This window comes from Cibotium barometz, chromosome 15 (assembly GCF_041138505.1).
Source record: "Cibotium barometz isolate CiBa-2024 chromosome 15, ASM4113850v1, whole genome shotgun sequence".
In the NCBI taxonomy this organism is placed as follows: domain Eukaryota; kingdom Viridiplantae; phylum Streptophyta; class Polypodiopsida; order Cyatheales; family Cibotiaceae; genus Cibotium; species Cibotium barometz.
The window spans coordinates 28990140-29062228 of NC_141060.1; the positions used below are offsets into that span (position 1 = coordinate 28990140).

General features: G+C 37.6%; 2 non-coding genes across 2 annotated transcripts; both read right to left on the reverse strand.

The window, feature by feature from the left end:
• Positions 1-7477: 7477 nt before the first annotated feature.
• On the reverse strand, positions 7478-7551 carry TRNAV-CAC (transfer RNA valine (anticodon CAC)). The gene has a single exon. It is a non-coding gene; the product is annotated as a tRNA-Val (tRNA).
• A 15-nt stretch (positions 7552-7566) lies between these two features.
• On the reverse strand, positions 7567-7638 carry TRNAP-UGG (transfer RNA proline (anticodon UGG)). The gene has a single exon. It is a non-coding gene; the product is annotated as a tRNA-Pro (tRNA).
• Between the last annotated feature and the right edge of the window lie 64451 nt (positions 7639-72089).

A 72089-nucleotide genomic window follows, 5' to 3' on the forward strand; every position in this document is an offset into this window, starting at 1 on the left:
AGAAGGCTAAAGTAAAGGTAAATTTCCAATTGCAAAGAATAGAGAAGACTATGGTTTCAAAGAGAAACTTGTTTTTGTCCCTTGGGAAATAAAAACCCATATTTCTCTCACCCAAAATTCATCTCAAGGTGGAAAACCATTTTTCACTTCTCAAAACCATCCTCAAAACCACCCAAAAATCCCAAGTGGTTTTGTTGAATTCTATTCCTCTTTCCAATAAGACATTACTAATCAGTTTCTCCCATCCCGGAGGTCTCAAAACCATCTTCACTTTGATCCCTAACTTCACTCTCTCTCTCTCTCTCTCTCTCTCTCTCTCTCTCTCTCTCTCTCTCTCTCATTGGTTGTATATGCCCTCGTGTTGCATTCTACCGATGTTAATACCTCTCTCTCTCTCTCTCTCTCTCTCTCTCTCTCTCTCCCATTGGTTGTATATGCCCTCGTGTTGCATTCTACCGATGTTAATACCTCTCTCTCCCATAGTGTGTGTGTGTGTGTGTGTGTGTGTGTGTAATAAAAGAGGACCCTTGCACTACCTTTCTGCCACCCACAAGTCGGGAAGATTGGCTAGTGCGAGGGCCCTTATAAAGGCCATGATCCACCCGAGTTCAAGTCCCACCGTTGGTCGTATATGCCCTCGTGTTGCATTCTACCGACGTTAATACCTCTCTCTCCTGTAGTGTGTGTGTGTATGTGTAATAAAAGAGGACCCTCGCACTACCTTTCTGCCACTCACAAGTGGGGCAGATTGGCTAGTGTGAGGGCCCTTATAAAGGCCATGATCCACCCGAGTTCAAGTCCCACCGTTGGTCGTATATGCCCTTGTGTTGCATTCTACCGACGTTAATACCTCTCTCTCTGCCACCCACAAGTGGGGCAGATTGGCTAGTGCGAGGGCCCTTATAAAGGCCATGATCCACCCGAGTTCAAGTCTCACTGTTGGTCGTATATGCCCTCGTGTTGCATTCTGCCGACGTTAATACCTCTCTCTCTCCCGTAGTGTGTGTGTGTGTGTGTGTAATAAAAGAGGACCCTCGCACTACCTTTCTGCCACCCACAAGTGGGGCAGATTGGCTAGTGTGAGGGCCCTTATAAAGGCCATGATCCACCCGAGTTCAAGTCCCACCGTTGGTCGTATATGCCCTCGTGTTGCATTCTTCCGACGTTAATACCTCTCTCTCCGTAGTGTGTGTGTGTGTGTGTGTAATAAAAGAAGACCCTCGCACTACCTTTCTGCCACCCACAAGTGGGGCAGATTGGCTAGTGCGAGGGCTCATCAAAAAATTTTGGAGTGAAAAAGTAAAGTTTTTTACGGTCATGACTATTTCTATTCATGCAATAAATTTCTCAAGAAATTCATGCCATGAATTTCTTAAGAAAATCACATTGAATATTTCCATATTAGCGGGGTTGAGATGATAGCATTTATACATGGTGATGACTATCTCCTATTTATTCACACCATGCATTATTTCTTGAGAAAATCACGTCGAATAAATAGCATACATTAGGGTTGAGAAGGTGCCTAAATGATAGAGACTAATTCCTAAAGACCTCAAGTGACCCCAAAAAATAAAAAATATTTGATTTGAAAAACTAGAGTTTTTTGGAGCCATTAACTATCTCGAGAAATTAGAACTTGAAAAGGAGAATGATAAAATTTTATATGTTGAGGTTGGTAAGGTGAATACATATTTTTTACTAACTCTTAGACTTTATTGGTAAACAAATTGCACTTAGAACTTGAAAATGTATTGGCCTTAAAAACTAAAGTTTTTCAAGGCTGTGACTATCTTGAGTTTCTCACATGACTATCTCCTAAATACTCATGTTGTGAATTTCTTGAGAAAATCACACCAAAATTATTTTGCCTACTTGGGGTTATGAAGGTGATTAATTTTCAGAGCTTGACTGTTAGAGTTTGTGTGAAATTGTACTAAAGGGTCAAAAAAATTTAGCATGAGTAATTTTACCTATTTGGGGTTATTAAGGTGATTAATTTTCAGAGCTTGACTATCAGAGTTTGTATGAAAATGTACTAAAAGGGTCCAAAAAAATTTGGCATGAAAAATTAGGGGGTGAAAAAGAGTAGCCTTATTCGTAGGCCTATATCTCCCAAATAGTGAGGCCGATAAACACGTTCTAGTGCTCATCTTCAAGAGTTATCGGACTCTTTAAGTCTTTCCTTAAGTGGACCAAGCCTATTTCCATCCATTTGGCCCCGAACAATGTCGTCACAAAAGTTGACCCAAAAATCAAGGAAAAACAAACACTAAAATCAACAAAAACAAGCTTGTGGACCACTTTCAAATTATCGTTTGAGATATGAGATGCAAGAATTTTGACAGAGTTAGGGGAGAAAATTTGTAGTACTCAAAAAATACTACAAGTCTCTCATAAAAGTTGTTTCTAAATTCTTTTTTATACTTAAAAAAGGGCTACAAAAACTAAGTCATTTTGAAACCTTCCAAAAAAACACATGATTTGACAATACATACCCTAGCATCCAAGAGGAAATGCATGCAAGCTACATAAAAAATTAAACATGAGAATGGTGGACATAATGGCTTACCTAGGGGGATTAAACTTGTCAACATCGAAACTTAGTCCACCAACAGCTAAAACCTACCAACCCTTGAGGTCCATATCTCAAGTACATCCCACAATCACATCTGCCATCATGCATTGGACCAACCTTATTCCTCCAATTGGGCCATCGGGTTGTGCCATTGCCTTGGTGACTCTAATTCCTATAGTGATTGGTCCTATGCCTAATACATCAATTGGTCCTACCTTCTTATAAATTCTCAAAGTTGATATCCCACAAACCTCATAACCGCTAGATGCCCAATCTCTAGCAATAAAGAAAAATCTAAGAAGGGGGATTGCAAAAGAATTGCATGGTGCTTTAACCAAAGAAGAACGTGCACATGATCCAAAGGAGTCATCTAGACTCGTGTCCATAGAAATTTCTAAGCTCATGGTCAAATGTGTCATCTAGGAAGGGGGGTTGCAAAAAAATTACATAGTGTTTTAACCAAAGAAACATGATCCAAAGGAGTCATCTAGACTCGTGTTGTCCACATAAATTTATAAGCTCATGGGAAAATATGTTGGAACTACCGATCCTGTTCAATTCATGCAAATGTTTGAGTAGCAATGTGAAGAGTTTGGAGATCCGAATTGCCATACCAAGGTGCATGCAATCAATCTATGCCTAGTGGGCAAGGCCAGTGATGCATGTGATTAAGAAAAATTTCAAAACTATGAAGAGTTCCTAGAGGAAGAATCAACCTAGAGCTCTGATATCAAATGTTGGCACACAAGTGTTAGGGTTTGAGTTTAGACAACGGAAGCTCACACACACACACACACACACATAGAGGAAGCAAGACTAGGAGAAGTACATGCACATATATTCACACAATAATGATAAGTGGTACAAGTACAAGTGATAATATATACCTAGCTAGATGTCCTTTCACACCGGATGTCTAAGGGGAAAAACTCGTGGGACAAAAGTGCCCCTAGGGTTAGTGCATGGTCACATATAACACTACATATATTTATAATATGCCTTTAATTAGCAATGGAAGGAAATTTACTTAATGCATCAATATAATATTTGCTTTACATGTTTTGTATTGAATGAGAGGATGAAAACTTTGAATGAATGATGCCCATTGAATATGACAATAAAAAATCAGAGGTTGACTAAGTAGATGTCTTATACTGTGTTGATTAGTTTTAATCATAAACTCAGATCCCATGAAATAATGTTTCCACATGGTAAGTGCATGAACAAAAATAAGTTGTTCTTTACCATAATTGCTATAGTTGGTCTCATAAGGTTTCAACTTTTAGCTCTCATATGCAAGAGGATGTCCATCTTGCATAATAACTGCACACTGATGCCTGACTACAAGGAAGAAGCGTCGAGAAAACATTGGCAAGTGTGCCACGAGCATGCATCAAGATATGCTTGAGCATGTCAATGGATTTTTGTTGATGTTCACATGAAGAAAAATTAGTCTGCTTCTTGAGGAGAATAGCAAAAGGAAATGTAATCAAAGAAAAATTACAAATAATTTTTCTATAATAACTATAAAGACTTAGAAAAAGTACAAACAGATTTTCTATAGTAACTATAAATACCTAGTATTCAAAGAAAAATTACAAAAAAAATCTATAGTAACTATAAAGACCTAGAAAAGTGCAAACCTTGTTTACATTCTTAGTAGTAAGCCAAGTTTTTACAGTTTAAACCTTTTTGGGTTCTACTCTAATACCTTCGGCAAATATAATATGACCTAGATATTCAATTTCTTTTTGAAAGAAAAAGCTTTTCTTAGGATTGGCATACAATTGGTTTTCTTTCAAAAGTTTCAAAACAAACACTTAATATTGTTTGTTATTCTTCATTTTGAGTATATACAAGAATACTGTCAAAGAAAACAACGAAAAAATGTTGGTAAATTTCAAGAATATGTGATTCATAATTCTACTAAATGTAGCAGGTGAGTTTGTGAGACCAAAAGGCATTATAAGAAATTCATAGTGTCTAGTTTGTGTGAAGAAAGAAGTTTTATACACTTTAGAAGCATGCATATGAACTAAATCATATCCAAACTGTCTAGTTTGTGTGAAGAAAGAAGTTTTATACACTTTAGAAGCATGCATATGAACTAAATCATATCCAAACAAGTAAATTTTACTAAACATGCGTGCATTACAAAGCTTACAAACTTGATATCTAAATTTTAAGTCAATTTTACTAAACACACATGTACCACATGAAGCTTATCTAACAAATCTTTCACATGAGGAATATGATATCTATTTTTCATAGTATTATTATTTAATGCCCTCTAGTCTATGCACATGTGACAAGATTTATTCTTTTTCTATGTTAAAAATTATTGGGGTGCCAAAGGGTAAATTGCTAAGTCAAATAAATTTATCATCCAAGAGTTCTTCTATTTGTTGCTATTGAATTCCTTTTTGCTGAATTTGGTTTTGTCTATAAGGGGCTTTATGAGGCAATTGACTACAAGAAATGAGCTCAATAGAATGGTCTTCTAAGCAAAGAGGGAGGTAGGCCAAGTGGTCAATCATCAGCCAAAAGAATCTTTAAATTGATGGAGAAAAGTTTCCTGACTAGGTGCTCAGTTGCTTCAATTTCATTCACACTGACAAAGTGTCCCATGTCGAGGAGAGCTTTAAGTGAAAACTACGGTGATAAAAATCGTGCTTTCACCTTGCATTGGAACTCTTCCCAAGTAGTAGGCTTGTCCACGTTATTGCGAAGAACGTTCAACCAAAGTGAAGCATGATCAACCATGTGGTTGGAAGCACACTTAATCTTATCGTTTTCTAAAAAAGCCTCATGAGAAAAGTAGTCCTCCGATTGACTCAACCATGAGAGCACAAGACGAGCATCTTTCTTTGCAACAACAATCAAAATTTATTAAAGAAAAAGTGTAACCGCGGGGGGTAATGTTACTATCCTTTTTAGTTTCTTGGGTGCCAAGGGTATCCTTGATGATATCTTGGTGATGCATGCATCTTCGGAATCGAAACTAGGAACTTCATTATTACCGAGTCATTGCTCAAGGTCGAGACGTTTTTGTTGCTCACATTAAAGTAATTGCTCAAGGATTTGTATTTAGTCCGGTAAATGCCGATGGCGAAAGTGGAGAATTGAAAAATCCACCATCTTGAAATCTCGATCATCTTGATTGGTGTTGGTTTTGACATTGGATGTTCTAGTAGAGAATCGGGAGAAGATTCAATGGTGCGGGTTTAAGAAAAGTAAATAAAAGTGCAAAGAATTATTGAAGGAGCTTTAAAAATTAAAAAAAACAAATTTCAAGTGTTTTTTTAAATTGTTAAGGGATTTCCACATTTTTTTAAATAATTCTTTACCTTAATTATAGGCAAAAAAATGTTTTTAGGACTCAAACAATTGCTGAAAATTTCCTAAAACTTCAATGGAAGATTTTTAGACCTATGTGGAGCTTATAAAATATTTCCAGCATGAAGATTTGGCAAGAAACAACTGTAAAAAGTGATTTTTATGAGCTTTTTAAGCTTCTAAGCTCACAAGCTTGTATTTTTCAAGCCTTAAAGCCATGGTTCCTCACAAAATAAAATTCTTATGTGAGGGGAGGATATTTTGCACAGGCACCATCAATTCTACAAAACACATCTCAAACTGACACGAGAATCTCCATCGAGGCAATTATGGAATCGATTTCTCTGGCACATGAATTAGCAACATAAAGCAATTGCAACAAATTCAACCTAAACCAAGCTTGAAAATAGCACATTAAAATACTTAGCTATGCACGATACTATGAAAGGGTGCAATTTTCCCTCCTCATGTGTGTGGCCTATATCCCGACACATGATTATTTTTATACTTTTCATTCCAATAATAGGCCATAGTCTCCAACATACAAAAAATTGTACTTGATGCTAGGCTAAAGTGTTTTCACGCTTTACAAAATATGAAAGTTTAAATGTTTCCCAAGGTCTATGCTTTCAAGTCTAAGCTTGCAAAATCGGCAACAATTGAACACGTCCCACACACAATCCAAAGGATCCGTGGGTAAAACGAGCATGAAGGTTTCGAGGAAGAAAAAGAACCGCTGCCGAAGTGCTGTCACACAGAAAAAAGATTTGGAGATCTTTGGGAGAGGGAACAAAGAGAGAGAGAGAGAGAGAGAGAGAGAGAGAGAGAGAGAGAGAGAGGAGACAGTTTTTGGTGGTATGTTAGGTGAGAATTTTTTGGATGAGAGGGTAGAAGGCTGACCTCAAGGTCTATGCTTTCAAGTCTAAGCTTGCAAAATCGGCAACAATTGAACACGTCCCACACACAATCCAAAGGATCCGTGGGTAAAACGAGCATGAAGGTTTCGAGGAAGAAAAAGAACCGCTCTGCCGAAGTGCTGTCACACAGAAAAAAGATTTGGAGATCTTTGGGAGAGGGAACAAAGAGAGAGAGAGAGAGAGAGAGAGAGAGAGGAGACAGTTTTTGGTGGTATGTTAGGTGAGAATTTTTTGGATGAGAGGGTAGAAGGCTGACCTCAAGGTCTATGCTTTCAAGTCTAAGCTTGCAAAATCGGCAACAATTGAACATGTCCCACACACAATCCAAAGGATCCGTGGGTAAAACGAGCATGAAGGTTTCGAGGAAGAAAAAGAACCGCTGCCGAAGTGCTGTCACACAGAAAAAAGATTTGGAGATCTTTGGGAGAGGGAACAAAGAGAGAGAGAGAGAGAGAGAGAGTTTTTGGTGGTATGTTAGGTGAGAATTTTTTGGATGAGAGGGTAGAAGGCTGACCTCCTTTCCATAAAATTTATGGAAAAGTCTTGAAAGGAAGACGACTTTTTCCCTAGAAAAAGGGAATAAGATTTATGGAAAAGCCTTGAAAGGAAGACTTTTCCCCTGAAAAGTAAAGGGGAAAAAGAGAAATGTCCGGACCCGGACTCGAACCGGAGACCTCTAGTGTGTGAGACTAGCGTGATAACCAACTACACCATCCGGACAGTACGGTTGACGGGGGGGCGTTGCGAGAATCGAACTCGCGGCCTCTCGCACCCAAAGCGAGAATCATACCACTAGACCAAACGCCCAACCGTGGCAACCGAACGTGACTCGTGCACTGTAATCTCTGTGTCTCGTTCGGGTAGCAGGAAGGGGACTTAACATGGCACACGCCGCTCGCCAACAAAAGAGCATATGTTTTTCAGGAGGTTGATTGAATGAGAGGCTTCAGAGGGCGTATATAAAAGACGTACTTTTCCACCTCGTAGTATATATATATTTTACTTACATGAGTGGCCCACATCTATCCGACCCCAACGCTAAGGTTCCCATTTTGCATAACTGCGCTCTTTCTCTATTCTCCTTTTAAGGCATGGGCCCTTTGTGGGAATTATAAGTAGCATATTCTTTGTGGGTCCCATCCTCACTTTTTTAAGCGATTTTTAAAGAAAAGGAATCCATCGTGATATGAAGAAGCATGGTCAAGGGCCATGCAATCAAAGAAAAATTGCGAATATTTTTTTGTAATGATAATTGGAAAGACCTAGAAAGGAACAAACCTTAGTAACATTCTATCACACGGGAGTGAGATTGTTCAGATATTTATTTTTGTAAAAGAAAGCCGGTGGAGCAAGCAAGGATTTTTCTGAATTTTTATCATCCAATTTTTGTAAAAGAAAAGCTTGTGGGGCAAGCAACGGCTATGTAACCTATTTTTGAAGTAATAAAATCTATAAATACTCAAGCGTGGATGCTAAAATAGCCATATGTAACCTATTTTTGAAGTAATAAAATCTATAAATACTCAAGCGCGGATGCTTTTGTCACACGCTTGGGAGGGGGGGGGCAGTTGCGACCCAATCTGGTGTTCTCACGTGTTTCTATATTTTGTTGTTGCGCACATTTCCCGCGGTCTATGGTTTCCTGTTTCAACGGCCTGGCTGAAAGGTGTGTGTTTGGGGCACTCAAATGGCCCGGGACCAGCAGCAGGTCCTGTGTGTTCAGGTGCATAGAGCAGTGCAAGCACAAGATCCAAGGATCCACACGACGAATGTCACACCAGCAGGCAGCAACAACCAAGTAGCGTGGGCACACGCCTTGACAAGAGACAACTATCAGGGTAACGCGAAGCATAGACGCGGACATCGTCGACGTCGACTATATTTAACACCGGTTGACTCTGGCAACACGAACAGTTGCACCGACAGTGGGCGCACAGGCTGACGGTGCACAACCGGCCCCAGCGAGAGCATCACGTTGTGTGGGTTTCTCCTTAAGAGACGAACCATTCTACCCCATATACCCTCTTTTCAAGGAATCGAAACAGTATGTGGGATATACTGGGAGTTGCATGGTAGTGCGTGGTGATGAGCAGGAGGGAAAGAAGAAGAAGAGGAGAGAGAAGAAAGAGAAGAAGGAGAAGAAGAGGAGGAGAGAGAAGGAAAAGAAGAGGAGGAGGAGGAGAGTGAAGAAAGAGAAGAAGAAGAGGAGAGGGAAGAGTAAAAGAGAAGAAGAAGAGGAGGAGAGAGAAGGAAAAGAAGATGAAGAAGAGGAGGAGGAGGAGAGAGAAGAAAGAGAAGAAGAAGAGGATAGGTAAAGTTCATTTTCCTAAGTGCTTTTCGTGCTCTTCTTTAGACTTACTAAAAACTAAGATATCATCAAAAAGACGACCACAAAGTGTTGATGGCCAAGAAAGATCCTATTCGTCATATGACTAAAAGTCATAGGACCATTAGTAAAACCAAATGGCATCACTAAAAACTCAAAGTGACCAGTCTGAGTTCTAAAAGCAGTTTTATAGATATCTTGATCTACCATTCTTATTTGATAATATCTGGATTTTAGATTAATTTTTCTAAAGACGCTGGCTCCCCTTAATTTGTCGAGTAGATCATCAACTCTAGGAATTGGAAATCTATTCTTGATAGTGTTCTTGTTGAGAGCTGTGTAGTCTACACACATATGATAAGTACTATTTTCCTTCTTTACAAGAAGGACTGGTGCTCCATATGGTGAACTACTTGGTCTAATAAGTCCTAGAGAAAGTAAATCCTTGATTTGAGTCTGCATTTCTCTTTAGTGAAGAGGGTTAACTCTATAAGGTGCTCTACAAGGTGGTGCACGCCCAAGATCCTTAGGATGTGCACTAGGTAGTCCAGGAGGTAACGCATTGAGGAAACAATCAAAAAATTTAGAAAGAAAAAAGTCATGTGATGAATCCGTGGGAGATGGTTCTTTGGCACTAAGCTAGTTAACCAAAATTAAGGAAGTTTTCTCCCTCTTCCTCAAAGCACTCTTGGCCTGAGTATGGCTTAAAAGTGGTTGCTCCTTGCCTTAGAAAATTCCTTGCAAACAAACATTCTTACCACGATGCATAAAAAACATTGTGTGCTCTGCATAATCAATATGTGGTGTGTACTGATGTCAAAAAGGCATTCCCAAAATCATGTCAATACCATGCAAGGGTGCTACTAAGAAAGTACGTTCATAGAAAATGTATGCAATAGAAAAAGCAAGATTATTCACTTTCTTAGTGCAATCATACTTTTGATTTTGAAAAGCAAGCAGCCTTTACTTTAAAACGAGAAGGAATCATGTCAAGATGAAGAGCATGTGTAAGATGTTCAAAAATAAACTCATGTGTACTAACATCGTCATGCAAGATTGTGATTTATTTATCTTGAAATTTTCCTTTCATTTTAAGTAAAATGTGTAGTGAAAAAGACTGAGGGCCAAGGTTAGAAGTACCTTCTTGATGATCAGATTTATCATTGAACTCGTTAACATTAGACTGTAGCTCATAGTCATTATCATAAGCATCATAATCGTCTCTAGTGCTAGTGTCTTCATCTCCATTCACCATGTTAAGCCGATCAATTGGCTTCTTGTTGTTGTAGTAGTTGCTTAAAAAAATATCAGCGTAGTGTCTCTTTTGATGGAAAATGTAACATCGGATATTCTTTGCTTTTTCATCTCGAGTCGCCAAATCTGGAACATATGTCTTCTTTAGATCTCCATTATTATTGTTGCCAATCTTTGCTTTATTGTTGTTGAATTGTTGGCTTCTTTGATCTTGACCCTTGTGAAAAGGTCGTTTGAATGAAGAACGCCTATTACAAAACCATTAGAAGATTTTGAACCTTTGGAGAATTTAGAAGTACGGTTCTCCTATTGGAACCTGGGGACACCATGTTTCTTTTAAAAATTAAAAGCAAGAGATTTAGCAGAGGCAAGAGTACGAGGACGAAACATGTTACCCTTTGCTCTAATCTTTGGATCCATCCCTAAAATAAACTCCCTATAAACTTCTTTTCATGCACTTTTTCAATGGACTGCATTTGAATGAGAGCATTCCAAAAATTTTCAATGTAAGTTTGGACATCCTCCTTTTCAAGTGTCTAAGAGTGTCCCAATGCTATCGAGCTTTGGCTTTGTACTCGAGGAGGTAAAAAGTGTCTCTTAATTTTATGTTGAAAATCCTCCCAAGTACGAGGTTTATGTCGCCCATTCTTGGTAGCATTCCACCATAAAGTGATATTCTGAATCAAATGATTTACAGTGCATTTGACCTTGTCTTTCTCGAAAAAATTCTCTCCCAAAAAATAGTCATCAAATTGGCTAAGCCAAGTTAAAATAGTGTGTGCATCCTTCTTTCCATCAAAATTTTGAAAAGAGAAAGCCTTGCGGCTAATGCAAGATTCTTTTCGAGCCGTTTGAGCATCTAAAGTTACCTTGATAGCTCGACGAATAGAATCCTCATCACTATCGCTTTCAATATCATGCATGTGTTGTTTGCAATGTTTCAATTGGTCTTTTAATGCAATTATATGAGTGCATTCATTGACCAATTGTTCTTGCAAAGCAGTGAGTTGCTCTTGAATAGATGCGATGCATGAAAACTAGCCATAATTGATGAAGAATAAAGAAAAATAGAATAAATTTTAGAAATACTTGTAGTAGTTCCTACTCTTGAAAATAATTGTGAAGTTCATGTAGTCCATGAAAAAATAGAAGAGTTATGCATCTGTCTAATGCAGTCTCCAAAATATCCAAAAGTAGTGGTGAAGTGTCAGAAGGTCGATCAGTATTACCGGAAGAGAATTTGAGCTTCAAAAGAGTGAACGGTGACCAATTTTGAAAATTCTGAAAACTTTGATTTACTGTAATTCTACATTTAGAACAAGCATGGAATGCTAAAATTTTCATCAGTTTGAAGCTGGGGCAAATTCAAATGAATTTAGGCAATTTTGGAAGGGTTTTGACTTAAAAGAGCTCCACAAATGAATCTCCTCTTATCTTTGTAACTTTTTATGAGTAAAAGAAGATGGGAATTATGGAGACCATTGATTTTAGCAGGTTTATAACAACAACCGTTGCAAATTCAACTTGCTTAATCCTTGACGAAAGCTTCCACAAGTAGGGTTATGTATTGTGCAAGAGACCATTCCGAATGCATCCACCAATGGATCATATCTTCATTTTGATGTAATTTCTAGATTTGTAGAGCTTATGAGCACCTCATGAGCACCTAGACTACACACTTTTTTATTTTTCTCCTCTGCATGCTTTTTTGACCTTGTAGAGGCTAGTTGCAAGAGCCTAGACTAGCTTATAACTAAGCCTTTTGTTTAGGCTTTAGTTAGAGCCTTTAGTTAGCCTTGTTTTGACACCTTTTGAAGGCCTAGAAAATGAGTACTCCAATTAGTTGCAGAAAAACCATAAAAGCTCCAACCTTTGAAGAAGTGATTTTTGCTCCTTTATGTGTCCTTTGTTTTCCAGCTTTCTTTTAGTCACTACGTGAAGAATTTGAAGCCCCTTGAAGCCTTGAATTTTTTTAAAGAAAAATCCTTCTTCTTGTACTAAATAGTTATCACCTTCTCTCCCCCCAAAGCTTTGATACCACTTACCACTAATGATAGGAAATTGGATCTTGGGGAGACACATCACTTGCTATTCAAATGGATTAAAATATAAACTTCAATTATTACCATGAGCAAGATAACAAAAAATCATAAATAAACTAAACACGTGAGAGAGTATTGGGTGGTGCAATCTATCCCCCCTCAAGAAGTGTCGGCACTTCTTGAGTATTTATGCTTTATTAAATAAAAATAGCCCATGAGACAAAAATAGCATGCTTATGCATGGGATTGCCCTTTACAAAAATGGGTGTTTCTTTTAACACAAGCTTAGATAAAGTATTCCTATCTAAACCACTAAAGGAGAATTACATAAATAACCCCAAGGGCTAATTCACGTGTAACAAAAATTAATAATCCACACCCAAGTATAACAAAAGTGGGTGTGAGGTTCCCCGCTTCGGGGCTCTTGCTGCCGACGGTGGAAGCGGCGTCGACCTCCCACATGGGGCGGGGTCCACACACTCGAGGCCTCGCCCGTGGATGTCTGGGACGAGAGGCTAGCCCGAGCGGCCCCTCTGAGACTGGGCTCGGAAGACTCCCCTCGCCCGGAAGACACGGGCGATTCCACCAATTGGAAAAATCTTCTAACGGGGAAATTACTCTAACGAGTCAAGTCTTAACTAGAAAAACTAATTTGACCAAACCTGAAGTCACATGGTCAGATCAAGAAGAGACTTGCACTTGGTCCATGGAATCACCGCTTTTTTCCTGATTTACGAGGCACAGCCGCCGATGGTCCCCTCCAAGGTCTTCTCAGGATTTAAAACTAAATAACGTAACTAATCGTATCTAGTTGTTTCTCAGGAATCCTTCAATCTAGCCTAACCCCCATCCGGCCCATGGGTTAGGCAACCACCGACCACTGAATTGGTGGGATTCCTTTATAAAGATTTGGTTAAGTTTTTCCTCGAGTACCAAGGAAAAGAGTTCTCAGGCCTCCTAGCTGGTGATTCATGCAAAAATCAAGGTAGGCATACCACGTACACACCCAATATGAAATTGCCATTTATAACAGATTCGACTGGCTTTAAAAACAATCCTTCAATAGAAATCATAATATTTCTGATCATCATTTTTCAAAATTCCGAGTCCATTGTGGTTCTACAAGGATTCTCTTCAACTAAACATCTAGATTTTGGGTAAATATCAATTTAGTGATTTTACCAATTAAAATATCCAAAGATATTCTTTATGCCACATAATTTCTCAACCTTAATTCATTAGGTAGAATTATGGTGGAGATTCATCTTTTGACACTAACATTTAATTCAAATCCTTCTTTTCTTGAATATCATAAAAATTCTTCTTTTAACTAAAATATCAATACCTATTTTTTGAATAAACTTGAAATTCTTCTTTTTCTCATTTCAATGAGTGCAATCCAATTATCATGGGAATTCCTCTTTTACCATAAATTAAATAAACTTAAAATTCTTCTTAAAAATTACATAAAAATATCCATTAAGCTAAAAATTCCACTTTTCTCACTTAAACATTTGAATTCCAATATGGTGGGAATTCCTCTTTCATCGTTTGAACTTATCTATACAAAAAGATAAATTAAACTAAATTTTCTCTTAAAAATTTAAATAAAAATCTCCATTAATTCCTTTACACTAGGAATTACACTTTCCTCATTTAAATATTTGGATTCCAATATAGTGGGAAGTCCTCTTTCATCATTTAAAATTTATCTATGCAAAAAGATAAATTTAACTAAATTTTCTCTTCAAAATTTAAATAAAAATCTCCATTAATTCCTTTACACTAGGAATTACACTTTCCTCATTTAAATATTTGGATTCCAATATAGTGGGAATTCCTCTTTCATCATTTAAACTTATCTATACAAAAAGATAAATTTAACTAAATTTTCTCTTAAAAATTTAAATAAAAATCTTCATTAATTCCTTTACACTAGGAATTACACTTTCCTCATTTAAATATTTGGATTCCAATATAGTGGGAATTCCTCTTTCATCATTTAAAACTTATCTATGCAAAAAGATAAATTTAACTAAAATCCTTCTTTAATTTTTAAATAAAATATGCATTATTTTAGCATCACAATTTTTCTCTTACTTCATTGGAATACATGGAATTCCATTGTTATGGGGGATTACTCTTTTAATATAAAAATGGATTACTAGAAATTTCTCTTTTTTCTAATTAACTATTTATGCATAAACATAAAAATCAAATTTCCATGATTATATAATGAGAATCATTCAGTTAATCTAGGATGATTAATCTTAGAATATGGTAGGAAGTCAGTCCTCTTTTCATATTATGAATGAAAATGATTTATGTGTTAATTTTACAGAAATTTTACCATAGCTCCGCTGCTATTACTCGTAATTCTCAATAAATTTGAAAGAATAAAGTTTAGTATTAATCGTTTATTAGGATAACCACTAATTGGATTATTATCAAATTATGGATTGATTCTTAATTTTACCATAAATTAAATAGCATAAAAGTATTACAAAGCCATTATTTTGGCCTCTAATTAGACAAGCATAGAAATTACTTTTAGATTAGAGAAATGCTTCATGAGAAGCTTCATTCGAATTGAGAATAGGTCATAGGAATGACCATTCTTTGGGGGAGAGAGAGAAATGCTTAAAAACCATTATAAATTAAGCATAAATGAAAATTTATGTATTTCTTCATTACAATACATTAAAGAACTTCAATAGTATTCAAAAGCCATTCAAATTAATGCTTCTAAAGCTTGAGAGGGGTTGAGAAGAGAAACATTCGGAGATTTAAGAAAAAGAAGACAATAATCCACAGTTTACCTCCTAAATTACTTGATTCTTTGATCAGAGTAGAGGCCCCCAACCAATCAATTGGTTTGGTATGTTGTTGGAGTCTCCAAGGAAGATTGAAGAGAGAGAGAGAAGCTCCAATCTCTTCAATTTGTAGAGGGTTTTTAGACGATAATAGAAAATAAGCTTAACTTAGAGTAATACCGGCATAGTTTAGTTCACAGATGAGAATACAAAGGAATGAGGGTCTATTTATAGGTGAGGGAGGCCACTAACTAAGTCCAACTAAGTTCTAGAATTTTCCAGCTTCAATTTGGCTGAATTTGGACAAGTTTGGCTCCCTCTTTGATTTGGTTTGATTGAGGAGAGAGGAGAGATAAAAATATCCTATTATTTTTTAGTTTACAACTCATCCACACATGTGAAATAGGCACCTCCTTGAAGGGCCCCCTTTTCCTTACCCATGTGTCAAAAATGAATGATTACTCTAAAATATCTCATTTTTTAATTAATACTTCATAATTTTTAACTGATAAACCTAGTACTTAGTCAACTCTTCATCTTGTGTGGGCATTTACTCATTTTTTGTGTATTTTCTTTTATTCTTTGGATTTATCTTGTCCCAACACTTGGATTAATCTTATTGGTCCATAGGAACCTTAATCCAAAATTTTCAAAAAATCTTGACCCTTAGGATAAGGTCTTCTAAATCATTTTTAATTAATTCCAATTGCACCTTGGAAAATCTATTTTGATTTTCTGTTTCAAGGAAATTTTTTTTGATATCTTTAGAATTTATTTATCCAAAAATATCTCAATATTGATTTACCACTCTCTAGAAATTTTTATCTCACTAGGCAAAACAAGGAAAAATAATATTTTCTTGTATTCATAGAATGATTACAAGGGGTTGAAGTAGAGGCTTAATCAATATTCAGCCTTAGGAGGAATCTTACATCGTCTCCCACTTGAAAAATGCTAGATGTCCTCATCTCGCAAAGTGGGGGTAATACTTGGCCAACTCTTTTTCTTTCTCCCAGGTGGCGTCTTCTAGAGGGAAGAACTTCCACTTTACTAAGAATTCTCTGAGGACTCTGCTCCTGAGAATCTTCTCCCGAATGTTAAGGATTTTCTCAAGTTGGAGTGCCATCTGGCCTTGAGTCGGAGAGATCAATTGCTTATCATCAAGCACGTGACTCGGGCTAGGTACATATTTGTTAAGAAAGCTGACATGGAATACATCATGTACCTTGAGATGGGGAGGCAGAAGAAGTTTGTAGGCTAGATCGCCCACTTTCTTTATGACAGCATACGGCCCACAGTATCTGGGAGAGAGCTTCTTGTACTTCCCTAAGGATAAGGAACTTCTTTTTGGTTGTACTCGAATGAAGACCATATCTGATTCTTCGAACTCTCTCTTAGATCTCTTTTTATCTGCATACTGCTTTTGCGTGTCTTGGGCTGCCTTTATATCTTTACAGATTGATTGCATCTGCTGGTCCATGTCGTCAAGCATTTGTCTGGACATTTCGACTCTGATCAATGGATCAGACCAAGTCAATGGTGTAAGGTAATCTTGTCCATACAAAGCTTTGAAAGGACTCATCCCAATGCTCCGATGATAAGAAGCATTGTAAGCAAATTCAACCAAATGCAGATGACTTAACCACTTCTTGGGTTCCCTGTTGCAACATGACGGAAGGATATCTTCAATTATTGATTCACCCTTTCCGTCTGGCCATCAGTTTTTTCGGGGTGATAGGCTGTGCTGAGATCCAAGAAAGTTCCTACTGCTTCAAAGAACGCAGTCCAGAATTTCGATGTGAATTTGGGATCTCGGTCACTTACTATTTTCTTGGGTAAACCATGCAATTTGAATATCTCCTTAAGGAAAACTCTGGCAACATCCACTGCAGAGTATGTTTCTTTCACTGGAATTAGATGGGCAACTTTGTTTAGCCTGTCAACTACCACAAAAATGGAGTTGTAACTTGATTGCACTGAAGGTAATCCAGTGACAAAGTCCATACTGATGCATTCCCACTTCATCTGTGGAATGTCTAGAGGCTGCAGTTTCCCTGGCATCTCAACTCTCTCTACCTTGACTCTTTGTGTCATGAGTTTTCGAGATTCATAGGCCACTGTATGACCTTCCTGCATTAGAGCACCGCCTAAAGCAAACCCATTGGCATCAATAACTACCTCAAAGGGTTTGGTAAAATCTGGAAATTTAAGGACAAGGTTGGTTACTAAGGCTGTCTTTAGCTTGTCAAAGGCACACATTGCAGTCCACTGAAAAAGTGTACTTTTATTGAGAAGGTTAGTCAAAGGGGACGCTATCTGAGCATACCTAGGTATAAAGATCCTATACCATCTGGTTAACCCTAGGAATCCTCTGACTTCCTTTACTGACTTGGGTTCTGGCCATTCAACTACTGCTTGGATCTTTGCGGGGTCAGGAGAAATCACATCCTTTGACACTATGAATCCCAAGTATTCAACCTGGTCAACAGAGAAGGAACACTTGCTCTTCTTTGCAAAGAGTTGGTGTTTCCTTAGGATTTCCAGGACTTTGCACACATGATCTTCATGGTCTGCAGCATTCTTTAAGTATACTAAGATATCGTCAAAGAAGACGAGAACAAAATCATCCAAGTATTCTCTGAGAATATCTTGCATAAGACGATTGAATGTCGCCGGGGCATTAGTCAATCCAAACGGCATGACTGTGAACTCATAATGCCCATAGAGAGTATTGAATGCTGTCTTTGGGATGTCCTGCTCCTTGATTCTGATCTGGGAGTACCCGGATTTGAGATCTATCTTTGTGAACATTTGGGTCCCACTTAACCGATCCAGAAGTTCAACAATCCTCGGAATAGGATACTTGTTCTTAATTGTTAATTGATTCAGTCCTCTGTAGTCAATATAGAGTCTTAACGTTCCATCTTTCTTCTTTTGAAAGAGAACGGGCGCACCCCAAAATGAGACACTGGGTCTGACGAATCCTTATTCTAACAGTTGTTTTAACTGTTCCTTAAGTTCTATGGCTTCAGGGACTGGCATTTTGTATGCATGCTAGGCTACTGGGGGTTAATTTGATCTCAAGATCTACTTCACGAGATGGAGGCATCTCAGTCAGCTCTTCATGAAACACATTTGCATACTCACTTAACCACTCTGGTTCTTTAGCCTTGCATTTTATGTCTACCCGGATTCATTTTAACGACAGACATAGCTTGCCTCTTTCTGAGCCCTTTTAATAATTTGGAAGCCTTGTCTAATTGTAGCACTGTGGATTCGAAAATTCCAATTCCTTGAACTTTATTCCCGAGAAGGTCAAGGAAAGAGATGGTTCCTTTGTGACAATGAATGTCAACTTGATTCTTTTGGAGCCAATCCATTCCAAGGATTCCATCATATATTCCCAGGGGTAGGACTCTGAACTGGCACTCTGTTACGTTCCCATCTAGGCTAAACTGAATAAGGTCAGTCTGAAGGTGAGTGAAAAGAATCTTCCCACTGGCTAATTCCACTTGCATATAGGTTTCCCTGATTTTTGATTTAGGACTAATCTACGCAGACATCCTGGGGAAATATAAGAATGAGTACTGCTTGAATCAATCAAAAGCTTGAATTTATTACCTTGGTACTCTGTTGGAATCTGGAGGACTGAGAATTGACGGTTATTCCCCTGATGCTCAATTGCTGCATAGATCTTTCCTTTCTCTTCCTCCACTTCATCAGCTAAGGTGATTGCTTTGGCTGCTGTAGTCTGAGGTGGAACTCTCTCTCTTTGGTTATTCCAGTTCTGGGAGGGAGTTCGAAAACTGCTTTGCATGGAGGTTGCAGGCTGAGCTGGCACTCTTCTTGGGTTACCCTGATTCTGGCGCGCAGGGGACCCTGGTTTGGACTGCAATGAAGGAGTCGGTCTCTGAACTCTGGGACACCCTGGCTTCCTTGGCCCACCGAAGGAGATGGGAAATCCTTAAGATGGTGCCCAAGTCCTTGACATCCGAAGCATCTGTTCTCGCTTTGAAGCTCTTCCCTTTGCATTCTAGAGAGAGTCAGAGTTCCTGAGAATGTACTTTGGGGGAAAGGTCTTCCTTCATTTCTGAAGCTTCCCATCTCCACATTCTGGTTTAGGACCTTGGTGCCTCTTTGGAGGCGAAAAGTTGGAAGAACTTCCCAGAGTCTGAAATCTCTTGAAGGATGAGGGAGCTGGCTTTGGTTTACGATGAAGGCTTTGACAAAGTCCTTCACCATTCTGACAGCTTCAGCCATGGACACTGGCTTGGCATTTTTGACCAGTGTGTCCAAGGGTTCGTTCATTCCCTGAATGAATCTGGCCATGAGTTGCTCTTCATCTAGAGGTGGTGAATATTTTAAGTAGAAGAGCGAAGGCCTGATGATATTCCTCGATGGTTTTGCTCCCCTGCTTCAGCTCTAAAAATTCGTTCATTTTGGTTTTCAAAATCCAGGGGGACAAAATCTCTTCCTTAAATAGGTTTTAAGGTCGTTCCAGGACTGAGTATTTCTGTCTAGACGGTTGGTGTCACAATGGTTCCTCCATGCCACCCTGGCTGTTTCCACTATCTTGAGCCTGGTAAAAGCCATTTTGCTTCGCTCATTGTAGCCGGTGACGTCAAAATATTCTTCCATGGCTTCCACCCATTTCTCCACAGCCTCGCCCAGGTTCTCCCCTTCTCCTTTAAAGGGTCCTGGTGAGTTCTATGAAGAGCCTTGCGAACGTCAGGGTCAAGCTCATCATCTTCAGAGAGAGGGTCTGGTTGACGGCCCCACCAGTTTCCTCATCTCATGATTTTGCCAAAAATGATATATTATTAAATTTTTATTTTTGATATCGTCCACGAGATCCTAAGACTTAAGAGATTCGAAAAATAATTTCTTAAACAAGACAAATGATCTTGTTGGAGATCTATGCCATATGTCCGATAATAGATTTTTCTTTATCAGTTCGTCCATAAACAATCACTTATACAGCGGGAAATTTTTGTCAAGAAAATATGTACATAAAGCAGCTCGGCTCCAGAAATCAAAATCTCCTCAGGAGATGCATAAGAAGGCGGTACTGGTGGCATGCCCTGATACAAACGTTCACTTACTGCCAAGGGAGCTATTATCTTCTCCTTAGGAATAAATCGACTAAGAAGTCTATAGATTTGGCATGAGAGTCTAAAATTCCGAGGCGTTGAATGATATAAAATGACACCATGTACCACTTTCAACTTTATCAGAATCATGGCCAATGAGAGGTTTTGCCTCAACGTTGCACGTTGGTCGCAAGAGGCGTGGACATACTGCCCTGCAAACCACTTATGCTGTCGTCTCTCCACTGGGTCAGGAAAATATAAATCCTCAAAATGGCGTGCGAGTCTGACTCGGCTTGTTCGAGTTGTAGTGGAAGAGATGAGATGCTCAAAGGCAAACGCAGTCATGTCTTGCGAGACTTGGTGAGGTCGGGAATACCAAATAAGTATGGAACTTCTATCTATAAAAATAATTTCTTTGATTAAAAATTCTTCATTAAAGAAGCTTAAGGAATGAAAATACATTATGAAAATGCTTTTTTATGAGTTTTTATTATCAATTTCTGATAAGAATTCTTTTATCCTTATTAGCTTTCAACAAAGGTCTGATACCAGCTGTGAGGTCCCCCGCTCGCTCCGGGGCTCCTGCTGGCGGGCGGAAGCAGCGTCGGCCTCCTGTGCGGGGCGGGGTCCACACACTTGGGGCCTCGCCCGTGGATGTCCGGGACGAGAGGCTAGCCCGGGCGGCCCCTCCGAGACCGGCGGGCCTGGAAGACTCCCCTCGCCCGGAAGGCATGGGTGATTCCGCCAATTGGGAAAAATCTTCTAATGGGAAAATTACTCTAACGAGTCAAGTCTTAACTAGAAAAACTAATCTGGCCAAACCTGAAGTCACATGGTCAGATCAAGAAGAGACTTGCACTTGGTCCATGGAATCACCGCTTTTTTCCTCATTTACGAGGCATAGCCGATGATCCCCTCCCACAAAACAAGGTCTTCTCAAGATTTAAAACTAAATAACGTAACTAATCGTATCTAGTTGTTTCTCAAGAATCCTCCGATCCGGCCATCCGGCCCAGGGGTTAACCACCCAACCATTGAATTGGTGGGATTCCTTTATAAAGATTTGGTTGGGTTTTTGCCCGAGTACCGAGGAAAAGAGTACCCAGGCCCCCTAGCATGTGTTTCATGCAGAAATCAAGGTAGGCATACCACGTATACACCCAATATGAAATTGCCATTTATAATAGATTTGACTGGCTTTAAAAATAATCCTTCAATAGATTTGACTGGCTTTAAAAATAATCCTTCAATAGAAATCATAATATTTCTGATCATCATTTTCCAAAATTTTGAGTCCATTGTATTACAAAAATGTATCCTTTGAACTCTCCATTGAAGACCAGCTGGCCAACCAACGAGATCCAGTATCAAAATTTGGTTCCCAAAAATTTCTTCCTTTTTGTCCATCCGAAATCTTCCTCAACATACGCATGGGTGTCCTAGCAACCACGAGCCCGTACATCACCTGGTCAGAACCCTCTAGGATCCTCCTTAGGTGTCCTAGCACTTCACTCAGGGACCGCTTCGTCGGTCCTCGCCCATCGTACTGGAAGTGCACCATTTTAACCGTACCGAGGCTCGTCAAGACCTCGACAGGCTTTGCTGTGCGAGCAACGTCCCTTGATGACTCTCCACTAGTTGTTCCAACGAACCTCCTCTTAGAAAAACATAAGCCAAATACTTCCTCCAACATTTTGGCGTAAAACAATCCTTTGAATGAAAAAACAGCGGTTCCAATGATGCAAGTAAAATTCCAGTTTGAAATCAATTCCGACAACCCTTTTCCCATAATTTCTAGTTTCATAAAGGATCCTTGATCTCTCATCAGGGTAATCTACCCCCATCATTCCGTCTGATTGTCCAACTAGATTCTTGGTGAGTTTTGTTAGGAAAACTAGATTAGTTTTGGTAGTCTATTGTTTGGATTTACTAACTGGAATTGGTCCCACGAAGTTTTTGTCTACTTCACATCGAGAGAAGGACAATTAGGTTTACTGTCCGTCCCTCACGTAGGCTAACCAAATTCATTCGGTTTAGTTCTACAAGGATTCCCTTCAACTAAACATGTAGATTTTGGGTAAATATCAATTTAGTGATTTTACCAATTAAAATATCCAAAGATATTCTTTACGCCACATATTTCTCAGCCTTAATTCATTAGGTAGAATTATGGTGGAAATTAATCTTTTGACACTAAAATTTAATTCAAATCCATCTTTTCTTAAATATCATAAAAATTCTTCTTTTAACTAAAATATCAATACTTATTTTTTTGAATAAACTTGAAATCCTTCTTTTTCTCATTTCAATGAGTGCAATCAATTATCGTGGGAATTCCTCTTTTACCATGAATTAAATCTACTTAAAATTCTTCTTAAAAATTACATAAAAATATCCATTAAGCTTAAAATTTCACTTTTCTCATTTGAACATTTGAATTCCAATATGGTGGGAATTCCTCTTTTATCATTTAAACTTATCTATACAAAAAAGATAAATTTAACTAAATTTCTCTTAAAAATTTAAATAAAAATCTCCATTAATTCCTTTACACTAGGAATTACACTTTCCTCATTTAAATATTTGGATTCCATTATAGTGGTAATTCCACTTTCATCTTTTAAAATTTATCTATGCAAAAAGATAAATTTAACTAAATTTTCTCTTTAAAATTTAAATAAAAATCTCCATTAATTCCTTTACAGTAGGAATTACACTTTCCTCATTTAAATATTTGGATTCCAATATAGTGGGAATTCCTCTTTTATCATTTAAACTTATCTATATAAAAAGATAAATTTAACTAAATTTTCTCTTAAAAATTTAAATAAAAATCTTCATTAATTCCTTTACACTAGGAATTACACTTTCCTCATTTAAATATTTGGATTCCAATATAGTGGGAATTCCTCTTTCATCATTTATAATTTATCTATGCAAAAAGATAAATTTAACTAAAATCCTTCTTTAATTTTTAAATAAAATATGCATTATTTTAGCATCACAATTTTTCTCTTACTTCATTGGAATACATGGAATTCCATTGTCATGGGGATTACTCTTTTAACATAAAAATGGATTACTAGAAATTTCTCTTTTTTGTAATTAACTATTTATGCATAAACATAAAAACTAAATTTTCATGATTATAATGAGAATTATTCAAATAATCTAGGATGATTAATCCTAGAATATGATAGGAAGTCCTCTTTTCATATTATGAATGAAAATGATTTATGTGTTAATTTTACAAAAAATTTACCATAGCTCCGCTCTACTATTACTCGTAATTCTCAATAAATTTGAAAGAATAAAGTTTAATATTATTCATGTGATTAGAATAACCACTAATTGGATCATTATCCAATTATGGATTGATTCTTAATTTTACCATAAATTAAATAGCATAAAAGTATTAAAAAGTCATTATTTTGGCCTCCAATTAGACAAGCATAGAAATTACTTTTAGATTAGAGAAATGCTTCATGAGAAGCTTCATTCGAATTGAGAATAGGTCATAGGAATGACCATTCTTTGGGGGAGAGAGAGAAATGCTTAAAAACCATTATAAATTAAGCATAAATGAAAATTTATGTATTTCTTCATTACAATACATTAAAGAACTTCAATAGTATTCAAAAGCCATTCAAATTAATGCTTCTAAAGCTTGAGAGGGATTGAGAAGAGAAACATTTGGAGATTTAAGAAAAAGAAGACAATAATCCACACTTTACCTCCTAAATTACTTGATTCTTTGATCACAGTAGAGGCCCCCAACCAATCAATTGGTTTGGTATGTTGTTGGAGTCTCCAAGGAAGATTGAAGAGAGAGAGAGAAGCTCCAATCTCTTCAATTTGTAGAGGGTTTTTAGAGGATAATAGAAAATAAGCTTAACTTAGAGTAATACCGGCATAGTTTAGTTCACAAATGAGAATACAAAGGAATGAGGGTCTATTTATAGGTGAGGGAGACCACTAACTGAGTCCAACTAAGTTCTAGAATTTTCCAGCTTCAGTTTGGCTGAATTTGGACAAGTTTTGGACCTGTTTGGCTCCCTTTTTGATTTGGTTTGATTTAGGAGGGAGGAGAGATAAAAATATCATACTATTTTTGAGTTTAAAACTCATCCACACATGTGAAATAGGCCTCTCCTTGAAGGGCCTTGTTTTCCTTACCCATGTGTCAAAAATGAATGATTACTCTAAAATATCTCTTTTTTTTATTAATACTTCATAATTTTTAACTAATAAACCTAGTACTTAGTCAACTCTTCATCTTATGTGGGCATTTACTCATTTTTTGTGTATTTTCTTTTATTCTTTGGATTTATCTTGTCCCAACACTTGGATTAATCTTATTGGTCCATAGGAACCTTAATCCAAAATTTTCATAAAATCTTGAACCTTAGGATAAGGTCTTCTACTTTTTTTAATTAATTCCAATTGCACCTTGGAAAATCTATTTTGATTTTCTGTTTTAGGAAAACATTTTTTTGATATCTTTAGAATTGATTTATCCAAAAATATCCCAATATTGATTTACCACTCTCTAGAAATTTTTATCTCACTAGGTAAAACAAGGAAAAATAATATTTTCTTGTATTCAAAAACATAGAATGATTACAAGGGATTGAAGTAGAGGCTTAATCAATATTCAGCGTGAGGAGGAATCTTACAGTGGGCGGCTAATAATGATACAAAATCTTGTAATAGATACTATGGCCAAAATACCAAAGTGAGAACCATCTCGGTAATAGCTCACGCTATATCACCCCCATCACATCCTAGCCATTCTGACTTACGAGTACAAAGCTCACCAAATCTCACCAACCTACACACGTTGTCCATTCAAACACATTACAAATTAGCAACACATGCTAAAAGTACATAACAGCACATAAGCATTAAATCCAACACTTAGTTCTAGATATCCCTAATTTCATATATCCTACACATGGAATATTTGGAATCACCCAATGTCATGCTACAAATATATTGGTAATTAGGCATCCCCAATTGAGACCACAGAAGGATAGATAGAAAAATCGTAACAGGAACATCCCAAAGAAAGGGGAGGGGGATTATTTGGGTCACTAATGGAATATTGACATGCTCTACATGCTCTCTTTTGTTTGTGTGCTATCAGTTTTCTTTCTTTAAATATTTACGCACCCCGGATATGGATATATATTTTGTGTCCACACTCTGAGCACCCTTAGGAGGCAGCGGGCAGAGGGGTGGGGAGGGTTGTTATGGAGGCATAAGAGGGCGGTCCGGGGGGGTCAGGGGTGTCATGTGGAATATCTAAAGTAATGGTGGTGGGGAGGAGAGGAGAAGGTAGACTAGACATGTGAGGAGCATCCAAAGAAAAGGGAGGGGGAGGATTGGGCTCACTATAACAACACATTGACATGCTCTCCATGCTCTCTTTTTCACGTGCTATCTTTTTTCTTTCTTCCTCAAATGAACATCAAGAACATGGGTTTTCTTTTCTTATTACACTTACTTTTGGCTCCTTTGGCTTCAAGAGCTCATTTTAAAGAGAGTAAGAAGTTGAGAGTTTACAATGATAAGAGTTTAGAAGAGCTTAAATGCTAAGAAGAGTGCTAATAAGCTAAGAGAGTTAAGTTAAGACTTTAGAAGAATTAAGAGAACTAAAAGAGTTAAAAGAGCCTAGAAAAGAGTTAAGAGCTAAGAGAGAGAAGAAGAGAGTTAAGATATTCTTTGCTAGATTACATTGCTGAAATGAGCTTAGAAATGTGTGCTAATATAGTAGAAGTTTACTTGGTGAAATGAGACCAAAGAAGCTTGCTTGCATTTCATTGGATATCATCTAGAAGATTCTATATTTGGTGATGAGACCAAAGAAGCTTGCTTGCATTTCATGAGATATCATCTAGAAGATTCTATGTTTAAAAATGCACGAGTTTTTAATACAATTAAAGAATTTAATATAAATTTAAAATTTGATAGATAGATTATTTTAAAGCCAAAAAGCTACATAATATTATGTGGTTATATAGTTATTCTTGTTTTCTTTTTATTTTAAAATATTTAATTTTAAATATTAAAATATATAAATTAATTAATATATGTTTTAATATTAATTAATTTAATTTTTTTATTTATCTTAAAAATATATATTTTTAATGTTAAATTATATTAATTATAAATTATAAATATCATCAAAATATGATGTGGCAGCTGTGTTAATGCTGCATATATAGAGCTAGGAGGCTAAATGATGATGTGGTAGGTGTGGTGATGTGGCATGCTCTTGCATACATCCATGGGTTGATACTGATATGGACTCATCACAATGTGCAGGATGATGTGGATTGTGCGTGACATTGTTAACCCATTTTTAGCATGTATTTTACTTTGCTTAATTATGAAATAAATCATAAAATCTCTTAATTTTTACTAATGATACTAATTGGAGTGGTTTTTTGCATTATTAGTGATGACATTGTTGGCATGATTATCTCTTGGCATGACTATCTCTTGGTGTAAATAACTTTTTAAAGAGATTTCTAGAGAGAGAAACTCAAGTGTGTTTCTAGAGAGATAAAATCATGATTTTTTTGTTTTAATAGTGGTTTTTGAATTCAGTTTGTGTAGAGGAGGTGGTTTTGAATTTTAAGTTAGTGTGTATAAGAGATTTTCCCATAAAGGCACGTGGGAGGCAAAATTCAACACTTTAAGCACAATATTGGATTGAATTATTAAGGCATGTGCTTTGCCTAATGTGTAAATTAATAAATAATTAAAGATTAGTTATAGGTTGTTCTCTTATGCATAACTATGCAAAAGAGCTAAAATCCTTAATTTGGTGAGTTTTGTGGGTTAATTTGGTACATTAATGCATTAATATGCACTTTATACAGTCCTTATCACTTTTTCTAAACTCTCATTAACCTAATAACCACTAAAACATCTAATTTATTTATGTTTTTTCACTTTTTATCTCTACTACTCACTCATTGTTTTTTTAAAAAAAAAATCACTCCATGATTTGACGGATCACCATGCCAAGCCTAGAAAATCTTATCTTGAAACCTCATCCTCTTATCATCAAAAAATTTTGGCGTGAAAAATCATAGTTTTTTTACGGTCGTGACTATTTCTATTCATGCCATGAATTTCTCAATAAATTCATGCCATGAATTTCTCAATAAATTCATGCCATGAATTTCTTAAGAAAATCACATCGAATATTTTCATATTAGTGGGGTTAAGATGATAGTATTTATTCATGGTCATGACTATCTCCTATTTATTCACTCGATGAATTATTTCTTGAGAAAACCACGTTGAATATATATCATACATTAGGGCTGAGAAGGTGACTAAATGATTACAACTAATTGCTAAAGTCCTCAAGTGATTTTGAACCCAAAAAACAAAAAACATTTGATTTTAAAAACCAAGGGTTTTTTGGACCCATTAACAATCTCCTAGATATTCACGCATGAATTTCTTGAGAAAAGGACGATGATAAAATTTCATATTTTGATGTTGGTAAGGTGAGTACATGTTTTTGACTAGCTTTTAGAATTTATTGGTAAAGAAATTGCACTTGGAACAACTTGAAAATGTTTGGCCTTAAAAACGAAAGTGCTGTGATGACTATCTCGAGTTTTTCACACAACTATGTCCTAAATATTCATGTTGTGAATTTCTTGAGAAAATCACACCAAAATTCTTTCACCTATTTGGGGTTATTAAGGTGATTAATTTTCAAAGCTTGATTGTTAGAGTTTGTGTGAAATTGTACTAAAGGTTCAAAAAAAATTAGCGTGAGTAATTTCACCTATTTGGGGCTATTAAGGTGATTTTTTTCCAGAGCTTGACTGTGTGAAATTGTACTAAAAGTGTTAAAACATTTTGGCATGAAAAACTAGGGGGTTGAAAAAAGTAGCCTTATTCATAGGCCTATATCTCCCAAATAGTGAGGCTGATAAACGTGTTTTAGTGCACATCTTCAAGAGTTTCCAGACTCTTTAAGTCTTTCCTTAACTGGACCAAGCCAATTTCCATCGATTTGGCCCCGAACAATGTCGTCAAAAAAGTCGACCCAAAAATCGAGGAAAAACAAACACACTAAAATGAACAAAAACAAGCTTGTGGGCAGACTATCGTTTGAGATGCGAGATGCAAGGATTTTGACAGAGTCAGGGTAGCAAAGTTGTAGTACTCAAAAATACTACAACTCTCTCATGGAAGTTGTTTCCAAATTTTTTTTGTAGCATATTTAAAAAAGGGCTGCAAGATCTGAGTCATTTTTATATTGACTTGCATTGTTTCTTCAAGGCTAGATTCATTTTTATATTGACTTGCATTGTTTCTTCAAGGCTAGATTCATATCGACATTAAATAGTATCTTTAGGCACTGCTTCATGCATCAAAGTTAAAGGAGTGTTTGCCAAAAATTTTCGGTGTACTGAGATATAGTTGCTTGGTCAAAAATAGACAAAGTGTCCCATGTCGAGGAGAGTTTTAAGTGAAAACTACGCTGATAGAAATCTTTCTTTCACCTTGTGTTGGAACTCTTCCCAGTAGTCTTGTCCAGCTTACTGCAAAGAACATTTAACCAAAGTGAAGCATGATCAACCATGTGGTTGGAAGCACACAGAAAAAAATAAACAAGAGAATGGTGGACATAATGGCTTACCTAGGGGGATTAAATGTGTCAACATTGAAACTTGGTCCACCAATAGCTAAAACCTACCAACCCTTGAGGTCCATATCTCAAGTACATCCCACAATCACATCTACCATGAAAAGATGCAGGGGGGAAGAGAGCTTGAGCTCTTGCAAGCACACACACACTCACAAAACCCTAATAGAGAACACACAAGGTGAGAGGCTGAAAATCTTCTTCTTCTTCACTCAACACTCAACACACCATATACAAGATAAGAGTACACACAATATGAAAGGTACTCAACCAAATACATACAAGGGTTCTCTATAGTGTGAACCCAACTAAATGAGCTGGCGCTATAACTATGCCAGTCTCTAGAATGGCTGTCACACAGCTTGTCATCCCACTGGCCGCATATCACCCAAGATCTCACCAACCATGCCAGTGGTGTAAGTGTGGGGCCTATCCCCCAGGCGGGTCATTAGTGTCCACCGCCTCACTAGACGAGCTTGATATCTCGACACTCCCCCTCGAGCTCAACTCCATCTCATGTACACCAAGTGAAGCTCTGAATCTGCGGAGCTTCTCTGTACCCAATGCTTTGGTGAAGATGTCAGCTACTTGATCCTGTGTGCTAACATAAACAAGGTCAAGGTCTCCTGCCAAGACCTTCTCTCTGACAAAATGGTAGTGGACCTCTATATGCTTCGTGCGAGCATGAAAAACTGGGTTCCTGGCCAACTGTATAGTGCTAATGTTGTCACAAAAAATGACAACTTGTCTATCCACTGATAGACCCAAATCTACAAGTAGCTTTCTCAACCAAGCTACCTCACATGCTGCCATAGCAGATCCTCTATACTCAGCCTCTGTACTAGATAGAGCAACCGTAGGCTGCTTCTTGCTGCTCCAAGTCACAGCAGCACTCCCCAAGGAAAACATGAAGCCACTAGTAGATCTTCTATCTGAGATACTACCAGCCCAATCAGCATCTGTGTACCCATGTACACATATCTCTGTCCCAGTCTCATAAAATAGTTCACAATGCAAAGTAGACCTCACATACCTCAGTATGCGTCTCAATGCATCCAAATGCAGTTTCCATGGAACCTGCATAAACTGACTCACCAACCCAACAGCATAGCTCAAATCTGGTCTCGTGATCGTCATGTAGATCAAGCTTCCTACTATGCACCTATACATAGTAGGATCCTCCAAGATCTCTCCTAAATCTGCACTCAACTTGCCATTTTGATCCAATGGCACGGAAATAGGCTTACAGCTTGTCATACCATACTTGGACAACATGTCCAAGCCATACTGTCTCTGTAGTAATCCAATACCATGTGGTGACCTAATCACCTCAATGCCCAAGAAATATCTGAGCTCCCCCAGATCCTTCATCTCGAACTTCTGTCTAAGCAAGATCTTTACATCAAAGATCTCTGCATCATGGTCCCCTGTAATGATCAAGTCATCTACATAGATGACAACAAGCACAACCCCTCTATCACCATGTCTCACATACAGCGAGAAATCTGCATTGGCTACATACAAGCCAATAGTGACAAGATATTCAGAAATCTTGTCAGACCATGCTCTTGGTGCTTGTTTTAAGCTATAGAAGGCTTTCTTCAACCTGCAAACATGCTTGGGGTGACTCACATCCTCATAACCAGGTGGCTGCAATGACTCTTCTTGCAAATCCCCATGCAAGAATGCATTCTTTACATCCATCTGCTGATGTAAAGACCATTGCTTTGACGCAGCCACTACTATCACAACTCTCACTGTTGCCATCTTGGCAACTGGGCTGAAAGTTTCCTCATAATCAATGCCATATGTCTGCGCATATCCTTTGGCTACCAACCTAGCCGTATACCTGTTTATGCTTCCATCACTGTTATGTTTTACTTTGTACACCCACTTGCATCCAATGGCTTTCTTGCCTTCAGGCAATTGCACTAAATCCCAAGTTTCATTTCCATATAGTGCATTCATCTCCTCATCCATAGCTTTCTCCCAACACACATTTCCAACAGCCTCATCAATGCATGTGGGCTCTACAACCTGCACAACCTTTGCCATATATGCATAATGATGTGCCACATAACCATCATAGGTAAACCTTTGTAGAGGGTTTTTTACTCTCCCTGATCTTTGCAGCTTTTCATTCATGGCTTCCATAGCCTTCTTTACACCAGGTGTTCTCATAGCTGGGATCCCAAGCTCCTCATCAAGGCTCATATCTGAGCCACTAGATTCTCCATCAACATGAGAATGCCCTGCAGAAATGTCACGCATACCAAGGGGCTCAACCACTTTCTCTTTTCCTTTACGTGATGTACTAATCACATTTGTAGGACTGGTATTATGACGCAGCCTGCCACTCCATGGTCTATCAACAGACCCACTAGATGAGGACTCTCCTAGTCCACTCAAAGACTGTGATTGCTGACCTGCATTCTGTGCAACCACACTTACACTCACATAAGCCCCAACAGCTTCTTTTTCAGCAGCATACCAGCTGCTCATCTCATCAAAGACAACATCCCTGCTTACCCTCAACTCACGTGTAGCAGGGTTATAACACCTGTATCCCTTTTGCTCAAGGGAATATCCAATAAAGACACATTTTTCAGCTTTTGGATCCAGCTTAGTTCTCAGCTCATCTGGCACATGCACATATGCAATGCATCCAAAGACTTTCAGAGGAGACAAATCAGGTTTTCTGCCCCAGTAAACCTCTCCTCTCTGGAGTTACATCATGTATGGCTGCAGTTGGAGTCCTCCAGAAAACAATTTCTTAAACAAGAGAATGATCTTATTGGAGATCTATGACATACATCCGATAATAGATTTTTCTTTATTAGATCGTCCGTAAACAATCACTTATACAACAGGGAATTTTTCTCCAGAAAACATTTCTATATTTATATAAAAGTTGCAATATGTACATAGAGCAGCTCGGTTCCAGAATCACTGCCTCAGTCTTAATCGTATAAAGAAGCAAAACTGTGAAGAAGACATACCATGGTACACACGATTCATTACACAAAGAGGTGCTGTAATTCTATTTCTCGGGATAAAGCGGCTAAGAAGTCTAAAAAATTGGCATGAAGTTCTGAAGTTCCTGGGTGAATGATCACAGAGTTGAACATATCGAACAAGCCCTAGTCTTATCAGAATCATGGCCAAGGAAATATTTTTCATGAGCCTCTGACACTGACTGGTACTGATGTTAATACACCATCCTCCATAGAACCACATATACCGACGTCGCTCAAGAGGATCAGGAAAGTAAAGACTCAAAAAATGGCAAGCGAGTCTCACTCTGCTCATTCGAGTCATAGTAGCAGAGTTGATGAGGTGATCAAATGCAAAAGCTATCATATCCTGACTCTGAGAGAGTCCAAGAATTCCAGATAGGTTTGGGGTGTCCATCTATAAATTTCCAATTCAATTTATAAGTTTTCAATTTTTGAAGTTCATTCACATAGTATTAACAAGTGAAAAACATTTCTTTCCCAGATTTCTATTAAAAATTTAGGCAATTTCTGTTGATGTTACTTAAATTTACAACAGCGCTCTGATACCAATTGTGAGATCCCTCTGCCCCCTCCGCGCACCGGACTCCCGGTAGCTGACGAGCGGAAGCAGCCCCCTCATGCGTGAGGTAGGGTTTCTCACTCGGGGCCTCGCCCACGAATGTCTGGGCACGAGACTAGGCTGGTGGTCACTCCGAAAACTGAAATCGGGAAAATTTTCCATGCCCGAAAAGCGGGGACAATTCCACCTTTTTGAATATTCTTAACGAATTTTTCTAACGAGATCAATTCTAAACTATCCTTCACCTGAATAAACCAGATAGAAGGAAACTATCACTGATATAGTTTGATCATCTAAGTAATTTCAATGCTTTTTTCCTAATCAAGATCAGGCACAGCCGTTGATCCACTCAATTGAGAAACTTATCAGGGAATTAAGTAGCTACTCGAATCCTAGCATAATCCTAAGATTTTTTAGTTTGATTATTAAGACTCCATTGATTCTAGCCTAACCCCATCCGGTCCATGGGTTAGCCACCACCCTGCCACACTGGAATCGGTAGAACCAACAAGTACTCACCCACCCATAATTGAAATGCCTTTCTTAACTTTAGGTTTAGAAAACAGATACACACACACTCCTCTTTAATATAAAAATAATCCATTGACAAAACAGATACGCACACACAAACTTTAATATAAAAATAATCCATTGACAAAAAGATATGATCACAGATTTCATAATTCAAAATTTCCATTCAATCCCTTGTTTCACAAAAACAGTACCACTCTGGACTCTCCGTTGGGACCAGCTGGTCAGCAACAACGAGATCCAATAACAAATTACAATAATCATTTCGTTAACATACATATATATATATCTTCCTCGACATACGTATGGGTGTCCTAAGCACCGCGAGCCCGTGCATCGCCTGGTCAGAACCCTCCAGGATCCTCCTTAGGTGTCGTGGTACTTCACTCAGGGACCGCTTTGTCGGCCCTCGCCCATCGTACCGGAAGCAAACCATTTTTCACCATACCGAGGCTGGTCAAGACCTGGGCAAGTTTTTGCCGTGTGAGCTGTCCCTCCCCACCGCCAGCCATTGCAATTGAACTTCCCTTAGATAAACATATATACCAAATGCTCCCTCCAGCATTCTGGTGTAAGACAGTCCTTTAAGAAAACAGGGTTTCTATGCAAGTTTACAGTTTTGATTTTGTTTGAATACCATGAATAAATCTTAAATCCGTATCCCAATACTTCTAGATCCAGGTCTGAATTCCAAATAGAATTCCTCGAATTCTGTTAACTTGATCCTCAGATCAAAATCAAAAGTCTTAACTTAGTTTTAGATTTGGTGGGGGATTTGAGTATATTTTTCCTGAACTGGGCACATCGTCATTGATTGAAACTGACGAAGGAATTAGGTCTTGGTCAATAGTCTGAATCAGAGTTTGGATCTGGAAAGGTTCTTCCTAAACTATCTTTCTCGAAAGGTACTATTTCAATTTCTCTTTTTCTAAATTTTGAATATTTGCTTACAGATTTCTAAAACATGAATTTCTTATGAGGAATAAAATAATCATTTATCTCGATCTCTAACTTTGATAGTTTAATTGAATTTTCTCATTACCATCTTAGTGAATATGAAACGATAGCATTTCTTCTCACAGATTATCTACTTATTCATTTTTCCAATTTTTGCAAAAATTAAATAGAGGATTAGGAGAACCTTATTTAAATATAAAATTCTATATGCATCTATTTATGCATAAAAATCATTTATGATGAAAATAACACTTTTATAATCAAAATAAAAATTTCAATATGCTTCCTTCTATACATAGAATTTAATTCTAAAGAAAGTAATATTTTTTAATAAAATATTTTTAGTATGCATTTTTCTATACCTAGGATGAAAAATAACACTTTAAGAATACATATACGATGGGAATTACTCTTTTTGAATAAAAAAGTAAAACTTATTTTTCACAATTTTAGAAAAATTTCGCCATAACGTCCTTTGTATGGCTGACCATTTTTCAATTTTTAACTCTCTAAAATTAATTAGAAGTTCACCAAGAGTATTTAAATCATTCTAATGTAAACATTTTCTACTTTATCAAAGAGAAACATTATGAAAAACTTGATTTTATCCATTAATCATTCATCTAGGATAAGAATGGTTGGATTTACTAAAGAAGAGATGGGAATGCCTTTTTTCAATCAATGAGGCATAACATCATATTCAATTTAGAGAAGACAAAAATCATAAAAAACCATAAAATGAATAGAAAAGAGAAGAATCTCCAACTTACGAAGGACTTTGAGAGCTTTCCTTTGGCTTGATGGTTTGAGGGTTCTACTCTTGTTTGAAACAAGAGTGGCCACCAATCTTTAGAAGAGGGAAGGTCAAAAAACTAATGAATTATGAGTAAATTCACAGTTTTCTAGCTCTTGGGAGAAGTAGGGTAACAGTGCAAAAACACTATTAAGCTTCAACAAAGGGGAATGCTTCTATTTATAGGAAAAAGTGAGCTTCTAACCAAGCCGACTGATTCTAGAATTTTCCAGATCAGTTTGGTCAATTTTTGATCATTTTTGGGTCAGTTTAGTCCACTTTTTGGATCTAGTTGAAATAGGAGAGAGGAGAGATAAAAATATCTCATTATTTGGGAGTTTAAAACTCTCCCACACATGTGAAATAGGCACCTCCTTCATGAGGGGAATTCCCCCATACTGAGGTGTCAAAAATGCATCATTTCATCTAAATATCTCTCTTTTTTAACTATTAATCTTGTCCTTATTCAACTCTTCATCTTATGTGAGTATTTACTCATTTTTGGGAGATTTTCCTTTTATTCTTCTATTTATCTCCTCCCTACATTTGGATGAATCTTACTGGTCCATAGGAATCTTAATTTAAAATTTCAAAAAAAATCTTGACCCCTAGGATAATGCCTCTTGAACAGATTATACTTAATTTTTAATGCACCTTCTGAAAATCTTTTGGAACTTCTATTTCAGGGGAGCTTATTTTAATAAGATGAGATATTTTTCTATCCAAAAATATTTAAAAATTAAATTACCACTCTCTAGAAGATTTTCTCTCTCTAGGCCAAAACTGGTAGAAACAAGATCTTTTATATTTCTGAAGAGGGATTTGATTACAGGGGAAGATGTTGGACATCTTGAGAGGTTGGGGAGGAATCTTACAATATTTGCATTGTTTGTCACCCCCATAATCCAATTTCAAGGGGGTCTCTTGGCCTTATAAATTCCCTTGAGAATAGGTTCTGTGGGTGACAAACGATGCGAATGTGCTCCACTAGACCAAACCGAGAAAGGGTGTTCACATGGACTTAGCCACAATCATATAAACTTCGGTGACCATCCAAGCACATTTGGTTGGAATGTTTAGGACTAGGGCCCTAATTTTTAATGTCACTTAGCCTTAGAGATCCCCTTTAAAATTGTGGATTGTGCAGGTGACAAACGATGTGAATGTGCTTCGATGGTGATAAAATGTTTATAAGGGTGTTCACGTGACCTCTCTTCAACTTGCTGTTATACTAAAGAGGTTATTCATATAAGTGAATATCAAGGGGGGTGTTGAAAAATTCTCATGTTGTTATTGTGGGTGACAGATGTGATCTATTTCGTAAGGTACCCTTTATGAGGAGTCGTTATTCTAGTGAGTACCTGGGAACCCAGTAGTCGTTATTCTAGTGAGTACCTGGGAACCCAGTAGCTCCCTATTTAGACATTGGTTGGTGTGGCCAAATATGGCTAGGTAGTTAGGAGATGGTTTATGTAGACTTGACACTCTACCAAGTAGGATGCATTCTTGTGCAAGTTATGTGACCACATTAGTGAGTGAGTGCTTGGACATCAAATAGAGGACGCATAGTTCTTAGGTTGTGGGGATCCTTTGAGATTCTAGATGATCTTAGATGTATGTGGGACTTACGCAAAGTCCAAGTTCCTATGGACTTTGTTGTAGTCTGATATGGTCCCAACTAGATGATGTGGTTGATTGGTCATTTTGGACCAAGTCATGGGTTGGATGATGACATGGCCAATCTACATCCATGCTGACCCTCAGTACTATATATATACTCTAGTTTGTGAGTCTTATATATCATTGAGCTCATTTTGCTCAAGCACTCTTATAAGCAAGATATCCTCCATCTAGAGTCTATGTAGATCACCATCAAAGTTCCTACCCAGAGCACACACATGGGTGGACATCAATTTGTAATCAAAGTCTACAAGAAATAATATTGTTTACTCTCCACTTCTTCTATAATTAATGCTTTGCATTATGTTGATCCTGCTCACACTATTGTATTTTCTTACAAGTCTATCATAGAACTTCTCTAAATCTAGTTGTAGAAGCACACATTTCACTTTTGTGATCTCATTTCCCAACAAGATAGAGTACCTTCCCTAAATACATGCTACCTAGGGAAGCTACATATGGGGGGTCACCATCAATACACATTTGCATTGTTTTTGACCTAGATAACCCAAATTTGAGGGGCCCCTCTAAGGCCAAGATACATTAAAAAGTATCCGCCTAGCCATAATCTTCAAAACAAAGGTGCTCGAATGGTTACCAAACTTTGCATAAGTGTAAATGGGAACATCCTTGCAGAAAGCTACATTATTTTTTCCTTTCAATTTTGATGTTTGTATCACCAAATTCGTGAACGTGAACAAGAAGGGTGATACTCTATTTTTGTTTCTTCGAAAAAAATACACAAAAATAAGGAGCCATTGGTTGTGTTTTGAACTTGCATTACATTCCTTATGTCTAGCACAATCATTTTGGAGCATTTGGATAGGTAATTTGCACCCAAATTCCTCTTTGTCGATGTGGGAACTTCACATGTGAAAGTGCAAGAAAACAGTTCACGACGTGCTATCTCACGATGTGAATCAACACCGCAAATCAAGGGATTACCTTGCTAAAAATAGGTCATCTTATCGTGACATCTTTGACACAACGGATCTGACAAAATTGTAATCCGTGAATGCTTCATGATGTGAAACACTATATAGTTCACGATGTGAACAATTTAGATCTCATGATGTGAACAATTCTTGGACATCTCATGGCGTGAACCAATTAGATCTCATGGCGTGAACTAATTAGATCTCACGACTTGAACGGTTTAGCTTTTCACAGCATGAACTGTTTACCATGAACTATTATCTATAGTTTCACGACGTAACTAGATTTAGTTCACGAGCCTAGTATTTTTAGATTAAGGTTAGGGAAGTGCCTTAATTGAGCACATTGAGACCAATAAAATTAGATCAAGGTAACGTTGACTTGTGAATCCGAAGTAATCATTGGAGCACGTGAGAGTACAGAAATTAGTTCACGATGTGAACTACTTACCATTTCACGACGTGAACGATTTGGATCTCACGATGTTAACGATTCTTTGACATCTCATGACATGAACTATTATTTACAGTTTCACGCCACAAAAAACAAAGAAAAATCAGATCGACAGTACCTTACCAAAATTCAAATGGGGTAGCAAATTAGCTTATCAAATCACATTCACATGCACTTGATGTCTCGAAAGCTCATCGGAGACGACCTCACTCTCGAGACGACAGTGTATCAAATCACCCTCAAAAGAGTGTTGGTTCAGGCCACTCAGTGAGCACTCAATTGAGTGTCTTAAGGAATCTACCACTATCGAGACAAGTAGTGAAGAATCCATGGAAGAAGGGCTACGATTCTTTAGGTTTGGGGAAGAGGAGAAACCACCCTCCCCTACAAGATCTAGTGGTATCATTTATATGGTTCGTGGATTTTTTTGTCTCAAAACCAGCAACAATGATGAGGAAGCATAATCTGCAAGCACATGCCCATCAACCAGCGCCGCTCGACTAGGTCCAAGGAAAGAATTACTGACCCAACCTTCAAGTTCTAGGCTGTCTAACACTGCTGGCACCCCACAGAATGAGAAGAGACTTGGAAAGTGCAGCCAGGACAAGTCAAGTATTCTTTCCAACCTCAAAGGAAGTGGAATTAGATTTGAAAAGGGTTGAAGTAGAATGGCAGCTGCACGAGAATTGAGATTAAGGAAACAAGAGCTCGATACTCGAAGGGCTAGGGCTGAACAAAAGGAAATGGGAAATGTGAATCTATTTCAATCACGTGGCAAGGAACCATAAATAGTTATGGGCAGGATTGAGGGAGACATTCCAAATTTAGAGCCCATTAATGAAGAGCCAAGAGCGGAGGAAGGGTTTGTGACCCAGGATGAAGGGGATAACCTACCAAGGGAAACTGGTGAAGTAGAGGACCACATGTACACCAAGAAGGACATTGATCAAATGATCAATCATCCCATGTTCTTACAAGACATGGAGCTCTTGATTCTACAAAGGCGTACAGAGACTGCTAATAATGAGCAATGCCAGAATGAGGTGACCGGACCAACCTATAGACCAGAAATGCCTAGAAGAACCAATGTTGGAAGAGGATGAGGTCTAGGTAGGAGGGGAGTAGCTCCTCAAAGACCAAGGGTGGATCACCATAGATCTTAATGCGGACCAGAAATGCCTAGAAGAGCCAATGTTGGAAGAGGATGAGGTCTAGGTGGGGGGGAGTAGCTCCTCAAAGACCAAGGGTGGATCAAGGGCGGATCCAACTGTAGATCTTAATGCGGATACAAGGACAAATTTGTTGAATATGCCTGCCGAAATGGGCCGAGGAATGGTCAAGGAAATAAGCACTGCTCTAGAATCTAGACAATCCCAAATGAAGCCACACATCATTTCAAAGCTCATACAAAAGTTCTTAGGGGATGGGGACCCAATCCAACATGTGGAGATCTTTGAGTCCACATGCAAAACATGCAGGCTAGTAAGTGATGTAACCATGATTCATGCCTTCTCATTGACCCTAGAAGGAAAAGCTCATCAATGGTTTTGAAGGACCCTCAAACTAGAAGATAAGATCAATTTCACTTGGCTCAAGAATGTGTTCGTGCCAAGCTTTGCCCGAGGTGGTGACAGATGGAGTCCTGTGACACAACTGCATAATATCAAATAGAAAGAAAATTAGTCTATGCGAGACTATGTATCCCGACTAAAGCACTTGAATTCAAGATGTAAACTATGAGAGAGGTTAACTGATATCAGTTATTGCCTTGCTTTCGAAGAGGAGTCCGAGATCACAAAATGCATGATTATCTAGTATTAGCCCGATCGGCTACTCTGGATGCATGTTGTAAGTTGGCAATTGAATATGAAGACAATATGCTTAAATTGCCACAACCTAAAGATGTAAAAATATCCTTGGAAAATTGACTTCGCGAGTTTCGAGTCACCAAGAAATAGAAACTCAGAGCAAGCAAGTTGGGAACATGACTATGGATGAACTCAGTAATGCCATAGTGGAGAAATTGAAGGTGAAGGATGGAAGAGAAGCATCTAGGCATGGGCATACCCATCTTTACCATCGTAGAGATTTGGTATGGTGTTCTATGTGCAGATTGAATCACACTACCACTGAATGCATAGTTAAGAGTAAGGCCATTACTCTATTTCTCATTGTGTTAAATTAGGGAATCATGACACTTCCATGTGCAGGTATCCGAGATTTCAAACCAGAGCACCACTGGCTTTACCAGCACCACCCGTGCAAATCACTGCAACTGCAAGAAGACAGCCACAAACCCTTCCTATTTACCTAGGGGGATGTTTCGAATACATGACACTTCATCTCTTGATTCATTAAAAAAAAACAAAACTGGGTGCATGCATGCTATCTCACGGGTTTTCTACCCTGCACTTTCACGGTTCTAACCTATCTCACGGGTTTTGTACCCTACACTCTTGCAGTTCTAACTATTTCATGAAACCCTTCAATCACAATTTAACTCATCAAAAAATAAAACAAAACTTGTAAGATCCCTGTCCCCACCGCGCAACAAGCACTTCTTGTGGGGGTAGGGTCCCTCACTCAGGGCCTCGCCCACGGATATCCGGACAAGAGACTAATCCATCAGTTCTTCTAAAACCAAACCCGAAAAACTTCCCTTGCCCGGAAAGCACGAGCGATTCCTCCAGGATAATTTTTTCTCTAATGTAGTCAAAAGCCTTAACTAACTAAACCAATATGACCAAACCCGTAAGTCCCATAGTCAGATTAGGGAAAAGATTGCACTTGGATCATAGAGACCAACACTTTTTTCCTCATTGAGAGGCACAGCCGTTGATTCTTTTCCATAGAACAATTTTTGTCCGGGATTTACTGAATCTATCGTACCATAATAGAATGGAGTCTCAATTTAGAGATCCATCAGTCCAGCCTAAGTCCCGTGGGTTAGCCAACCGCCCAACCACTGTAGTGATGGGATCCAATTAAGAATTTGGTTAGGTTTTATCCCGGGTACCAGGGAAAAGAGTTCCCAGGCCCCCTAGCCGGGTATTCATGCAAACTTAAAATTAGTCACACCACTTACACACCCAATATGAAATTGCCTTTTTCATAGAATCAGTTATCTTTAAAACAATCATTTAATGAAATAATGGAGTCACTGATCACAATCCTCAAAATCTCCGATTGAATCCTTAATTCCAATCATTCCTTCATCGGTGTACCTATGGCATCATTGGCAACCAGAACGCTCTCCACCTGTCCACTCAGGGGGCCTTTTCGATCGTTCGTAGCTCATAGTAACCGGCAATATATTCACATATCAAAATGGAATCTCCATTGAAGATCAACAAGGTCAACTAACGGATCCATATAAAAGAGCCATGGACTCATCCGTTGAGAACCAGCAAGGTCAATCAACCAGATCCATGCTTGAATTCAGAAAACAACTCTTACTCCTTGTTCCAATATCTTCCTCGACGCACGCGTGGGTATCGTTGTCGATGACCCAGAGCCTGAGCACCGTATGGTCAGCACCCTTTAGGATCCTTCGCAGGTGACCTAGTGCTTCACTCATAGGCCTCTTCCTTGGTCCCTCATCTATCGTACCAAAAGCTCACCATTTTAATCGAACCGAGGCTGGTCAAGACCTTGCCAACCTTACTAAGCAAGACATCCTCCATTGACTCTCCGTCAGCTGTTGCAACTTTATCAGACTAGGTCTCCACAACCTCATTCACAAGACGGTCAAAATGCTTCCCCAGCATTCTTGACATAAAACAACCATTTAAATACAGGTCATAAATACAGTTTGTATAACGAACTCTCGTCATTCCACATTGTTCCACATCAATTCTCATTTATTTCATGTATTCCCATTCTCATTACATCATTTTTCATTTCATCACATCGCATCCATTCAAACCACATCACATTCACTCACATCACATCTTATTCATTTTACCTCACATCTCATTCATTCATTCAAATCTATCCCGATTCACATCCCATCACATCACATTCATTCATATCCATCATATTCACATTCATTCATATCCATCACATTCACCTCCACATACATTTATGACACATCACATCTCTTTTCATCACATCTCATTCTTTCACATACATATCTATATCCATTCTTTCACATACCCATTCACATCAATTCCTTCACATATACATTCACATCCATTCTTCACTTATACATTTACATCCATTTTCATCACATATCATCCACTCATATCTCATATCATTCATTTACATCCTGATTCACATGACATCACATCTCATCCATTCATTCACATCTATCTGATTCACATCAGATCTTATCACATCTACTCACCTCACATCTCATCACCTTTATTCACATGACAATCACCCATCCATTCATTTACATTTATCTGATTCTCATCACATCTCGTTACATCTATTCACCTCACATCTGATCGCCTCTATCGCATCACATCCATCCATCCATTCACATCTATCTGATTCACATCACATATCATCACATCTATTCACCTCACATCTCATCACCTCTATTCCACATCCATCCATCCATTCACATCTATCTGATTCACATCACATCTCATCACATCTATTCATAGAATGTAAACATAGAATTTAAGAGAATTCTAATTTTTGATATAAAGATTCTTTACACATCTATTTATGCATGAAAATCAATTTTAAGGAAAATAACATTTTTGAAATAAAAATAAATCCTTTATGCATCTTTCTCTGCATAAAATCAATTTTAATGAGAATAAAACTTTTGAAAGAAAAATAAATCCTTTATGCATCTTTCTATGCATAAAATCAATTTTAATGAGAATAACACTTTTGAAAGAAAAATAAATCCTTTATGCATCTTTCTATGCATAAAATCAATTTTAATGAGAATAACACTTTTGAAATAAAAATAAATCCTTTATGCATCTTTCTATGCATAAAATCAATTTTAATGAGAATAACACTTTTGAAAGAAAAATAAATCCTTTATGCATCTTTCTATGCATAAAATCAATTTTAATGAAAATAACACTTTTGAAAGAAAAATAAATCCTTTATGCATCTTTCTATGCATAAAATGAATTTTACTGAGAATAACACTTTTGAAATTAAAAAATAATAATTCTTTTATGCATCTTTCTTTGCATAAAATCAGTTTTAATGAGAATAACACTTTTGAAAGAAAAATAAATCTTTTATGCATCTTTCTATGCATAAAATCAATTTTAATGAAAATAACACTTTTGAAAGAAAAATAAATCCTTTATGCATCTTTCTATACATAAAATTAATTTTAATGATAACAATAAAAATTAATTTTAATGATAACAATACTTTTATAATAAAAATTTCCATTATGCATCTTTCCATGCATATAATTTAAATTCAATAAAAATAACACTTTTATAATAAAAAAATTTCTAATATGCATCTTTCTATGCATTTGAATTCAATGAAAATAACACTTTTATAATAAAAAAATTTCCAATATGCATCTTTCTATGCATAGAAATTGAATTCAATGAAAATAACACTTTTATAAAATAAAAAAATTCCAATATGCATCTTTCTATGCATAGAAATCAATTTCAATAATTAATATCAATGATATCCATGCATATTCATAGATGGATATGTACATGGAGTAAATAAAAATATTTATTTTAGAATTCACAAACGGTGGGAATTACTCTTTTAGAATAACATAAAGATAAACTTTATTTTCCACAAATTTTAAGAAAGTTTTGCCATAACCTCCTTTGTATGGCTGACCATTTCTCAATTTTTACATTCTAACATCAGTTTAAAATTAATCCCAATTTGAAATAAAGTACTCTAATCTGCTCAATTTTCACTTTCTAAAGAGTAAACAATAAGAAAAGTTTAAATCAATTTATTTGTTACTCATTTTAGGATAAAAAAGGGCTGAATTCTTAAGGAAGAGAAGGGGGTGGCCTTTTTATCAAGGCATAACATCAAGATTCACTTTAATCAACTAAAAAAAACAAAGAATTCAGAAAACCATAGATTAGAAATTAAAAAGAAGTATTTTTAGCTTACATGGAGTTTTGTGAGCTTTCCTTTGGCTTGAGGGATTGAGGGTTATACTCTTGTTTGGATCAAGAATGGCCACCAATTCTTTTGAAGAAGATTTAGTAAAAAACAATTGAATTATCAAGTGAATTCAATGTATTTGACTCTGGGAAGGAGTAGAGTAACAGTGTATAAACACTATTAACCTTTTAGGGGGAGGCTTCTATTTATAAGAAAAAATGAGCCACTAACCAAGCAAACTGATTCTAGAATTTTCCAGATTAGTTTGGTCAATTTTGACCATTTTTGGGTCAGTTTAGCATACTTTTTGGATCTAGTTGAAACAGGAGAGAGGAGAAATGAAAATATCTCATTATTTATGAGTTTAAAACTCCTTCATACATGTGAAATAGACGCCTCCTTCATGAGGGGAGATCCCCACACTGAAGTGTCAAAAATGCATCATTTCCTCTAAATATCTCTTCTTTTTTAACTAATAAACCTTGTCCTTAGTCAGCTCTTCGTCTTATGTGAGCATTTACTCATTTTTGGGGAGATTTTCTTTTATTCTTCAATTTATCTCCTCCCTACATTTGGATTAATCTTATTGGTTGATAGGAACCTTAATTGGAGCATAATTCAAAAATTTCTGAAAATCTGTTAGGCTAAGGTCCTTTATACCTATTTTTAATTAATTCCAATTGCACATTGGAAAGTTCTTTTTGAATTTCTGTTTCAAGGAAACCATTTTAGACACTAGGAGGATTTTTATATCCAAAAATATCTCAATTTTAAATTACCTCCCTCTAGACATTTTCTCTCTCTAGGCCAAAACAGGGTAAAACAAGTTCTTTCTTTTATTTCAGAGAGGGGAAGAAGGGGAGGTTCTTACACCTGCACACCTCAAAAGCTGTGGAGGGAGGAATCTTACATCTTACCCCACTTAAAAAACGCGAGATGTCCTCATCTCGCAAAACTAGAGGAGAACTCTTTCCCTTAAGATCCAACTGATTCTGTGGTTTCTTATAGTCTGGTGAATCCAACAGAATCCTGGGATAAAGATCCCTTATATATAACTCATCATCAGATAACAATTCACTCAGATCATAACATTCAAATCCTTATCACAATAATGGACCATTAGATCGAAATTTCTATCTGAACAGTCCTCCATGGAAATTTTCAATTATACAGATTTTTAATTTGACATCCCTTAACTTGATCCATTGGGTCAAGTGTTAACAGCAGCAATCTGTCAGCACAATCCACCTATCTCATAGTGATTTGCTGAAGTCATTAACGTCATTTCGGTTATGAACATCATCACAAGGACTCGTCCCATTGTGGTTTTGCTCAGTTTATTACATTTCAACCAAAATTCATCAAGAATCATCATTTTTCAATCAGAATCCAAATTAACTCATCAATTCTCAACCAGAATTTAAAAATCATATCAACCACATTCGAATTCATCATCTAGATAGCATTTATGCTTATAATTTCAAGTCTTAGATTTACTCGTATATACTGCCAGTAAAGAGCTGCAGTTATACCCTCGGTATATACAGGTAGTCATTGTGCTTGGAACTATAAGGTAAATACCATCATGTCTAGGTCTCAACCAAGTCAGGGATTTCATGCAATCGCGGTACTTCCATCTGAAGACCCAATTACCAATTTATGAATTTCAATCTGAATAACAATTTGTATGAATTTTATCACACAATTACAACCTTTTACTTCTACTTCAAATTTTTTTGACATTTTTGGCTTCTCGGTTGATCCACATTAGCCAATTTGCTCTGATACCAGCTGTAAGATCCCTGTTCCCATCATGCAACGAGCACTTCTTGTGCAGGGCAGGGTCCCTCACTCGGGGCCTCGCCCATGGATATCCGGACAAGAGACTAATCCATTGGTTCTTCCAAAACCGAACCTGAAAAAACTTCCCTTGCTCGGAAAGCACGGGCGATTCCTCTAGGATAATTTTTTCTCTAACGTAGTCAAAACCCTTAACTAACTGAACTGATCTAATCGAACCCGTAACTCCCATAGTCAGATCAAGGAAAAGATTGCACTTGGATCATAGAGACCAACACTTTTTTCCTCATTCAGAGGCACAACCGTTGATTCTTTTCCATAGAACAATTTTTCTCTGAGATTTACTTCATCTATCGTACCATAACAGAATTGAGTCTCAATTTAGGGATCCATCAGTCCAGCCTAACCCCATCCAGTCTCCCGTGGGTTAGCCAACTGCCCAACCTCTGTAGTGATGGGATCCAATTAAGAATTTGGTTAGGTTTTATCCCAGGTACTAAGGGAAAAGAGTTCCCAAGCCCCCTAGCTGGGTATTCATGCAAAATTAAAATTAGTCACACCACTTACACACCCAATATGAAATTACCTTTTTTACAGAATCAGTTCTCTTAAGAACAATCATTTAATGAAATCATAGAGTCATTGATCATAATCCTCAAAATCTCTAGTTGAATTCTTAATTCCAATCATTCCTTCATCGGTGTACCCATGGCATCATTGGCAACTAGAACACTCTCCACCTGTCCACTCAGGGGGCTTTTCGATAGTTCCTAGCTCATAGTAACCGGCAATATATTCACATATCAAAATGGAATCTCTGTTGAAGATCAGCAAGGTCAACTAACGGATCCATATAAAAGAGCCATGGACTCATCCGTTGAGAACCACCAAGGTCAATCAACTAGATCCATGCCCGAATTGGTAAAACAACTCTTACCCCTTGTTCCTAGATGCATGCGTGGGTATCGTCGGTGACCGAGAGCTCGAGCACCGTATGGTCAGCACCCTTTAGGATCCTTTGCAGGTGACCTAGCGCTTCACTCATAGGCCGCTTCCTTGGTCTCTCATCCACCATACCGGAAGCTCACCATTTTAATCGAACCGAGGCTGGTCAAGACCTCGGCCGAGACTTTGCTACGGGAGACATCCTCCATTGACTCTCTGTCAGCTGTTGCAACTTCATCAGACTAGGTCTCCACAACCTCATTCACAAGACGGTCAAAATGCTTCCCCAGCATTCTTGACATAAAACAACCATTTAAATATAGGTCATAAATACAGTTTCTATAACGAACTCTCGTCTTTCCACATTGTTCCACATCAATTCTCATTTATTTCATGTATTCCCATTCTCATCACATCATTTTCCATTTCATCACATCGCATCCATTCAGACCACATCACATTCACTCACATCACATCTCATTCATTTTACCTCACATCTCATTCATTCACATATATCCCGATTTACATCACATTCATTCATATCCATCATATTCGCATTCATTCATATCCATCACATTCACCTCCACATAGATTTATGACACATTATATCTCTTTCCATCACATCTCATTCTTTCACATACACATCTATATCCATTCTTTCACATACCCATTCACATCAATTCCTTCACATATACATTCACATCCATTCTTCACTTATGAATTTACATCCATTTTCATCACATATTATCCACTCATATGTCATATCATTCATTTACATCTTGATTCACATGACATCACATCTCATCCATTCATTCACATCTATCTGATTCACATCAGATCTTATCACATCTACTCACCTCACATCTCATCACCTTTATTCACATGACAATCACCCATCCATTCATTTACATTTATCTGATTCTCATCACATCTCGTTACATCTATTCACCTCACATCTGATCGCCTCTATCGCATCACATCCATCCATCCATTCACATCTATCTGATTCACATCACATCTCATCACATCTATTCCCCTCACATCTCATCACCTCTATTCACATCACATCCATCCATCCATTCACATCTATCTGATTCACATCACATCTCATCACCTCTATTCACATCACATCTCATCACATCTATTCACCTTTCATCTCATCACCTCTATTCACATCACATCCATCCATCCATTCACATCTATCTGATTCATGACATCACATCTCATCACATCTATTCACCTCACATCTCATCACCTCTATTCACATCACATCCATCCATCCATTCACATCTATCTGATTCACATCACATCTCATCACATCTATTCACCTCACATCTCATCACCTCTATTCACATCATATCCATCCATTCACATCTATCTGATTCACATCACATCTATTCACCTCACATCTCATCACCTCTATTCACATCCATCCATCCATCCATTCACATCTATCTGTATCACATCACATCTCATCACATCTATTCATAGAATTTAAACATAAAATTTAAGAGAATTCTAATTTTTGATATAAAGATTCTTTACACATCTATTTATGCATAAAAATCAATTTTAAGGAAAATAACACTTTTGAAATAAAATTAAATCCTTTATGCATGTTTCTTGGCATAAAATCAATTTTAATGAAAAAACACTTTTGAAAGAAAAATAAATCATTTATGCATCTTTCTATGCATAAAATCAATTTTAATGAAAATAACACTTTTGAAAGAAAAATAAATCCTTTATGTATCTTTCTATGCATAAAATCAATTTTAATGAGAATAACACTTTTGAAATAAAAATAAATCTTTTATGCATCTTTCTCTGCATAAAATCAATTTTAATGACAATAACACTTTTGAAAGAAAAATAAATCCTTTATGCATCTTTCTATGCATAAAATCAATTTTACTAAGAATAACACTTTTGAAAGAAAAATAAATCTTTTATACATCTTTCTATGCATAAAATCAATTTTACTGAGAATAACACTTTTGAAAGAAAAATAAATCTTTTATACATCTTTCTATGCATAAAATCAATTTTACTGAGAATAACACTTTTGAAATAAAAATAAAACTTTTATGAATCTTTCTATGCATAAAGTCAATTGTAATGAAAATAACACTTTTGAAAGAAAAATAAATCCTTTATGCATCTTTCTATGCATAAAATCAATTTTAATGAAAATAATACTTTTATAATAAAAATTTCCATTATGCATCTTTCCATGCATATAATTTAAATTCAATGAAAATAATAATTTTATGATAAAAAATGCAATATGCATCTTTCTATGCATAGAAATTGAATTCAATGAAAATAACACTTTTATCATAAAAAAATTTCCAATAAGCATCTTTATATGCATAGAAATTAATTTTAATAATTAATATCAATAATATCCATGCATATTCATAGATGAATATGTACATGGAGTAAATAAAAATATTTCTTTTAAAATGCACAAATGGTGGGAATTACTCTTTTAGAATAACATAAAGATAAACTTTATTTTCCACAAAATTTAAGAAAATTTTACCATAACCTCCTTTGTATGGCTGACCATTTCTCAATTTTTACATTCTAACATCAATTTAAAATTAATCCCAATTTGAGTAAAGTACTCTAATCTACTCAATTTTCACTTTCTAAAGAGTAAACAATAAGAAAAGTTTAAATCAATTTATTCGTTACTCATTTTAGGATAAAGAAGGGCTGAATTTTTAAGGAAGAGAAGGGGGTGGCCTTTTCATCAAGGCATAACATCAAGATTCACTTTAATCAACTAAAAAAACAAAGAATTCAGAAAACCATAGATTAGAAATTAAAAAGTAAATTTTTTAGCTTACATGGAGTTTTGTGAGCTTTTCTTTGGCTTGAGGGATTGAGGGTTCTACTCTTGTTTGGATCATGAGTGGCCACCAATTCTTTTGGAGAGGATTTAGTAAAAAACAATTGAATTATCAAGTGAATTCAATGTATTTGACTCTGGGAAGGAGTAGAGTAACAGTGTATAAACACTATTAACCTTTTACAAAGGGGGAGGCTTCTATTTATAGGAAAAAATGAGCCTCTAACCAAGAAAACTGATTCTAGAATTTTCCAGATCAGTTTGGTCAAATTTTGACCATTTTTGGGTCAGTTTAGCTTACTTTTTGGATCTAGTTGAAATAGGAGAGAGGAGAGATGAAAATATCTCATTATTTATGAGTTTAAAACTCCTCCACACATGTAAAATAGGTGCCTCCTTCATGAGGGGAGATCCCCACACTGAGGTGTCAAAAATGCATCATTTCCTCTAAATATCTCTTCTTTTTCAACTAATAAACCTTGTCCTTAGTCAACTCTTCATCTTATGTGAGCATTTACTCATTTTTGGAAGATTTTCTTTTATTCTTCAATTTATCTCCTCTCTACAGTTGGATTAATCTTATTAGTCCATAGGAACCTTAATTGGAGCATAATTTAAAAATTTCTGAAAATCTAAACCCTTAGGCTAGGTGCTTTATACCTATTTTTAATTAATTCCAATTGCACATTAAAAAGTTCTTTTTGAATTTTTGTTTAAGAGGAAACAATTTTAGACACTAGGAGGATTTTTATATCCAAAAATATCTCAATTTTAAATTACCTCCCTCTAGACATTTTCTCTCTCTGGCCAAAACAGGATAAAACAGGATCTTTCTTTTATTTCAGAGAGGGGAATAATTATAAGATCAAAAGGGGAGGTTCTTACACCTGCACACCTCAAAAATCGAAGGGAGGAATCTTACAAAACTAGGTGCGTGTACCTGCTATCTCATGGGTTTTGTACCCTGCACTTTCACGGTTTCAACCCATCTCACGGGTTTCGTACCCTGCACTCTCACGATTTTAGCCCATTTAACAATTCTAACCGTTTTACGATTTTAACCCATCTCACGGATTATTAACTGCTTAGCGATTTTTAGCCTGTTTCACAATTTTAACCCATTTCACAGATCCAACCCATCTCACGGATTAACTACTTCATGGTTCTAACCGTTTCACGATTTTAGCCCATTTCATGCTTTTAACTATTTCACGGATCCAACCCATCTCACGGTGCATAAACTTGCACTCTCATGGTGTGCACTTTCTCGCCCTGTAAACTCATACCTTCTTATTGCTCACACCACTAACACACTTCTCATCAAATATAACCCTTCACACACTCCTAAATTTATATTTTTTTAAAAACACGGGAAAGCAAAAAGAAGAAGAAGAAGAAAAAGTGGCAACAAGCACATGCTATAACTGACCTTCTTATCATTATTACAGATATCAACCTCAGCTACTTCTCAACCGAAAGCCGAGGAGACTCCGACGCAATAACACAAGCTAGTGCAACTACATCACCAATAAGCAAGAATAAAATACCAACATGTGGCCTAAAATTAAGCTATTTGGGTCAGTATACACAGGCATTCCATGGATCAATCATAAGCAAGGAAGTCCAAACTACTACCCATGGGAATATAGCTCTGCAGTACCACAGCCGGGAGTGCTTGTAGTTCTTGGAGGATTCGGAAGTCAAAGACAAACTAGAAAAAGTTGGCTTAGGATGAATGGCAGAGTGTCTCCCCCCGGACCATCAATCCAGAATTGTGTGCGGAGTATCTAAAGTCCTATGACAAGGCCACTAAGAGAGGAAATGTGACCAAAGTCGATGGAACAACAGAATAGGTACTACTCTCAGAGGACTTGATATACGAGAAGCTCTACAGTTAGCACCACCTATCAAAATCCACTCTCACAACTACAAGAAGATGCCCCTAGATGCCATGCTGAAGGAAAGCTCTTACAACTCGAAGAGGGCTGAATATGACAATATCAAAGATGAGGTGACAGAGAAAGCTTACAGAGCCATTTCCCTCATAACGCAGGTGAAACCAGTGGATCGATACAATAGGGTTCCCCTGAATAGAATCACCAAAGTACATGAAGAAAAAGAAGATGATTGGGCATGGTGCATTCATAGGGAGATGGAAAACTATCTAAAATCGCACCAGTCTCAAAGGTTTGCAATCCGTACTTACTGACAAAGGTGTTGAATCATGTAGCATGGCTGCCTCTTCTAGATCTAGTACACAAAGAATACATGCAGCAAGTGTAAGATTCCTCCCCCCCAGCTTTTGAGGTGTACAGGTGTAAGAACCTCCCCTTCTGATCTTATAATTATTCCCCTCTCTGAAATAAAAGAAAGATTCTATTTTACCTTGTTTTGACCTAGAGAGAGAAAATATCTAGAGGGAGGTAGTCCAAAAATGGGTTCCCCTGAAACATAAATTCAAAAAGAACTTTCCAATGTGCAATTGGAATTAATTGGAAATAGGTATAAAGGACCTTAGCCTAAGGGTCTAGATTTTTAGAAATTTTTGGATTATGGTTCAATTAAGATTCCTATGGGCCAATAAGATCAATCCATGTGTGGGGAGGAGATAAATCCAATTTATAAAAGAAAAATACCCAAAAATGAGTAAATGCCCACATAAGATGAAGAGTTGACTGAGTACAAGGTTTATTAGTAAAAAACTATGAGTATTACTAAAAAAAATGAGATATTTTGGGTATAATGATTCATTTTTGACACATGTGTAAGGAAAAGGGGTCCCTTCAAGGAGGCACCTATTTCACATGTGTGATGGAGTTTTAAACTCAAAAATATTGTGATATTTTTAGCTCTCCTCTCTCTTGGATCAAACCAAATCAAAAGGGAACCAAACTAGGTCCAAATCTTGTCCAAATTCAACCAAACTGAACCTAGAAAATTCTAGAAATTAGTTGGACTTGGTTAGAGGCCTCCCTCACCTATAAATAGATCCTTATCCCTTTGTAAAAAAATATGAGAACTATATTATGCTAGTATTATGCTGAAATAATGATATTTTCTATTATTCTCTAAAAACCTCTACAAAATTGAAGAGATTGGAGCTTCTCTCTCTCTTCAATCATCCTTGGTGACTCCTACAACATACCAAACCAATTGATTGGTTGGGGGGCTCTACTGTGATCAAAGAATCAAGTAAATTAGAAGGTAAAGTGTGGATTATTATCTTTTTCTTATTAAAACTCCAAATGCTTCTCTTCTCAACCCCTCTCAATCTTGAGAAGCTTTAATTTAAATGGCTTTTGATTACTATTGAAGTTCTTTTATGAATTGTAATAAAGAAACACATAGATTTCCATTTATGCTTAATTTTAATGGTTTTTAAGCATTTTTCTCTCTCCCCCCAAAGAAAGGTCATTCCTATGACCTATTCTCAATCCAAATGAAGCTTCTCATGAAGCATTTCTCTAATCCAAAAGTAATTTCTATGCTTGTCTAATTGGAGGCTAAAATATTGGCTTTTTAATTCTTTTATGATATTTATTTCATAGAGAAATTATGAATCAATCCATAATTGGATAATGATCCAATTAGTGGTCATTCTAATCATATCAATAATATTAAACTTCATTCTTTCAATTAAATTGAGAATTATCAGTAATAGCAGCGGAGCTATGGTAAAATTTTTGTAAAATAAACACATAAAATATTTTCATTCATAATATGAAAAGAGGACTTCCTACCATATTCTAGGAATTATCATCCTAGATTAATTGAATGATTCCCATTGAAATCATGGAGAAATTGATTTTTATGTTTATGCTTAATTAATAAATTAGGAAAAAGAGAAATTCTAGTAATTTATTTTTATGTTAAGAGAGTAATCCCCATGATAATGGAAATCCATGTATTCCAAAGAATTAAGAGAAAAATTTGGAATACTAATATAATGTATATTTTATGTAAAAATTAAAGAAAGATTTTAGTTTAAATTTATCTTTTTCTATAGATAAATTTTTATGATGAAAGAGAAACTCCCACCGTATTGAAATTCAAATATTTAAATAAGGAAAGTATAATTCCTAGTGCAAAGGAATTAATAAGGATTTTTATTTAATTTTTAAGAGAAAATTTAGTTAAATTTATCTTTTTGCATAGATAAGTTTAAATGATAAAAGAGGAATTCCTATTACATTTGGAATTCCATCAATTGGATGGGAAAAGAGAAATTCCTATCACATTGAAATTATTGGATAATTCATTTAAATTTAAAGATGATTTTTTAAATAAATTTATTTATCTATGAGAAATAATTAAATGTTAAAAGAGGAATTCCTATTACATTTGGAATTCAATCATTTGGATGGGAAAAGAGAAATTCCTAGTATATTGAAATTATGGGATAATTTATTTAAATTCAAAGATAAATTTTTAGATAAATTTATTTATCTATGAGAAATATTTAAATATCAAAAGAGGAATTCTTATGACATTTGGAATTCCATCATTTAGACGGGCAAAGAGAAATTTCTAGCATATCAAAATAATGGATATTTTAATTTAAATAAATTTATTTTATGAGAAATAATTGATGGGAAAAGAGGAATTCCCATGACATTGGAATGTAAATAATTAAATGTAAAAAAGAGGAATTTCCATGGTAATTGGGATCCAAGAAATTAAATGGGAAGAAGAGGATATTTTAGTATAATTCGATTTATGATTATTTACCAAAAGTGAAAATATGGGTAGAAATGATTTCTACAAATCCCATGAATTCTTTTATTCAAAAGAAGAATATTGAATATAATTCAATTGAGGAATTGAGAAGGAATATGGAAATAGTTGTTAAAAAAAAAGAATCTTTAACTAGGCCAAGCAATTGGCAGAAATTTAGAAAAAGTCATATTATCGGTATCAATCTAGAAAAAGCTTTTAAATGGGAATAGTATGTGAATGGATGTGATAAGATGTGTATGGGATGTGATAATATGTAAATGGGATGCGATAAGATGTGTATGGGATGTGATAGGATGAGAACGAATGCGATAAGATGAGTATGAGATGTGATTGGATGTGAATGCGGATGCATCTGTATAAGAATGAATAAATGTGGATATGGATATGGATGTAGATGTAGATGTATAGATGTAGATGTATGGATGTTGATATGGATATGGATATGGATGTATGGATGTGGATGTGGATGTGGATGTGGATATGGATGTATGGATGTGGATGTGGATGTATGGATGTGAATATGGATGTAGATGTATGGATGTGTATATGGATATGGATGTAGATGTATGGATGTGGATATGGATGTAGATGTATGGATGTGGATATGAATGAGGATGTATGGGGATGTGGATGTGGATGTGGATGTATGGATGTGGATATGGATGTAGATATATGGATGTGGTATGGATGTGGATGTGGATGTGGTTGTGGATGTATGGATGTGGATATGGATGTAGATGTATGGATGTGGATGTATGGATGTGTATGTGGATATGGCTGTAGATGTATGGATGTGGATATGGATGTAGATGTATGGATGTGGATATGGATGAGGATGTATGGATGTGGATGTGGATGTGGATGTATGGATGTGGATATGGATGTAGATGTATGGATGTGGATGTATGGATATGGATGTGTATGTGGATGTATAAATGCGGATGTGTATGTGAAGAATGGATGTGGATGTGAATGTGTACGTGGAAGAGTGGATATGGATGTGTATGTGGAAGTACGAATGTGAAAGAATGAATGAGGATGTGTAAGCGAAAGGATGTGATGTCGATGTGAGTGAATGGATGAGATGTAATGTGATGTGAATCGGGATGAGAATGAATGAGATGTGATGTCATGTGAATCAGAATGTGAATGAATAATATGGGATGTGAATGGATGATATGTGATATGAATGAATTTGATGTGATGAGATGGAAAATGATGTGATTGGATGAGAATGGGTACACAAATGAATTGGACGTGATTGGATGAGAATGGGTACACATATGAATTGGACGTGATTGGATGAGAATGGGTACACATATGAATTGGACGTGGATTAAGTAATATGGATTGATGTGGAACAATGCGGAAAGACGAGAGTTCATTATAGAAGCTGTATTTGTGACCTGTTTGTAAATGATTGTTTTATGTCAAGAATGCTGGGGAAGCATTTTGACTGTCTTGTGAATAAGGTCGTGGAGACCTAACTGATAAACTTGCAACAGTTGACGGAGAGTCAACGGAGGACGTCTCGCGTAGCAAGGTCAGCCGAGGTCTTGACCAACCTCGGTTCGATTTAAATGGTGAGCTTCCGGTACGGTGGATGAGAGACCAAGGAAGCGGCCTATGAGTGAAGCGCTAGGTGACCTGCGAAGGATCCTAGAGGGTGCTGATGACCATACAGTGCTCGGGCTCTGGGTCGTCGTCAATGATACCCACACGTGCGTCGTGGAAGATATTGGAACAAGGAGTAAGAGTTGTTTTCTAAATCCGGGCATGGATCAGGTTGATTGACCTTGTTGGTCCTCAACGGATGATTCCATGGCTATTTTATATGGATCTGTTGGTCGATCTTGCTGATCTTCAATGGAGATTCCATCTTGAATTTTTATAAGTAAATATATTGCCGGGTACTATGAGCTAGGAACTATTGAAAAGGCCCCTGAGAGGACAGGTGGTGAGTGTTCTGGTTGCCAATGATGCTATAGATACGCCGATGAAGGAATGATTGGAAATTAAGATTCAACTCGATATTTTGGAGGATTGTGATCAGAGATACTATGGCTTCATTAAATGATTGTTTCAAATATAGCTGAATGTCTAAAGAAAGAAATTTCATATTGGGTGTGTAAGTGGTGTGACTAGCTTTAAGTTTGCATGAACATCCGGCTAGGGGGCCTGGGAATTCTTTTCCCTGGTACCTGGGACAAAACCTAACCAAATTCTTAATTGGATCCCATCACGACAGTGGTTGGGTGATTGGCTAACCCATGGGACTAGGCTAGACTGATGGATCCGTAAAATGAGACTCAATTTTCGTTGTAGTACGCTAGATGAAGTAAATCCCGAATAGTAATTGTTCTATGGAAAAAGGAATCAACGGTTGCGCCTCTCGATGGGGAAAAAAGCGTTGATCTCTATGATCCAAGTGCAAGTTTCTTCCTTGATCTGACCAAGTGACTTTAGGTTCGGTCGGATCAGTTTGGTCAGTAATGACCTTGACTACGTTAAGAGTAAAACTATCTTGGAGGAATCGCCCGTGCTTTTCGGGCAAGGGAAGTTTTTCCGAGTTCGGTTTTGGAAGAATCGAGGGATTATTCTCCTGTCCGGATATCCGTGGACGAGGCCCCGAGTGAGAGGACCCTACACCGCGCAAGGAGTGTTACTTCCGCTGCTAGCACCCCCGAATCCGTTGCGTGGAGGGGGCAGGGATCTTTCAGCTGGTATCAGAGCAAATTGGCTATAGTGGACCAAGTGAGAAGCCAAAAATGTCAAAAATTTATGAAGTAACAGTAAAAGGTTGGAATTGTGTGATGAAATTCATAAAAATTGATATTCAGACTGAAATTCGTAAATTGGTAATTGGGTCTTCAGATGGAAGTACCTCAATCGTATGGAATCCTTGACTTGCTTGAGGCTTAGACATGATGGTATTTACCTTATAATTCGAAGGACCATGACTACTCGTATATACGGAGGGTATAACTCCAGCTCTTTACTGGCAGTATATACGAGTAAATCTAAGACCTTGAAATTATAAGCAAAAATGCTATCCGGATGATGAATTCGAATGTGGTTGATATGATTTTAAAATTCTGGTTGAGAACTGATGAGTTGATTTGGATTCTGATTGAAAAATGATGATTCCTAAAATTTGGTTGAAAAGCGATAAGCTGAGCAAAACCACAATGAGGATGAATGGGACAAGTCCCTGTGATAATGTTCGTAAACTGGAATGATGATAATGACCTTAGCAAATCACTATCAGACTGCTACTGCTAACACTTGACCCGGTGGATCAAGTTTATAGGATGACAAATTGAGAACTTGCTTGACTAAAATTCCCGTGGAGGAATGTTCAGAAAGAAATTTTTCGGTCTAATGGACCATTATTGTGTTAAAGATATGAATGATATGATCTAAATAAATTGTTATTTAATGATGAGCTCTATATAAAGGATATTTATCTGAGGATTCTGTTGGGTTGAATAGAATATAAGGAACCCCACAATCAGTTGGATCTTAAGGCAAAGAGTTGTCCTCTAGTTTGCGAGATGAGGACATCTCGCGTTTTTTAAGTGGGGTAGGATGTAAGATTCCTCCCCCCAGCTTTTGAGGTGTATATGTGTAAGAACCTCCGCTTCTGATCTTATAATTATTCCCCTCTCTGAAATAAAAGAAAGATTCTGTTTTACCCTGTTTTGACCTAGAGAGAGAAAATATCTAGAGAGAGGTAGTCAAAAAATTGAGATATTTTTGTATATAAAAATCCTCCTAGTGTCTAAAATGAGTTCCCCTGAAATAAAAATTCAAAAAGAACTTTCCAATGTGCAATTGGAATTAATTGGAAATAGGTATAAAGGACCTTAGCCTAAGGGTCTAGATTTTCAAAAAAAATTGGATTATGGTCCAATTAAGGTTCCTTTGGGCCAATAAGATCAATCCATGTGTGGGGAGGAGATAAATTCAATTTATAAAAGAAAAATACCCAAAAATGAGTAAATGCCCATATAAGATGAAGAGTTGACTAAGTACAAGGTTTATTAGTAAAAAACTATGAGTATTACTAAAAAAATGAGATATTTTGGGTATAATGATTCATTTTTGACACATGTTTAAGGAAAAGGGGGCCCTTCAAGGAGGCGCCTATTTCACATGTGTGGTGGAGTTTTAAACTCAAAAATATTGTGATATTTTTATCTCTCCTCTCTCTTGGATCAAACCAAATCAAAAGGGAAGCAAACTAGGTCCAAATCTTGTCCAGATTCAACCAGACTGAACCTGGAAAATTCTAGAAATTAGTTAGACTTGGTTAGAGGCCTCCCTCACCTATAAATAGATCCTTATCCCTTTGTAAAAAAATATGAGAACTATACTATGCCAGTATTATACTGAAATAATGATATTTTCTATTATCCTCTAAAAACCTCTACAAAATTGAAGAGATTGGAGCTTCTCTCTCTCTCTCTTCAATCTTCCTTGGTGACTTCTACAATGGATGTGGATGTATGGATGTGGATATGGATGTAGATGTATGGATGTGGATGTATGGATGTGGATGTACGGATGTGGATATGGATGTAGATGTATGGATATGGATATGGATGAGGATGTATGGATGTGGATGTGGATGTATGGATGTGGATATGGATGTAGATGTATGGATGTGGATGTATGGATGTGTATGTGGATATGGATGTAGATGTATGGATGTGGATATGGATGAGGATGTATGGATGTGGATGTGGATGTGGATGTATGGATGTGGATATGGATGTAGATGTGTGGATGTGGATGTATGGATGTAGATATATGGATGTGTATGTGGATATGGATGTAGATGTATGGATGTGGATGTATGGATGTGTATGTGGATGTGGATATATGGATGTGAATATGGATGTGGATGTATGGATGTGGATATGGATGTAGATGTATGGATGTGGATGTGTATGTGGATGTATGAATGCGGATGTGTATGTGAAGAATGGATGTGGATGTGAATGTGTACGTGGAAGAGTGGATATGGATGTGTATGTGGAAGTACGAATGTGGAAGAATGAATGAGGATGCATAAGTGAAAGGATGTGATGTCGATATGAGTGAATGGATAAGATGTAATGTGATGTGAATCAGGATGAGAATGAATGAGATGTGATGTCATGTGAATCAGAATGTGAATGAATGATATGGGATGTGAATGGATGATATTTGATATGAACGAATCTGATGTGATGAGATGGAAAATGACGTGATTGGATGAGAATGGGTACACATATGAATTGGACGTGAAAAAGAAGAATGGATATAGGAAAGAGAAAGAGAAGTGAGGAGGCAACTAGCCCCAACAAACGGCAACAACTGGATGACATTAGGGGAATTTTGGACTCAACTTTGGGCCCTCTAAGAAGTGCCAACTAGGCTTAGAGAGAGATAATCCAAAAAGCCTAAAAAATAAGGTGAAATTGATTTTGGTGTATTTTCTCTTGGCATTTTCTTGAGGTATAGAAGATATATTTCTATTCTTAAATGTACATAAAAATGATAGAATATTGCGAGTTCTCAAAGTCTTCAATCTATTCATGTACTATATGTACTACTATATGAACAATGAATTGGTCAATTCTCCAAGTTTAATGGCTTATATCTCAAAATCTCTACGTACAAGCCGAAATAGAAATTATATTTCTTGAAATTCGAACCAAGGATCATCCAAAAATAGTTCGAGTTTCCTCCTTGCAAGAAATTTCACCTCAAATTTTGAAGGTTTTCAACTTCCCTCCCTACAAGAAACTTTACCTCAAATTTTGAAGTTATTACAGATCAAAGTTTGCAGGTACTGGTACCTTTAAAATCAAGGTTTTTCTTGCAAATTAGTTGGACTCTTTACTTCTTTTTACTATTTTGGCACCTTTCTCTTTCCATTCAGATTTTTCTACTAATCAAGAGCAAGGAGGAACACAGAGAGAATCAAGAGGATGGTAGAGGGTTCAAGAGTAAGGAGGAATACAGAGAAAAGAGACATTTATAACCTGCACATCGAGCTTGAACATGAATATGAACCTCTAAGTAAGAGAAATAAACCTAACACTTTGTGTACTGCTTCTAAAGAAATGTTGAGGATGCAAGGGAAGAAAAACATAGATTTATGGATTGATGGGGGGTTATATCCAAAAGACCCTTTTACAAACTCCACACCCCCATTTAGGAATATGACATCTCTGCTTAACTTTGTTGGAGATGGCTATAATGGGCTCCTAGGATATACACATCATTTGGAAGCAACAAGCAATGTTCTTAAATTAGAAAGAGATTTGTTTGAGAAGGAGAACATTCATTTGAAGAAAACCATGGAGCATTGTGTGCAGAAGTTATTCAGCAAATAAGGAAACCATTTCAGGGCTTGAAAACAAATGTTTGAATTAAGGCATAAGTAGACCTCATTAGGTCTCTGTAAATGACAAAAAAAACTAAGGGATACTGAGCAAATGAAGCTAGGAGGTGGTGGCATCAAGAAGAGAATACATGCAATCAAGTAAGCTCCTTTCTATTAACTGGTTTATTTTTTCTATATTGTGATATTTTATGAATAGCAATCATTATTGCATATGTTCATGTATATCAATTTTTGTATTTCAATATGATATGAGATCATTATTGCACCCTGATAAAGAATCAACGACAGAACCTTCTGGTGCACATTTAAGTCTTTTTACATCGCCAGTATGCAGAAGCACTAATGAACCAGAAGAAATATAAGAAGGTCTCAGAAAAGCAAATAGATGACTTTTTCAAAGATAATAAACTCAACCCACAGGACATCCAGGCAATACTTGATGAGGCTGGTATATCACACAGAGGGTACTCAGCCATTCATAAGACTTTGCAGGAAAAGATGAAGGATTCTAGTATGAAAGGATCATTATTGCCAAATCCTTCTTTGGTAAAAAAATGCGTAAACAAGTAAACGAAGAGGTACTGCAAGCACTAGGAACCCCATTTCATATTGAAGACACCTATGCTGCACCAACAGGAAATGTGGGCATTCCTATGTTTCTTATGTATTGCACGTAGAATCAGAGAATTTTGATGTTCTGCATTGGGTCTTTCATAAGACATCGATACCCGAGATCATCAGCGAGTAGAGAAATGGTAAAATCTTGGATGTGGAAGGCATGGGACAATATAAGGTGGAGTGGTATATGGCGGGTGATCTTAAAACTCTGAAATGTATGCACAATGTGTCAAAGGGTGCCAATTCAAAAAGTCCCTGCTTATATTGCATGTGCAATACAAAGGTGTTTGATAAGAGGTATTGGAAGAAGGCACCAGATAGGCACTTGAAAGACCCAAACTTCAAGCCAATTCTCAGTATGTCCACATTTGTACAATGCATACTCTTTGCAGAATCATTGAAAAACTCTTGTTTTTATACATATGTTTTGCATGGATGCCACAGCCCAATACAGCAAAGGTTACATCCATCAAAGCACTAGAGAAAGTTCTATCAGACATTGGTTTGCATGGTGGACATGCAAAAATTGAACAAGATGAAAAAAGGTCTAAGGATGGAAAGAATATACCTAAGAAACCTTCCATTGGGGGTGTTAAAGTAAGAAGGTTTCTATTTGAACCAACACCAAAAGGTCGTAAAAGAAGACGATCAGTGCAGATCGTAAAATACAACAGATGGAAGTGCGTTCACAATGCAGTAGTAGACCATGCAGACAATGGTCAAGCAAGAACACGGAAAGCCAATGTGTGGAAATCTCTAAACACTATGTTTAAGTTCTGTGACAAGAAAGTGTGGACGAAGGAGGACCATGAGATATTTCAATTAGTGCTAGATGAGTTCAAGAAATCAATGATTGATGCATGGACAGATCAAACACATCACCCACTATATGGTATTTTTTTTATTATGCATTGAACTAGTTTTTATACTGTATATTAAAAAATATACTAATTAATGTATTCTTTTATTCTCTTGAAGCATATTATATACCATCATACCCCTTGGTTTGCAAAGAAGTATGGTAGTTTATCAATATGGTCAACCTAGGGAATGGAGAAAACACATTATCAAGCATGCTTCGGGTATTTCAATCAAACAAGACATGGTGGAGGAGCACAAAAAGCTAACAGTTTAGAGGAATTACATCAATGGACATATAGGAAGCTTGTACACAAAGCCAAAAAGAAGCAGCAGTTCAAAGTCTCCCAAACTAATCAAGCAGTAAAACTTGTGAATAAAGAAAGAAAACAAGATATATGGAGGAGATCTAATGCAAGTATTAAGCATGCAAAATGGCGAGTAACAAAACAAAGAAATGGGAAGATTTGGATACCCATAGATCCATGATTAACATTTCAAATTCAGAATTGATCATATGCAAAACTGTCATGACATTACACGAGAGAGAATATTATTACAGGAGATAGGAATATACTACTACTCCTTAACCTGCTCACTAACATCCTCGGGTGCATGAAGCCTTGCCCTTTTTGAAGATGGCTCTGCAACATCCTGGCAAACTGGAGGAACCATCGGTTTTGTGAGTCTCAGAAGCACCCTTTTGCCATAATCACTTAGCATATTGGGATCCTTAATCCCACATGCCAATCCATAAGCAGTATAGGGACTAAGTATTACTCCTTAGTGCGTAGACTCCAGGGCCCTGCCCAAAGATTCGCAATGCTAACTGCTTCTCCAAAAGCATGACTTTGTCTGCATTCCACCTGATGGGATATGCCCCAAGGTATCTGGATAATGTCTTGATTGCAAACAAAGGAAATTCTGCATTATCTTTTGAGGATTTCTTGTGGAATATAATGAATTGTGGAAACTTCAATCGGTTTATGTACTCTCCTAGTGCTGAGTCCATTCTGAGTCCTCCCATGCATTTGCCTGCTCCGCGACCAACAAACTCATCCTCAAACACAACCAGCCGCAAAACAATATTGTCGATGAGCCAACACAACAAATAGAATAACCTGTAGTAATTTGATTAATTATTTGTAAGGAAAAAATTAAATTTTTAAAAATGTAAAGATGAAATCTTTGACAAAGTAAAAAAAGAACGACAGTAGGACAAATCACTATAATGCGATATGCTTGAGAGAGTTCGCACCAAGACCTCTTCTTGCGTTGTAGTGCTTTCAAGAAATTAATGCAAGCAAATTACCATTGTGGACAAAATCACTACAACGCGATATGGGTACGTTAGTTCTCACCGAGATCCCTCTTTGCGTTGTAGTGATTTGATAACATATTTGGGAGAAATAAAGTAAATTCTTAAAAATCTAAAAGCAGCAATCTTTGATGGAATATTTAGAAAACAATTATACAACTTCGGCCAAATTGAAACACGGAAATATTCAAAAACATACCGCAAAATTCACTAGGAGAGCAAGAAGCAACCAACGAAGTTGACTGTAGGAGACCAAGAAGCAAGGTGAAGGTGATGACTGCAAGAAAAATTGCACGAGATGACTGCGAGAAAAATTGCACGAGAACAAGAAGCAACGAATGATGAATGTTGGTCACCTTATCCACGGAAACTAACAGTCTATACACGTGGCAGACATGCATGATGGCATACCACGTGCTCTCCGCACATATAATGACATGCGTCAAAATTTGATTGATCGTAATCATTATGAGTACGGCCCCACGTCCTCCTTGGCACGTGTGGACATGGTCTTTCTGTGCGCTTTTGCCGCACAGGTCGTAGCTGGGGACTTGCCAGACACCGTATGCGAGCCACAAATGGCTGCAAGCATACAACAAGGAAAGCAAGCTCAAACAGAATGCCAAAGGGTGTGTCACTCACCGCTCACCCGCCGCCTTGAAGGATTCCCGCGTCGCAGTGAAGAAGGAGCCGCCGTCCTCGCCGCTCTACCGCCTCTCCGCCGCCGTGCCGCTACACAGTGCTCGATCGCTCTCTCACTCTCTCTCTCTCTCTCTCTCTCACACACACACGCAGGAGAAGGAAACTAAAGAGATAAGGCAAGAGCACTCTTGTATTCACAACACATGAGAACGAGGATTTTAGGGTTACATTTGGCTCTTATAGGTGACTTGGCCGTTCACACTTGGGCGCCCATACATGGCCGGTCGATCCTAACCCTTATCCTACTAATATTCAAGGTGCGCCTCTCATCGGCGATCACCCAATTCCTTCATCCTTAACATATGGTGCCGACAAGCCCGGCCCATGACTCAGAATATTTAAATTAATGACGTAAAACATAATACATCTCAATGTCCGCCATGGGTTAACATGCCCCCCTTCCTGATGTAGATTCCGTCCTCGGAAGCTATGGTATGGTAAGCTCGATAGGGTTGTTGTGGTTGACCGTCTGCAAAACAGGGAAAAGAGTGAAAGTATGCTGGAATTCAAAAGATATAAAGTGTATAAATTCAAGCATGTTAGACCACAATGGATGTTGCTATGAGAACTTAGTTTAAGGGTCACATGAATGAGCTAGTGTAGCAAATTAACAGGAGTTTAAAATTATTGAAAGTAAATCAAGAGTAAGCAAGGTGTCAAAGGTTAATCAAGGTTTATAACTGGCCTAAGTCAAGGAAAATAACCAAGCTTAATAAATAAACAGATGACCACACTGTGTCTACTCTAAGAACAAGTTAATACCACAAGCCTAGGGACACTAGAAACATCAGAGTTACAGGAGCTTTTTGCCTCTTTTTTTTTTTAAAATTAATGCACGTGACAATTTTTACACACAATGGCGACCTTCCTAAGGCAAAACTAACATCGATCCTGGTACCATGTTTAACACAAGGCATTATCCAGGAATCTATTAGCTTACTTTAGGCAAGGCTACCCCCTACCAACCAAGGCATCGGTCTGGAGTAGAATACTCCTCGCCTACCAAGTATCAATAAGGCGATAGGCCAACATTAAAGCACATCATAGACTTGTATTGCCATTTATTGTAGGCTTTTTTTAAATCTATTTCTTTTTGATCTTCGCTCCTGAACTATAATTTGTCTTGCATCCTTTCGACAAAGGGGTAATAGCTATGTCCTAGAGGTCAACACACACATGGCCAGGTGTCAAACGTTAAGATGGTTTGACCCTAGACCTAAGACAATCGTATTCCAAGGTTAACTAAAGACGTCATGCTGCCTAGGAATATTTCCAATAAAGTTAAGCTCATTAATGATTTACACTAGCATGCAAGCAACTTCAAAAACTAAGTAGTACATTGACAATTTCCATGTGGTCATGCATGATAGTTTATGCAATTGATTGAACAGTAAAAATGAAAGAGAGTGGGTATGGAAGAATTACACCTGTAATTGGAGATCTCCTTGATTTGACGAGACAGCTTGCAATCTGATGTAGATATATTTTGATGAACGTTGCGGCAGTCTCAGGACTTGGAAGCGAACCCACCTCAAACTTTTTAACCTGTACAATCAACTAACAAGCACTATACCTCAAGAGGCACATTTGTGTGAAAATTTCAAGACTTGTTTAAGGAATCTAAACTAGAAAAAACTTGCAAACACTAACCTACCTACCAGTCACCACACTACTACCGAGGATATGGTAAGAGGATGTTGTAGAGTCCTGGCTCTAGCCCTAAGGCGAAGCCTCTATCCGCATCATCCAAACAAATAAAGTCAACCTCAGTAGTACCATGAGTTTCATCCGTCCATTCATCATTGTCAGATATTTCCTTTTCATTTTCCCATCCACATAAACTCATCAAGAATGTCACCATACGAGGATAGTCATCTTGTGGAAAAGGAAAGCATTGGGCTATCGGGGATATTTCCTCTACCGAGTAGGGGTCAGTCATGGTCAATAGGCGAATTAGCCATTCTAATTCCTCAACATTTTCTTCTCTGGCTAGTACATCTATATGATCCCATTCAGTTTCAATTACAGGATAGCACATGTGAAATATCTGAGAAAGGTACAGATGATACCTCTCATCAAAGGTAGGAGTGGATGAAGTGTATGATGATCGTGCATCTGCCATATCTGCAAACACAGATATAGCATCAGTAGGTTTATGACAGGTCAATCTAGTTCTTGATTGTATATACGGATATTTTTGTTTTTAACGTGCTCTTGCTCTTTTTACTATTTTTTGTTTTTCTTTTCTTTGTTTTTGTTTTTTAAAATGTATGAAGCTATATATATACATCTCCTTGAATTTGGCCATTACATGGTCAGGGGAGAAGGTTAAGGAGGAAGCATTAGAATGTCGAGCGTGAGTACATGCTCCCCCTTTCCTTGGGTAGATCATATTATTTGCAATGATGTTGCAGCCTCTTGGAACCAATTTGTCCAGCGGGTCATAGGTTGTGATGTGGGCAGATAGCTTTTTATGACCCTTGTGGCCACATCCAATTGCAGAGATGGTAGTGTACGCTCCCATTGACGAATGGAGGAAATGGTTTCCAACGATACTATTACAAGGGGAGACGTAGACTCATCGGTTTTTTGTTGGGTGTTGACAAGAGTAGGTGTAGAGCATGTAGAAACTTCTATATGAGTGTGTGCCTGGCATGAGGAGCTAGAAGCTTCATGTGGCTCCCCCCTTCCTGAGCTAGGTGGTAATGATCGATATTGTTTCGGAATCCAAACTAACTCTGGAAGAAGTGGTGTGGAGCACTCTGTTACCTTTCCCTTACCACGATCTTGAATTATCGTTGGGGTGGCAACAATTGGTTTGCAAGGTTTTACAGGTGATGTAGAGGGATTCAGCTTATGTTTAGGGACCCAAATCTGGTCATTTCCCTCGTAGTACCCTTGGGCTACTAATAATTTTTTAGGGATCCATCGCGATGTTACATTGCCCTTTCTCGGGTGGGTAGCTGCTTTCCTTTTACGAGGCTTCTTGGTGGCTGAACGAGATTGAGCAGGGGAAGTAGCTGTTTAACGAAGCTTTGGGGACCCATTTGTATGTACTCTTTGGCATAGTAAGTGAAGCTCTAGGGACCACCTTGCCTATTTCCACTGTTGGCGTTGAAGCGTTAGAGGGGTGGCCCACAATCGAAGATGGTTTTGCCACTAGACTTTGTGATTTTTCATTATCTAATATTTGAGTGGATGACTTAGGTGCGGGATTTTGAGCGGTCAGACCTAGTGTTGGTTCTTGCGTTGTGACTTGTCTGGTTGCCCAATCGATATTGCACTTGGTGGCCATCATCCATTTGCGCCCTAAGATTACAGTCCCTTCCATGGTACCAGCAGGCATAACCAAAAAGCTTTGAATTATGGTTCCCTTGTCATAGGCAACCGGAGTGTGCAGAATTCCTGAGACAGGGGTTTTCTTCTTGTTGATTCCTTGAACTTAGATAGAACTCTTGGATAAAGGTGGTTTTCCCAGTTGACACCACACACCATATAATAGCAAATTGTGTTGAGCTCCTGTATCCAATAATGCATTATACAACACCTCCCCGTAAGGACTCTGTAACTCAATTGGGTATCTTAGAGGTGGGTCAGATTCTAGCGCATCCTCCTTTGCTTCCTCGAAAAATACTTGCGTAATTCCCCAGTTGGCTTCTCGTTGTCTCCTAGCATGCTGTTGACGTTCTTTGGCTTCGACTCTCGCTTGTATCTTTTTAAGCTCAGCTTGTTCTTTAGCTTCCTTCTTTTGATGGATTGCATGTAACTCCTCCTGGCTCAGGGGGTCATAGTATCGTTTGAATTTACTCCCATTAAAGAATCCAATGGTTTCAACTCCGTCGAGCGTCTCCACTCTGATGGTACCTTGCGGGGTAATTTCACATACTCTATACGGTCCCTTACCAGCATATTTGAGCTTCTTTTTTTCGTTTCGCACTCCATACATCAGGACTTTATCCCCAACCTTGATGTCCTTGTCCTTTAGATGGCGATCAAACCATTTTTTCCTTCTATCCTTCTCCACAAGGGCATTGTACACAGCCAATTGTCTTTCTTCGTTTAGCCGCTCAAGGATATACAGACGCTCTGCTAAGGGATTACCATCCCAACCCTCTTGAGTTGCAACACGAAGACTAGGAATGACAAATTCCCACGGCATGACTGCTTCTTGGCCATATACCATTTTGAATGGTGTGCAATTAATAGCCACTTTGTACGCAGTACGATAGGCCCATAAAGCTGTCGTAAGCTTTAGATCCCAATCCATGCGATGAGCTTCAACTGTCTTTGTCAAAATAGAGATTAAAGTCTTGTTGGTACTCTCGGCTTGGCCATTCGCTTGCGGATAGTAAGGAGTAGATTTATGATGGGAAATCATGAAATTTGTTGTGAGCTCAATCACTTCATTTATAAAATGCGTACCATTGTCGCTCACAAGTTCAAAAGGACAACCGAATCGTGTGATTATATTTTCAAAGAGGAACTTGGCTGTTGTCCTTGCATCTGCCTTACGTGTCGCCTTCGCTTCAGCCCATTTGGTCATATAGTCAGTGGCCACAATAATATAGCGAGATTGTGTGTTTCGGGCCGCTGGGCTAATCGGACCTACAAAGTCTAAACCCCACTTTTCAAATGGTTGGTTTACTTTGATTGGATGTAGGGGCATCTGATCTTTCCTCTGGGGTTTCTTATATCGTTGGCATTCATCGCAACCCTTCACAAAGAGTGATGCGTCTTGGAACATAGTGGGCCACCAATACCCTGATTGTAAGATCTTTCGCGCAGTTAAGTCTCCTGAGAAGTGACCACCGGCTACGCCCATATGTGCCTCTTGCAAAATGTATAGATACTCATCTTCTCGGGCACAACGCCTAAGAACGTCATCCTTTCCTCTTTTATAAAGAGTCCCGGCTATCAGGCAATAGGGTTCGCATTCTTTGATTAGCTTTCGAGCTAGATCTTTACGAAGCTCCTTGGGTGGAAAGCCATTAACCAAAAAGTTAACAATCTTCTCACTCCATTCAGGCATTGTCTCCACCATGAACAGGGAAGTGTCCGGTAAGTCATCATCAACCCCCGTAGGAGCCTCACCATTAGGTATGCGAGACAAATGATCAACCATAACATGTTTTTTGCCAGGTCTCACAACAACAGTGAAATCAAACTCAAGAAGAATCAATAGCCATCGTGTGATTCTTCCTGTGGAGCATGGTTGGTTTACCAAATACAACAATGCTTGATGATCCACATAGAAAACAAACTTGGTGGCAAGGAGGTAATAACGAAATTTCCTTACTGCATATATCATTGCCAACCCTTCTCGCTCCATAGTGGTGTAGTTCATCTCAGCATCGTTCAACTGGCGATTGGCAAAGCTAATGGGGTAGTCTAGCTTGTGTTCTCCAGGTTGAGTTAACACACACCCAATAGCAAAGTTTGATGCATCAATATGCACATGGAAGAGAAATCCCAGTTAGGCATTCTCAAGATTGGAGCACTCGCCAAGGCCTTCTTTAGTAGCTCATAGGCACGGTCACATTCTTCGGTCCAAATAAACTCGATGAGAAGTTTATACAATGGTCGAGCTATCTCGGCGAAGAATAGAATAAACCTTCGATAATAACCAACATGGCCCATAAAGCGTTGGACTCCCTTATAGTTGGTGGGTGGGGATAATTCCAGAATGACCTTGATTTTACTCTCATCAGTGGAAATCCCATTTTTGGACACTATATGCCCTAAGATAACTCCGTGTTTAACCTAGAATTGGCATTTGAAAGGATTCAAGGAGATGCGATATAATCTACACCTTTCAAATATTTTTCGTAAACACATCAAGTGCTCATCCCAAGAGGAATGAACACAAAGATCGTCTAAGAAAGCTTCACAGAAGTCCCTTAGATATTCCTTAAAGGCCGTGTTTATCAATCGTTGGAATGTTGCAGGTGCATTGGTCAAGCCATAAGCCATGACGCGAAAGGCAAACACTCCAAACTCCGTGATAAATGCTGTTTTAGCTTGGTCCTCGTCTGCAATTGTGATCTGATTGTAACCCGAGTACCCATCTAAAAAGCTATATGCCTCCTTGCCTGCCACTCTTTCAAGCACATGTTCAGAATATGGCAAGGGGTAATGATCCCTTCTGGTGGCCGCATTAACCTTTTTGAGATCAACGCACACTCTGAGTTTCCCATTCTTCTTTGGTACGATGACTATCGGAGAAACCCATTCTGAGTGCTCAATAGGGTATATGAATCCACATTTTACAAGCTTTTCAATTTCCTCTTGTACAATCTTTGCGTACTTAGGATTCATTGGGTAGGGACGTTGCTGGACTGGTTTAGCAGTGCTAATCATTGGAATCGTGTGTTGCACCACCGAGGGTGGAACACCCTTCATATCATGATATGTCCAAGCAAATATGTCCTTGAATTCTTTAAGAAGCTTCGTAAGTGCAGCTTCTTCCGCCTTGGTGAGGTCTTGAGCAATAAAAACTGGTTTAGACTCCTCACCCAGATCTGCTAAGTCTATCTCCTTGACTACCGCAGGGCCATCGTAGACACCGCTACTCCCATTGGTAGGCGTTCGTTGGGCTTTTGTGTAGACTACTTTACGTTCCCCTGTGGTGAATGATTTGAAATGCTCGGGTGCGGGGTGTAAGTCTACTGGTTCTTGTTGTGCCCGGTTTTTTTCTTTTAATTCTGCCTCCTTTTATTGTTGAGCCAACTCTTGGTTTTGCCGCCTTCTTGCAGTACGACTTAGTTTCGGCTTCTCTTCGATTTCTAATTGGGCGACGTCATGAGGTTGCGGAATACGCCACATGACACTTTGGAGGTATTGTCCCCAATTATCCGCTATCTTCCGATGAGCATCAATGGCTCCTACATAACTAAGCCATTCTGTAGTGGATCTTTCCTTGTTTATTGCAGTGCCTACATTAGCTCGATAGCGTTGGCGCTTATGTCTCGTTTTCTTCTTACCAAGTTTTTGATTTTTGTTTCTATCAGATTCGGACTCACTTGGTCGATCTTCACTTTCGGATGAACTGCAGGAGGTCACTGTCCTAGGCCTTGAGCACCTTGCTTCCACCTTTGGGTGAATATTTGATTCATTTTTCCCATCAGGCTCAGGGCCAGTTTCTTCTTGAGATTCATACTCAGAGTTGCATTGGTCAGAGTCTTCGCTACTTTCAGTGTCGGTGGAGTTTGCCACGTTCTCGCCATCAGGAGTCAAGTGCATAACACCTATCATGTTTATTGGCACTAACGGTGGCATATCTTGCCCCCCAGGTGTTATCCAACTTGTGCCTCTATTTCCCCATGTGTCTATGGTTGCCACTAGGTGTACCCAATCCACGTTATCCGACTCAGTCATACCCGGTAGGACATCCATATAAGGAGAATCTTTCCCATCATCAGTCTCTTTTTTGCATGTATAGCAATACCTTAATGGGGCGGAATGAACAGTGGTATCCGATCGATTATCGATGATAACCTTGCTTCCTAAAGGATGTGCACGACCATTCTCAAGATCAGCTCGAATGACAGAGTCCTGGAATTGTAGGTAGACATGGTTTTTCGACCAGTCATGCACCATTTGTGCTTCCCTCATGAAAGGACGTCCTAAGATCATTTGATATGACATAGGATGCTTGGAGAAATTCATTACAATGAAGGTATGTTTTACCTTGTATCCCAGGACCTTGATCTTAAGGTCCCTTAACATTCCAATAGGTTTAGCTATGGTTCCGTTTGCCATCTTAACCACTATGTTTGTGACTTCAAGGTGAGGTCTTCCCATAGATTCCCAACAGTTTTTAGTCACAA